At 39.3% G+C, this 72,089-nt stretch overlaps 1 protein-coding gene and 1 non-coding gene across 4 annotated transcripts; one reads left to right on the forward strand and one right to left on the reverse strand.

The window, feature by feature from the left end:
• The first annotated feature begins 4,048 nt into the window (after positions 1-4,048).
• LOC122030685 lies at positions 4,049-4,155 on the forward strand. Its single transcript, XR_006125546.1, has one exon. It is a non-coding gene; the product is annotated as a small nucleolar RNA R71 (small nucleolar RNA).
• Positions 4,156-7,728: 3,573 nt separating this feature from the next.
• LOC122028760 lies at positions 7,729-51,702 on the reverse strand. Of its 3 annotated transcripts, XM_042587633.1 has the most exons (7): positions 51,456-51,702; positions 51,141-51,371; positions 50,808-50,916; positions 48,054-48,099; positions 38,731-38,816; positions 8,907-8,965; positions 7,729-8,300 (listed from the first exon to the last, which is right to left on the reverse strand). In XM_042587633.1, exons 1-7 carry the CDS (start codon positions 51,506-51,508, stop codon positions 8,198-8,200), a joined length of 687 nt encoding a protein of 228 aa, XP_042443567.1. In that variant the 5' UTR covers positions 51,509-51,702; the 3' UTR covers positions 7,729-8,197. The 3 variants fall into 3 exon arrangements, with proteins under 3 accessions (XP_042443567.1, XP_042443569.1, XP_042443568.1); XM_042587635.1 differs by lacking the exon at positions 38,731-38,816 and having other exon boundaries at positions 51,456-51,699; XM_042587634.1 differs by lacking the exons at positions 38,731-38,816; positions 48,054-48,099 and having other exon boundaries at positions 51,456-51,701.
• Between the last annotated feature and the right edge of the window lie 20,387 nt (positions 51,703-72,089).

Here is a 72,089-nt window from a genome sequence, read left to right on the forward strand (position 1 = left end):
TTTACTTTATGCAAGTGTTCTGTTGAAAGTTCGAGAAGGGTCTTTTCAGTTTATTTTTTTCAGGCTATTCAACCCCCCTTCTAGCCGGCCCAACGGTCCTACAAGTGGTATCAGAGCTGAGACGCTTCAGGAGGACTAACCACCGAACGAAGCAACGAGATGGCCGGATCTAACATCCACCCACCAAAATTCGAGGGGGACTTTGCAAGCTGGAAGAAGCACATGGAGGTATTTTTCGGCACCGATTTTAATTTATTACTAATAATGGAACTCGGTTTTGAAGCTCCTGAGGGCAAAGCGAAAAATCAATGGACAAAGAAAGAGCAGGCCGAGTACGTGGCAAACAAGAAAGCATAATTCCATTTGCTAACCGTACTTCCGCCACAAGAAGTCAACCGTGTCGGCACCTACAACTCGGCAAAGGAGCTTTGGGAGAAGTTCCTTGAATTACACGAAGGAACATCCGAAGCCAAGCTTGCGAGACGGGACTTACTTCGCAACCAGCTCACCAACCTCCGTCTTGAAGAAAGTGAAACAATTGCACATCTACACTCAAGGATACAGGAGCTCATCATCGGACTTTCGAATCTCGGAGAAGAGGTAAGTAACCGAGATTCGCTCAGGTACGCTTTAAATTCCTTCCCTAGAAATTCAAAATGGGCATCACTAGTAGATGCTTTTTACATTTCGAAGGACTTAGAAAAAATTTCATTAGAAGAATTTTTTTCAACATTTGAAGTGCATGAGTCAAGATGTGCAGGAATGAGGGAGCCAAAGAACAACGTCGCCCTCAAAGCTTCGAGAGACGAACCTGAATCGGAATCTTCTCTCGACGACGAAGAAATGGTAATGATGGTAAGACGATTTAAGAAGTTATACAATTCTAGAAAAACTAACCATCCACAGGGTAGAAAGAAAAGAACGATCCGCTGCTACCATTGCGACGAAGAAGGGCATGTCAAGGACAACTGCCCCAAGCTGAAGAACAAAGACAAGGAAAAGGGTAAGAAGCCTATCCAAAAACGAAAGGCCCTGAAGGCGACGTGGGACGATACCTCGTCCGAATCGGAAGTCGAAGCATTCTCCAGACTCGCACTGATGGCGAGTCATCAAGACGACGACTGCGATTCAAGCTCTTCCGAAATGAGCATCGAGAGCATCGATGAAGGGGGAGACACGTCGGAAGAAAGCAGCAGCTCAGGGGGAGAAACAGACAACGAGATCGACAAGGTAAGTCAGGTACGATCTCTTCCTCCCGATAAAATGTTTAAGTTCGTTAAACTTTTAACAAAAGATTGCTACAAATTAGAAAGTGAAAATAAAAATTTAAAAGTAATTCTAGCTAAGTCTTGTCCCTTAGAAGAATTAGATAAATTAAAAATAGCAAATGAAAAATTGAAACTTGAAAATGATGATTTGAAAATTCAAGTAGATAACTTGAAAAACTATGCATGTTCATCTAAAACCAATTTTAGAAGATTTAATAATTTAAATTGGTACTTTAAATATCACCCCGGACAAATTAGGAACATTTCAAGAAAATATGTCCCTAAAAGCTTTTTAATTAATCCAGTAGGGTGGAACCTATATTGGGTTCCTAAAACATGCCTAAACTAAATTGTAAAATTAGCGCTTTAAGTGAGAAAATTAAACAAAGAATTTCCTTATGAGGCTTTGTCAAGGAAGTGGTTGTTGCTCCAATAACCAAGAAGGTCTAGTGCCTCGCTACGACCTGGAAGCCAAAATATTGAAATAAATGTTTAATTAACTTACTAATAAAGCATTAATACAAGAATTAATTAGTGCTTTAAAAAGGTTATTCAAAACATTTTATTTTAGAAATTTACTTAGAATTTTTTTTCCCCCTAAGTAATTTTTTTTACGCTTAAAAATTCTCAAAAATTTTAGGATTTTTTTTCTTACTTAGAAAAATTCTCAAAAATCATTTCTTCCTAAGTTTAAAAAAAAAAAAATCTTTTTCCTGAAACTAGAAATCTTTTCTAAATTACTTAAAAATTTAGAAATTTTTTGAATTTTTCTAAGTTTTTAAACCCTTAGATTGTTTTTTCTAGGAACCTCACTTTTTTTGTGATCAAAGGGGGAGAAGGGAAAGTATAAGTCTAGGGGGAGGTAGATAGATTTAATTTTTTTTATCTTTTCTATCTTTTTGCACTTAAATTGCAAATTAAGTTAATTTACTTAATTTTATTTTATATCTATTTTAACCCTACCTTAACTTAGGTTGATCACACCAAAAAGGGGGAGATTGTTGGAACCCCAAGGTTGTTTTGGTGTGATCAACAAGTTAAGTTAGGTCCTGTGTGTTTCTAACCTTGTGTCTAAGTGTGCAGGAGCTTAGGAGCACAAGTAGTCGAGCGGAAGACGAAACTAGCGAGAAGGACGGCAGTCCGAGGGACGAGGTGTTGCAGAAGAGTACGAGAAGGAAGCGCGTGGTGGTTCCGAGGGACGAAAGCCGGAGCGGAAGATTGCTCGGGGAGCAAGAGACGCAGCTAGCGAGAAGGTCGACGACCGAGGGACGAAGACTGCGGATGAGTACGCTGGCGGACGAGAAGGAAACACGCGGCAATTCCGAGGGACGAGAAGCTGGAGGGAAGCACGCTCGAGAAGACCGGAAGTTGGGTTCGGGTGAGCCCTTTTCCGGATGGCAGAGATCACCCAAGCAAGCGGATCCGTAGTAGAAGACCCGGACCGAGCTGAACCAAACCGGAGCAGTGGTCCCTGGATGAAAAAGTCAACATTGGTTGACTTTGGGCTCCGGGGCGCCCGGAACAGTCCGAGCCGCCCGGAGTAGCCCAGGGCGCCCGGAACAGTCCGGGGCGCCCGGAGAAGCCCGGGGCGCCCGGAACCCTTCCGGGCGCCCGAACCCAATATTTTGACCAGATCAAGTCAAAACTCGATCTGAACATTGGGGGATAAAATTTATCCCCCCAGGGCGCCCGGAACCCTTCCAGGCGCCCCGACCAAGGCTATAAATATAGCCTTGGTCCAGAAGCTTCATATAAACTCAAAAATTTACATTCCAAACACTTGTGCGCTTCTGTTCTAGTTTAGCTTCTGTCTTTTGTGCTTTCACTACTGTAAGAGGCTTCTCCGCCTGAAGGAGATATTTTAGTGCACGTTCATTCTTTGGATTAACAACCTCCTTGGTTGTAACCAAGTCAAGTTGTGAGCCTCTTCTTTCTGCTTTTTATTTACTGCTAATTTACTTTATGCAAGTGTTCTGTTGAAAGTTCGAGAAGGGTCTTTTCTGTTTATTTTTTTCAGGCTATTCAACCCCCCTTTTAGCCGGTCCAACAGTCCTACACCTCCATACTAGCTTCGATTGGTTCCAATTCTCTACCCATTGAGAGACACAACCGTGCCATAGGGCATGGCGATGTCAAGTCTTCTTCACAGCATGGGAGGCATGACCGTGTCGATCCACACGGTCGTGCCCCTTTTGGGCTCTGGATGACACACGACTCCAAATGTAGGGGCACGGCCATGCCACGGGGCATGACCATATCTTGGCTTTTGACTCTAGGGAGGCACAATCGTGCCAAGAGGCATGGCCAACCTCTTCTTTGAGTAGTTCTGAGGTATGTTTTTATCTTTATTTATTCTCCAAATCGCAACATATCAATCAAAAAATGACAAAAGAGCAGATCTCTGATAAAGAGAAAAATAATACTAAAATAATGATAAAATAAGGTGTAACAACATAGAATGTAATCAAGAAATATAAGTATATGTGCATTAAAATAAGGATAAATGTGTATACAAACTACGCACATCACACGGCCTGCCCAAGCTAATTTTCGAATGAGGCTTCATTGTGCATTCTTTATCCATGTTTGCTCCATATCGCATCTGATTAATGAAAATAAGGCAAAAGAAAATCTCAAACAAAAGAAGTAATCATACCGATAAAATGATAAAATGGAGTGTGATAACATAAATTATAATCAAGAAATGTAAGTGAATGTGCATCAATCAATGTCTAAAAGCATATATAATCTACACACATCACATTGTAAGCCATTTCTCCAACCCATGATGAGGGCATTGCTCAATAAACTTTTAAATCTCTCCTATGCTGCGAATAATTATTCTTCCTCTATTTGAGTAAAGTTCATGATTTGGTTTCTCATGAATGTTATCCTACTAGGCGGGAAAAAGTAATTCAGAAAGCATTGCTCCAATTGTTCCCAACTCATTATGCTTTGTGGATGAAGGGAACTCAACTAAGTCTTTGCTCTACCCTTGAGGCTAAATGAAAATGGTAGCAATTAAATAGCATTTTTTGGGATTCCTTCACACTTTACCGTACTACAATATTCTTGAAATATCTTAAAGTGTAAGTATGGATTTTTAGAATTTTCTCTTCCAAATTTGTGAGCTTGAATCATGGAAATCAGTGTTGGGTTAAGTTGAAAGTTGACAGTATCAATCTGTGGTCTTACAATGGGATCCAATCATCTTGCAAATATTAGTGTGTAAAATTCTCTCAAAGGCCTATCTGTTATGTTAGTGCTCAAAGAAAAAATAAAAGTGCAGAATTAAAAATAAGAAAGAGAATACAAAGATAAGAAAAAGAAATTGCAAGATATAAACAAAATAAGATAATGCAAAAATTTAAAAAGAAAAAGAAAATTATCTAGAGTAATTCATACTAATCAACTAATATTAATTAGAAACAATCCCCAACAACGATGCTAAAAACTTGTTATGCAATCTGTAAGTGTACGAAATTATTGTCAAGTAATAAAAATATTGATCCACGGGGATCATTGATTAAGCACTAGTGACTTTGCAAAGCAAGTTATCTAGACTATTGAAGGTTGGTTGAACACTTGTGAGCAAGAGATTGAGAGAGAGAGAGGGTTGAGAGAGCAAGTGAGCAAGAGAGAAGAAGGAATTGGATTTGGAGGAGAATCTAAGATTTTGGATTCACTATGATGCTAGTTAATGTCTTTAGGAATTATTTATCTCCTGAACTCCTTACCTACACTCTTGTAGGAATTCTAACTAGAGTCCAGCACAACTTCGCGAAGGTCGTGCTAGAGAGTTTACACTAAGTTTCAACGTTATTAAGTAAATAAGTAACTCTAGAAAAGGGATACCATAAGCCCCCCCCCCCCCCCCCCCAGTCATACAATCGCTAGTTATCTCATTAACGTTAGATTAATGTTATTAAATAAAGAAATAACCTAGAAAGTCTAGTTAAAATATTACAAGACCCTCCGATCATACAATCTCTAGATTATACAAGTTAGTTCCTAACATTAAGTTGGGGAAATTCATCCAACTCTAATTAACTTTCCTTGTAGAGAATTAACCTTCATTTTAAGGAGATACTATAGAAAGTCCGATTAAAGAGATACCTTCTATCACAAAGGTCCCCAATCATTCAATCCAGAGTACCTCCTCTACACGGTGACCGATCCTCTACATCTAAATGTATTGACCTCACACATATTTCGTCAAAGATATACAAGACACAACACAATAGAACAAGTCATAAACATATCATTGAACAAAGAAATGAACAATTACATAGTTCATATATCAACATCACATTATATTTACTTTTTGCATCCTATATTACGAGAATCTACTCCATAGAGAAGGAATAACAATCCAAAGACAGAAATAATAACATTCTTACAACCTAAATGCAAGAAATGAGGAGAAGGAATGCTTAGCAATGAGTCGTCGATGTCTTCAGAATGTTTCCTTACTTCGGAGGTGGACGGATCATCGACGGCTCTTTGATGGAAGCTCTAGGATTTTCCCTAAAGGGGAAAACTCTTTCCCAAGGAAAGGGACAAAGCCCCAAATCTAAGATAGGTCAAAAGGGAAGAAAAATCCCCTTTTACAACCAGAGGGCACGATCCCTTCACTTTCTCCGTCACACAGACGTGCCTCAAGGCATGATCATGGCGTGTGTTCTATGGCCTAGGGAAGGCATGGTCGTGCCTCAGGGCACACCTGCCCATGAATTTTGCTAGGAAAAGGGGGCACGACTATGCCTCTCGGCACAACTGGGTCGTTTCTTGCTCTGAGTTGAAGAGACTCAGTCGTGCCTCTGGGCACGACACGGCCATGTGTTCTACTTGGAGACCTAGCATGGTCGTGCCGCTCGGCACGGTCGTGCCTCTCAGCACGGTTGGGCCATCTGTAGCACCGAGGAGTGAGGCATAGCTAGCCCGTGTGGACTTCTGAGGGTGTGCTCTAGGGTCGTGTCTCCAAGAGACACGGTCGTGTTAGTTGGTACACTTGGCACAATCCTATGTTGTTGTTTTTTCTCCTCCAAAGTCACTCCAACGCGTGTTCTTCATCCATTTTCGCTTCAAATTGTGTCCTATTAATAAAAATATGCAAAGAATAGATCTTTGAATAAAACAAGTATAAATTGTTATAATAATAAAATAGAGTACAATAAATATAAAATAAGGTACAATAAACATAGATTATACTTATAAAATATAAATAGATGTGTGTTAAACAATACCTAAAAATAGATATAACCTAGCACATCACATACATATATCATACTAGTTATATATTTTAATTAATTTATATGTATATATATAATTTTATTATTCAACAAATTATATCATTTAACAAATTATGATCATACAATATGTTAATTATATGTTAAATTGGATAAAAAAATAAAACCAATGACTTAGAAAGTGAAATGAGATTAACAAATTTAATGAATTAAAAATGGTGAAACCCCACATTAAAAAATTTAAAGCAAATAGTTAAAAATTTTACTTCAGGTGGAATAGTTTAATATTAAAAATTTTAAAATAAATGAATTGATTTATATTGAATCAAAACATTAGTATTATTAAAATATTATAAATATGATTAAATGATAAATCTCATTAAAAAAATCTAAACAAATTTTTAAAAGGTAAGATTTTTTTTTAAAAAAACGGTGAACAACTTTTAATCACCTGTTTAAAAAAAAATAAGTACAATTAGCCTCCGATCAAAGGTTGAACATGGTCTATGATTTAAATATTTAATCAATATATTAAGTGATTATAGATGAGGTTAAACAAGCAAAAGTCCTAATAATGAAATTAGACATGAGAAGGGGTTGTACAAGTGAAAATCCTAATGATGAAGCTAGACAATATGTGAAGTCCTCGTGATGTTTGAGCTATGCTGGCGTCCATCTTTCTTACAATCTTTCTTACATTTGCAGAGGCTTCACAAGTTTCACACAATTTGGGTCTCATTTCACTACTATTTAAGAATCTTAGAGGAATATTTCTCCAAATATTCTATATTTCAAATATCCCCTCAGAGAGAAGATAAGGATAAAAAGCTACGACAGGCGACTAGTCTTTTAGATTTTTTTTTTTTTTTGTTTTTTTTTAATTCAATGAAAAATATATAAATATTTGAGATATTTTTTATGTTAATTTTTTATATTTTTTTATGAGATATTTGATGATCAAATTTAAAATATTTAAAAGTGAGATCATAAATATTTGATTGATAAAATGTTTAATTATAAAATTTAAGAAGTGAGATATTTAAATGATGACCTTATCTTATTGTGATTAAGATGATAGCACAGACCTACCTGGACTGACTCCTTTGCCCAGGAAGGTGCTTGCATTATGATGGGCGAATGTCAGATATGTTTCCTTTGGGTCTTTGTAACCATTGTTTATGTAACCTGCCTTGGCTACTTAGAATAAAGAGTGGCACTTGCCAACCCAAAATCATTTTTTCTAAAAACAAAAAATCATATACACTTTCTTATTTTGCAGCGGGAAGTGGAACTGAGGACAATTTTTCCCCCTCAGCACTTGCGAAATGTCACCCTTGCGTTTTTCAACTACAAACATTCGCCAGGTTTGAGAATAACAAATGCTTACCATCGCCGTCGTACTAAAATCACCTGATAGATGAAGTCAAAAAAAAAAAGTCTCTACAAGGGTGCTCAATAATGACAGATTATTATAATAGGGTAGAAATCATTTCCCAATAGATGCATACCCTGGGAAAAACTTCTCACAACCTCTAATCATTTGACGATCCACTATAAACTACCCCCGTAATTTATCTCCTGTGAGGATTTTTACTACAAAAGTAATATATATATATATATATATATATATATATATATATATATATATATATATATATATATAACATACAATCCAAGCTTTTATAGTTGACTGTTCATTTGTTGTTCAACCCAAGCACAATAGTCGCTGTGTAACTTCTCAGCAAGCAGAGGAACAAGCCTGTCGAGAAGACCTTGCATAACCCTGTCAATAGAAGGGAAAAATTAATAATTTCCATGCTTCCCACATGTTAATTGAAACATATGGAACAGAGTTCCGATAAGAAATCTTCAGTGACTGCATTTTCTGCAAGAAGTTGTGCACATAAGACAAGCTACAAAAACATCCTACGATTTTCCAGAGAAACACAGTTATTTCGGAAAACTGTTTGATCAAGTAATATTCGTCAACCAAAATCTTGTTTTATACACATTAAGGGAAGAGTGATAACCTCAGTGCCAAATTTGGATTCATACTGTTTCCTGAATATTTTTACCAGCATTGTGGACAAGGTTAGTTGAGTAAAGGGTAGAAGTGATGCATAGCCTCATGCAATGGAATTATATCTAAAGAAAATTTTTGCACACTCCATTTGCTACCAGTGTCAAACTTGGATCTCCAACAAAAGTGCAAGAATAAAGCTTCTCAGATAGAACAAAAAAAAAATTGTTCTGCCTTCATCTTTAACTGAACCTTGCATGAGCAGACCTTAAAAAATATAATTTAAATGATTGATACCAACTTTAACATAGATTTCTCAAGCATTTGAGATGTTTACAACTGCAGAACATATTAATGAAAAGGACTTACAAATTTCCAGGTTTTTCCACAGCTGACAAGGGAAGTAAGCTGAATGGTTTTGTATAAACCTGCAATGTAGATGTATCCATAAACATGTAGGCACTCTGTGGTTAATGAAAATCAAGAAAGCGTCAATGGAAAATATAAGCATGAGAAAAGATGAGACTTGATAAAGATCTTGTAGGGGTAGCAGCAAAAATCTCAATAACATTGTCCTTGAATCCACTTATAACATGCAAAGGATGTGAGAATGCATGCATTATGTTTAAGTAGCAATAGAATAGTGTTAGTAACCCAACTGTAAATTTATAAATATGCATGTAAATGTAAGATGCCAATAAGATAATATAAAGAGACATCTCAGGTGAGACAACCTTAATAATTGTGTCCCCAACTAAACACTAAATCAATGCAAAATCGCTGTTCCTAGTTCTCCGTCTGAGTGATGCAAAATTTCTATTTGGCAACACAATTTCCAACTCTCCAACTATTCTTGTTCCAGCAATTCTTCTTCCTGAGGATTTCTGCCTGTGCATGTTTCTGCCTCCATTTCTGCTTTGTATTTCCTCAATTCACTTTTCTACCTCACCAGGAAACAACCAATTCCAGTGACCTTTCTACACCACTGGATTTAACCATGGGTTCCTCATCTTTTAACTGAACATTTCTACACCATTAAGTTTTGTGCATTTCCACATGTTCATAATTTCTACTTTTCCAATGAGAGCTGCATCTGCACTTCTGAGTTCTTCAATCTACAATGCATTTTGAATGAAACTGGCCTGCCCTTCTTTGTAATGTTTTTTTTTGGTTCTTTACTGATGTTTTTTTTTAATCTTTCCAAAATTTTGCCCCTTTCTAATTTGTTGCATAACTGTGTTGATCTTGAGTACGTCATACCTTAATCTGCCAGTTTTGCCACGTCTCTCAAGTTCAATGGTTAGCAAGTATTGTAATAGCATCCCTAAATTTTATTCCATGCAATGGAATCAATGGCAAAAGAATATATTTCACCACAGAATATAAATTTTGTGGGAGAATCATACCTCTTAGGCTGCCACAGATAGCTTTAACAGATAGATTGTTACTTTACATGGGTATATTCCACTCAACTTTCAGATCGAGGTTGTTCTTATTGCATGCTACCTTATAAATATGACATCCGCTATTTTTCATAATCAAATCTCCCTTACTGTTTCTTTTTCTTGTGATGTAATATGATATCTTCCGGCGCATATGTTTAGTTGCCCACTCTTATCTTCAAATAGGGAACTATTCATCAAAAGTATTTTCTATAGTTACTCGTGCATATAGAAGTATAATGTTTGAGCCTACTCCTTTCTTTTACACCTTACCATCTCCATTCAAGTCCATGTTGTGGAGGTACTTTCCATTCCTATAATTTTTGGTCCACCATCTCCGTTAAAAGATACTAGCATTAGACAATCATAGACTCATTATGGGCCATCATATGTTAATTTTCCAATATGCCATAATATTCAAACTCTTTTGCTTTGCCAACATCTGCCTTTTTGGAACCTCTAAATTAGACTTCATTATTCTCTAAAAAGATATTCATATACACTATCATACACACTTTCTTGCAAATTATTTTATATTTCCTCATCACTTGATTAATCTTTGTTTTTTTCTCTTTTTGTATTTTTGAATACACATTCTGTTGGTACAATATTACCCCAAGTGTTCAAGTCCAATTAGGTTGTTTTGATGTTGTTTGCAAAGGGTTTAAGTTCGTTTTATTTTGTTACTTGGGTATGTTTGTCAAACAAAAGCACGATGGACAATTCAAAGTGCAAGTGGTGATTCAACTCAATAAGTGTTGAGGTTGGAGAGGTCTAAGTAGATCAAAGTTGATTACTTGGTATATGGAAAAGTCTAAGAGTCTTCGTAGATGAAGTTTAAGTGTTGGTAGATGGGGAAAAAAAACCTCCTTGGCATATAGAGAAAGATCAACAAGTACACAAGTCCAAGGTGTAAACTTGACTAAAGAATAAGTGTTCTAGATCATAATTGATTAATGAGCTCGATCTCAAGTTAAGTCAAGATCACTGAGAAAATTTAGTTGACTAGTCTACTGAAGCTTTGTTTCAATTGACTCAATAGTCAATTATAGACATTCTACTTGTGAACAAAAGCATTCTGTTTTGGCTTGAGTCATCTAGACAACCGCGACTGCTAGAAAACTCTATTTGAATTGAATCGACTTAAGAAATATTCATTAGAGGTAAGGTTCACAGCAACAACCATTTGAGTCGATTAGAAGAGGTTGGAGTCTACTAAATGTCATTTATTGGTGAATAAGGTTGCAAACTTATCTCATTGAGTCAACTAATAGGATTAGAGTTGACTAATAAAAATTGAGTTGATTGGACCAGGTTGGACTTGACCAAAAATGTTATCCAGTAGAAAATAAGGTTACGAACTTATAGTTATCAACTGACGAAGATTTGATCAATCGGACAAGTGTAAATTTGACTTTAGGAGGCCATGTATTAGGACTAGGGGTGCAAACGGTGCTAAAAAGCTTATTAGCATTAGCATTGCTTTTATTTTCATTTACATTTCCACTACATATTGAGCTCTAACTAATTGCTAGCACGTTGTGAGACTTATATTTTATACAATAATATTTGAATTGATTTAAATGTCAAGTTTTGGTTATTCACTCGCTTCCAGCCACGTATGCTATACATTCCATTGCTAGATCTCTTTTATATATATATATATATATATATATATATTAATCCAGATATCCAACTCTTCGAACTGATTAAGAGGTGAGCGACTCGGCCCAGTTTCCCATCGATCACTTTGGTAAATCGAGATGTGCTCACGGAGACCTATCCAAGCGTGTTCTTAGAGTTGTCAGCGCACTGGAGAAAAATTCCTACAATGCATCACAGCTAGGATTCGACCCTTAGATGTCTGGTTAACCGTTTGAAGAGCCTAACAGCTGCACCATTACCCTAGGGCAACTTTTTATTGTATCAAGGCGCCGGATCCAAGATCAAGACAACCCTACACAACATTGGGGCGGAAGAGAGCAAAGCAGCCCTATATAACATTGGAGATGATAAGGCGTCGGGTCCGGATGGATATGGAGTGAAGTTCTTTACCTCAGCATGAGATATAGTTGGTCCGGATTTATCACAGCAGTACAAGAGTTCTTTCAAGGTGCGAAGTTGCTAAAACAATGGAACCACTCATTGATCTCTTTGATACCAAAGACGGATCATACTCCAGGAGTTTCGGATTATCGACCCATCTCTTGTTGTAATGTCTTCTACAAGATAATTGTCAAGGTGTTGAGTGGCCGATTAGCTATGGTATTGGAATATTTATTGGATCCAGCACAAGCAACTTTCATGAAAGGACGGTCTATAGGTGACAACATCAACTTAACCCAAGAGCTACTATGGAAGTATACACGTAAAAGAATCTCACCAAGGTGCATGATTAAAGTAGACATGAAGAAAACATTTGATACGGTGGATTGAGATTTCCTCGTGGCGGCCCTTGTTGATTTTGGTTTTCCCCAACAATATTGTGGTTCAGCATGGTTTCTTATTCTATCTCCCTAAACGATGGCCTTCATGGATTCTTTAGTGGAAAGTGCGGCCTAAGGCAAGGTGACCCCTTATCACCCTTGCTTTTGGTATCTTGTATTCCTTTAGATTGGGAGAAGTTACCAATTGTCAACTATGGTCCTCATTGCTATTACAAGGAAGATAAATGCTTGGCCGAAGCACACCTTATCGTATGCGAGACGATTGGAGTTGGTAAAAACGATCCTTCAGGAATGGAATGTTATTGGCTTTCTATGCTCCCTATTCTCGATGATATCATTGAGAAGATCAAAGCTATATGTTGGATGTTTGTTTGGTCTTCCAAGCAACCACCGATATCGTGGGCCACCATTTGTCTTTCTAAACATGATGGAGGGTATGGCCTTTGGGATCTTCATACATGGAATGATGCTCTACTAAACAAAACACTATGGGAGATTCAATCCAAAACTAACTCGTTATGAGTGCAAGAGTGCTGATTTTTGACATTGGGAAGTCAAGGCTTCGGATTAAGAGGCTTGTGGACATTCAAAACAAGATCCAAAGGGCTACAAGCGGAAATGGTGCGACGAATATGATGATGATTGAGTGGTTCGCGGCGGAGAAGAAGGGGATTGCAAATGCCTAGCAGTTCTTCAAACCAAGAGGCTCAATGGTGGCTTGGGCACCAGTGGTTTGAAGGCCAGAGATTATGCCAAAGCATTGTTTCATTGTATGGCTACTTGCACATGGGAAACTACGAATAACAAATAGAATGCCATATGAATCGACCAAGGCTTGTGTACTTTGTCGGCATTATGATGAGTCAAACCGTCACTTGTTCTTTGAGTGCCCCATCACTTGTGCTTTATGGAACAAGATGAAACGATGGATAGCGACCAGTTATGAAGTCCGTTCGGTAGAGGAGCTATTTCAGATCCTTGGATAACACTACAAAGGTGCCAATCGCAAAATGAATGTCCGATATCTTGGTGTTTCAAGTATGATCTATGTCTTGTGGAAAGTCCGCAATAGATGTCGCTATGGGAATGGCTCTGGATGTTATACATGTCTATTGCTTTGTGGACCTGCGTTGATAGTGAATAGTTGCAGATGACTTGTGTCCATGTGTGTGTTTATGTTTTTGTTTATGAGCTGTTAGAGGAGTTTATATCATATGTCGGGATAGTTAACTCCTTTTTAATGATTGTCTCGTGTAGTGTTGTTGATTGAGGTCGTAACTTCTTGAAGTATTTTTTATACATTTACCTAATTCCATTGAAAGTATGTTTTGTTGTGATAGATGAGATGATAACTTTACATTCTAATGATCTTTGGAAGCCATAAAGGAGGCACTTTTGTGATGATTATTGAATACCTCCTCATATTCTTTTAATTGTATGGATTATGATTGATTTAAATTAGCTTAATTATAGAGATTACGATAGATTGTAATTAATGATTGATAGACATATTATGATTATATCCTCTTTCCCTCCTTATGTATATGCATACCTACTTGTAAACATATTAGGTTATTGAAAAAAATAATCTCTTTCTCTTTTACATGGTATTCGAGCAAGTTCTCCTTCTCTGACCTTTTTTTTTATTGTCATTATTATTGTTGTGCCTCCTACTACTGATGTCCCTTGCAGTCAATGTTGGTGTCGATGTCCTTTGCTGTCGATTTTAGCACCGACATCCCTTGCTGCCGATTTCGGTGTCGACATCATGTGCTATCGATTTCAGTACCAACGTCCCTTGCTGTCGATTTCGATGCCGATGTACTTTGCTAATGATTTCGACGCCGACGTCCCTTGCTGTCACCTTCTACTACTATTAGATCAACCAGTGTTGTCCTATCTTCTACTACTGAGGTTCCACCTCTGATTTCCTTATATAATGAAGTCTTCATATTCTAAACCCAATTTGACTACCATTATTAAATTGAATAGGAACAACTATCTCTTGTGGTCATATTCGTTTAAATTATTCCCGGGATGTCACAAGAAGGAGCATATTTTGTCCTGTCTTCCTGACAGTAAAGATCCAAAATATTCAGATTGAGTTTTAGACGATTGTTCTGTTATGGCTTGGCTTCTCAATAACATAGAGAAGTTCGTGAGTACTAATATTATGTTTGTGGAAACTGTCAAGGAGATGTGGGATGCCTTACGGGGGTATGCCTTACGGGGGTATGTATTCGAATGACAAGAACGTTTCTCGGATTTTCAAATTATATGAAAAACTCTTCTCTCTTCCTTCGCCAGGATGGTCAATCTGTTAATAACAATTTTACAACTCATAAGGAGGTTGCCGATGAAATTCTGCTATACTATCTGCTCTCTTCTGATGCTCAGACTCGCAAGAAGTGGGAGGAATTCTTGGTTACGAAGTTCCTATCCGGTTTGGATTCCACTCTACGACTAGTTTGGGATAATATGTTGGCAAGTGATAACATTTCCATGTTATTGAATGCTCTATCTCGGGTAAGGTTGTCAAAATCGAGAGTTTAAGTAAAATCGTTAAAGCAGTCATAAAATTGAATCATAAAATCATAAGATTTTACATCATACTTTAAATCAGTTTTAAAAGAAAATATTTCAATCCAAATTATAACATAAATCTACATATAGAACATTTTAATTCATATAATCATAAACTATTCAGTTTTAAACTTTCAAACAACTAAATACTTGCCATGAAAACACAACATAAATATAAATTCAAATCTAAAGCTTAAGTCCAAAGATAAATAAAACACAAGATAACAAGTTAATATAAATCATTTATAGACAAGTGCAAATCTAAAATCGCCCCAAAACGACATCATTTTATCTAAAATGGCCCCGTTTTATTAACGACACAAAATCAATAAAATCATCCCAAAAATCGTGTTTTTACGTGTTTAAATGTGATTTTATGATTTTGATCCGATTTTACTTTAACACACGATTTTGTCACAATTTCACTCAATTTTGATAGGTAAACTCGTGATTTTGTACGAGTTTACGAGTCCAAACACGAGTTTGATAACATCGATCTCGGGTTCTTCGTGTGACCATGAGCCGTCCTGACACTAGTTTTTCTTCATCTTTCGACACTTCGGTTATGGCTGCTCGTGATTGTGGATTCTTTCAAGTCATAATAGTATTCATGATCATGGTCGTTGTCGTGGAACTAATACCACCAGGAGTAACCGTTCGTGTGTTCACTATAGCCGTTCCAACCACGCCTCCAAGAAGTGTTGGGGGAAGTTTGGTAAACATGACTCGACTAATAATGCATCTACCAAACTATCGACTTCATCACCTTACACTGGCAATCATGAAGATACAGTCTCTGTTTCTCATACTTATTATGAGAAATTGCTTCGCTCTTCTACTAGCAATCCCTCTGCCATTGCTACCTCATCCTCTCCAAGTGAATTTGCTATGTCTTGTGATAAGTCTTGGATGATGGATTATGGTGTATCTGCTCATATTACCGGTAATAAGTCTGTTTTTTCTTCTTCATTTGTTTCCTCATCTTTATCGCTTGTTCGTATAGCCAATGGTACCTATTCTCCGATTATTGGAAGTGGTGTTATCAAACCCGCGATTAATATCACTCTTGAAAATATTCTCTTTGCACCTTAATTTCTTGTTAGTTTACTATCCATAAGCCAGCTAACAAAAGCTCACAACTTCTTCTGTATCTTTTTATCCATCCGATTGTATTTTTCAGGATCTACACATAAAGAGGATGATTGGTGGAGGATATGAGATTGATGGCCTATACTATTTGGATTCGGTTACACATGCATGTTCTCAGGCACTCTCAACAACTGTGACTTCTTATCAATGGCATTATCGTTTAGGTCACTCATCTTCTGCTCTCAAAAGTTTGGTTCCCGTTCCTTTTACTAATTTCCAGTGCGAGTCCTATGAGTTCGGCAAACACCATCATACTTTTTTCCATCTAGAGTTGATAAACATAGTTCTTTTACATTTGAACTTGTTCATTGTGATGTTTGGGGACCTAGTAGAATTGACTCAAGAGGAGATTTTCAGTATTTTATAATTTTTATTGATGATTATTCTCATATGACTTGGTTATATTTATTCAAAAATAGGAGTGAGGTTCCTAAGGTGTTAACATCATTTTATAATGAAATAAAAACTCAATATTCTGCTGCCTTACGCATTCTTCGCACCGATAATGCACTTAAGTTCAATCAGAAGACAATGTCTACATTCTGTTATTCTCATGGCATAATTCATTAAACCTCCTGTTCACACTTCCCAACAAAATGGAGTTGTTGAATGCAAACGTCATATTTAAGACATAGCTCGTACTCTTCTTTGTCACATGCATGTTCCTCAATTTTTATAGAGTGATGTTATTCTCACAACTTGCTTTCTCATAAATAAGATATTGTTTACTATGTTACATAGGGATATCCCCTTCTATTGTCTTCATCCTAACAAATCTCTTTTCTTTGTGCTTCCTCGTGTATTTGGTTATGTTTGTTTTGTTCATAATTTTACTCCTGGCTGGGATAAATTGTCTCCTCACTCTATTGAATGCATCCTACTTGGATATTCTCGCACTCAAAAAGGATATCAGTCTTGACCCACTCACAAAATGCTATTACACCTGTGCTAATGTTACATTTTTTTAGTCTCAACCATACTTTTTCCCCGTGTAGCTCAGTTACTTGATACATTAGCATCTCCTCCATTACCTATCCCACCATCCATGCCCCCCACTACAAATGTAACATTAGACTCAAAAACCATTGAAGGTGTACACAAGGCGTGCTCAGCCATAACCAGATTCATGTCCTTCGCCTCCTCTTCTTGCAGCTCCTGATGCTCCTAGCCCCTCTGATATTGATCTGTCTATTGCTCTTCGTAAAGGTAGTCGATCTTGCACTACTCATCCTTTGTATAATCATATCTCATTTGATTATCTTGGTTGCGTTCCGCACTTTTGTTGTTTCTCTATCATCTACAGAAGTTTCAACTTTCTACTCTAAGGGTTATCAACACTCAGCTTGGCGAACAACAATGGATGAGGAAATGTCTGCCCTTATCTCTGGTGATACTTGGAAACCGATGGTTACACCACCCCCTGTTGATATTGTTGTCTGTCGTGGGGTATTTACTTTGAAATTTAGAGCTGACGGTACTATTGATGGACACAAAGCTCGTATGGTGGTTAAAGGATTTACAGAGACTTATGGTATTGATTACTTTGAAACGTTCTCTCCTACTGCCTCAATTCTATTAGAGTTCTATTCTCTTTGGTTGTCAATCAATCTTGGCTAATGTATCAGCTAAATGTGAAAAATATTTTTCTTTAAACAATTTGCACGAGACTATGTTTATAGAGCAACCTCTAGGGTATTTTGCTAAGGGGGAGAATGTCACTATGGTTTGCAGATTTAAAAAGGTCATTTATGGTCTTAAACAAAGCCCTAGAGCCTGATTTAATAAATTCAGTAATATAATCAATATTGGCTACAAGAGTAGATCGGTATGCTACGAGAAATCCTAAGCTGACATAGAGCATAATGGATGAATTATAATTCATCATCACATATTAGGAGAGTGGTCATTTAGAGGTTGTGGGATCTTGTGACAGGGTTTCCTTAAGAAGCCATCCCTAATTTCGACCGTTCTGAAAGGAGATAATTTAAGTTGGTATGTCGATATAGTTCCAAAAGTTTACATTAGATACAAGGGTTAGTCTATCTACAAGAATCGCTATTGAAGATAGAAAACCAAACATAAATTAAGTGTTTACAATCATTTGGGTGAAATCGAAGTCCTAGAATCACTTCCCCCTTTACTCACTTTCCTAACTCAGCTCTTTTCTCTGCCTCTCTCTCTCAATTCTCTCATGTTTAGCTTTCCCACTCTCTCTCTCTCAATTCTCTCAAGCCCCCTTGCGAACACAACCAACCATGATTCTTTAGATAACCTATTTCGTTATTCTGACTAGTACTTAATTCACAGTACTTGTAAGATCGATATCTTTTTATTACTTGACGACATTTCCATGCATTTGCAAATCTATCCCATTAAGTTTTTGACGTCGTTGTCGGATACTGTAATTGATATTAGTTGGATAGCAATGTGATTAATCTAGATTTCTTTTTCTTCTTCTCTTTTTCAGCATTTTCTTTTCTTATTCTGATAAGCAAAATGGATGGTCAAAATCAATGGTTCATTCAATCTGATGTTGTGAATTTTTTTCCTTATTGTTGTGAGATCTGTGGTGTAACATGGCTTATGACTGATAATTGTCCACTACTAATTTACCCTACATATAGAGTAAGTGGAGAAAAATATGATCTCTCCGACTATAATGATTGGTAGCAACAACAACTATATTATGAGATGTGTGAAACAACAAGACATATAACCAATAATTATAGTAGGTTTCCCAACTTATAAATCAAGTGTGAAAATTTTATTGCAACTCAAAACAATGCGAATGAAGTTATGAAGAAAACACTTGAAGAAATAGATTTAGTTGTGTCTACTCATGCTATTGTTACTCATGTTGTTAATGCTAATCTTGGTATAGTTTATCCTACTTATGATAATATTATGGATGGAAATGTAGGGACTTGTGTTGTAGAAACAATACCCCAAGAATCACTTTCTTTAGTCACACAACCACTTGACACTATGGATGTTGCAGGAACTAAACTTGTTGATAATAAAAGTGTAAGGACTTATGCAATGGAAATAGAGCTCCAAGAATCATTTCCTTTAGTGGAACCACCACTTGAGATAGAGCCCATCTTAACCATACATGAAACTATATTCGCTGATTTACTCACTTTGATGATTGATGTAGGTAAAATTTCATTGGATATATCTAAAGCTACAAATCAATATTTTCTTGAGCATGTTTGTGGTAGGACATATTTTCCATAGCAACCACATGATGATTTCATAGAAACCATTTGAAGATGAGCATATTTAAGGATGGCTTGAGACCTGGAGCAAGCAAGTACTTGCTCCTCCACAAGCACGGTTTAAGACAGATGTAAGGCCAAGAACCCTTTGCAAGAGGGTTCTAAAATATCTGACTCCTTCGCAAAAGAGGTTTAAAAGCTATCCCGTTGATAAACTTAATAAGGGGTCGAGCTTATGAAATAAGCACTTCTTGAGAGGTAATTCAAGTTTCTTATTTTCGTTTATATTTTTCTCTTGTTTCGTAGTTTTAACCTTTTGTTTTGCTTAATTTCGGAGCAAGGAGCATGATTTCGGAGAGCGGCTCTTGTTATTCTCATTGATAAGACATAAAAAGGAGCAAAAAGGGAGTTCGAGGACAAATTCTAAAGCCACGGGCGCCCGTGCAAGCCTCCACGGGTTGTGCCCAATTTCCAAAGCTCACCACGAGCACCCGTGTCAGGCAAGGGTCGTGACAGCTGGCACAGGTGCTCGTGGCGGAGTCCAACAAGAGTCATAGCGCCCAACTCGAGCGACAGTGCCAGCACAGGTGCTTGTGGCGGAGTCCAACAAGAGCCACAACGCCCGACACGAGCAATAGTGCCAGCCGACATGGGTCGTGCCAGGCACCTGAAAAAAAAAATGATGAAAATAGAGCTTTCGTGGTAAATTTCGCCGAGAGCAAGCACTAGCCATGCCTCCCTTGATCTCCCTTCTTTCCCTTTTCATAACCTTAACCCTACTTGGTTTTTCTTGTCTAATTTTCTGTTGACCTCCGCAAGTGTACGGATATGTCGCAAGTAATAATAAATCCACAGGGACTGGAATAAGCACTAAAGATGTCTCAAAGCGAGTAAGCTAAACAACCAATCAATTGAAACAACAATCCACAAGATATTCAAACATTCAATCAAGCATGGTAACTAAACCCTAATCACAACAATCCACACAAGAAAGAATAGATACAAACAGGGCAAAATCATAGAAATAGAAATGTTGGCAAATCCACAAGAGTTTACATCAAATCTCCATTACAAATGCTCCCTCCATCCTAGAACAAGAGATCTAATCCATGGAACAAGGAAAGAATGCAAAAGAAGAAGAAAAGACAAACATCTTGATCCCAAATCCACAAAAGATAGGGAAGAAAAGCTTATCTACGATGAAAACCGTCTTCGGATCCAATCCTCGCTCCCCGGAGTCGAAACGTTGAAGATCCGCCCTTAGAATCGCCGGAATCCCTCCAAGAAGGTGGAGGAACGCCCAAATCTTCAATTCCCCCCAAAAGGGAGAAGATCCTCCTTCAAATCTTGAAGAAACATTTATATAGAGGTGGGGTTCGGGCGCCACATGGCCCCGAGGCACGACCGTGTGAGGTTCACATGGCCAGAGCCATTTCCTTCTCTGCCAACCTTACACGGCCGTGTGTGGTACACGGCCGTGGCTTGCTTCTGCCAATACTCCCCTTGCACGGTTGTATAGATCTACACGGCCTGCACTGGCTCCGCCTCTGGAAACCTGGCACTATCGTGTGGTGTACACGGCCTGGCTGCTGTTGGCTTCAAATCTTAGCACGGCCGTGTGATGCTCACATGGCTATGGCCACTTCCTCCTCTGCTGCAGCCACACGGGTGGTGATCTCCACATTGCCTGGGCAACCCCCCATGGTAGGTCGTGTGACAAGAATGGTTCCTCCTTCCTCCATAGTAAATTTTGGCCTTTAAACACGAAACCTTCACCAATTTCGACTTCTGTGTACAGAAAATGCACAAAAGCAGATCTCCGAACATAAAGAGTAAATATGCTAAAAGGAAAATTGGAAGTACGAAAGTGCATAGATAAAGCATGTGCAAATGTGAATGTGCGCCAAAACATGCTAAACAAGTGTATACAATCTACGCACATCACACCCCCAGACTTAAACCTTTGCTTGTCCTCAAGCAAAAATTCATATGCTTTACAATGCTCTCATATCCCTAATGCATTCTCCTAACTCTATCAAAAGGTTTCATTAGCAAGCATGATCATGAAAACATGTTAAGTTTGGCTCAAGCATAAGTACCTGTGCACAGTGCGAATAAAACAACTCAAAACTCTTCAAGTCGTCATCAAGTTTGAATTCCTAATGTTTCCAGTGATAGACAAGTAACCAGTGATAGGTACTTACTTGCCACACACTTGGTTCATATTTCTCAATCAACCCAAGGTCTCAAAGGCATGCTCAATCTCAAGAGAAGCTAAGCAGTCATTTCCACAGTAACCTAACTCGGTCTCAAAGGGGTGAGTAGTTAGTTTCCACTCACGACAACTGTTTTTTATATCCCTTATTCACTTTTTTTTTCTTTGTTTTTTCACACTTTTTTTTCATAAGTATTTGCATTGTGCAAATCTTATTCACAAATGTACTTTTAGCACAAATGTTGAGATATTTTGATTTTTCCAAATGAGCTTGTATGAGTTGAGCCTCATCCAGTAACCAAAATGAAGTTTGAGAAATCACCATGGAAACCAAGTACTAAACAAATAAGATGAATCATGACTATTTCAACGATATCAACCATTCAAGCATCAAGTATACATGCAGTGAAGATAAGATCTTTAAGGTCAAGCCAAGACTAAAATTCATCTCCATAGATACTTAGCTTATTTCATGCTACCCAAGATAGAGAAAAAAAAGATACATTAAGCATACTACTAGCATCACTTAAAACATCATGAATCTAGATAATGAATGTGCTAACATTTAATTTTGAAGACAAGAAACCATTTAAGTGAAGTTTTGATGTTCTCAAGATGTATGCCACAAGATTTTTCAAAAGATAGTCAAGTGACTATCAAAACAAGCAATCAAGCAAGACAATCGAAATAAAATGCAAAACAAAAACTAAACATGCAGAAAACAAGCAAAAACTAAAAACTAGAATGCAACAAGAAAAATCAGGTTCGACACCCCCCCCCCCCCGACTTAAACTTTTCATCGTCCCAATGAAATCAATATGGTAGAGGAGGTGGAGGACGAGGAAAAGGATGCCTACGACGTGGTTGGCCAATGGGAAAACTAGGGAAACCTGGAGTTTCGCTCAGAATTATATGATACTCAAACAAAGCATCTACTTGCTGGCTAGTGACACTTATGTTTTGCATAAAATCTCTCATTCTAGCTTGATCCGTATCATAATCCTGGACAAATTCAGCCACTTGACCTTGAAAATTCCTCGTGAATCGAAAGTGTTCTTGTACTTTTCTAAACTGATTATCTGATAAAGAGAAACGACCTTCCAACATTCTTCGTTGGGCATCATGCTTCTCATGAAGCGTTTCTAGAGAAGTACGAAAATCAGAAAAGTCAAATCTGGAGGGACCCGTACCATAGGCAAAAGAATGTCTAGCAGGATCCGAGTGTCCGGAAGGCTGCGGATATCCAGATGTCGAGGGCTCAATGTGTGGCTCTGTGTCTCCGGATATGAAGGGGACATTTTCGGGGTCTACATCAGTGATTACCCAATTAGCTGGGTTGCGAACTGAAGTTGGATCAGGACAAGGAAGAGGTAAAGGAAAACCATTCCTCCTAGGAAATGTGAAACCGTTCTCATCCCGAATAATCATTTTCATAGCAAGACATGCATCCATGTCGATCATATCATTGCCATGAATAACTTCCAACCCATCTAAATCAAGTTCCAAGTTAATTACTATTTGAGTAATCAACTCACCAAGAACTATCGATCCCGAAGACGCCCTCGCAGCTCTCACTAAGGATTGTAGAAAATGAAAACCGGAATCAAAATTGACCTTATGCAACATAGCCCATAGAGCATAGAGTTCTACTTTCTTAACGACTCCATCACTTTCCCCTCTACCAAGAATAGTTTTGCTCATGACTCGATGCAAATATCTAAAAACAGGGTTTTGCATGTGAGAAGCCTTAGCTCTAGAGGGCTCATAGGGATGATCTAATCCGGTGATAGAATTCCAAAAATTATTCCAATTAAACCTAGAGTCAAACATCCGAGAGCTACCGAAAGACAATCCAAAACAAGTGTTGAAATCACTAAATGTCCATTGAAATTCTTGATTCATTAATCTAAAGGTTATCTTGCCAACATAATCATCCTCATTGGCAAAATGGACATCTAGTGAACTTAGAAACTCCAAAACAAGGCGAGGATAAGTAAGTAGATGTGTGTACAACATATCACTCCAATCTAGAAACCTAATCATCCAATCTATATCGTCTCTAATTCCGATCATATCTAAAACGGTTGGGTTCATATACCTAGTACACACGATCTTTCTATGGACAAGAATTGCAAATTTAGTTATTTGATCATCATTTCTAAACACAATATTGAATTCGTTGTCATTACCTTCGTTGCATGAGGTCCTCTTTCCTTTGCCTTGCACTAGTTGTTTCCCTTTGTCTTTGGATGGTTCTTTCCCTTTGTCTCCACCACTAGATCCACCACTACCCTTGCGAAGTCTCTTCAATAGGTTGGACATATTGTCAAGCTTGAGTAGGGAAGGGTACTGTTTAGGGTTGAAGAAACTTGATCTTGAAGAAATAGATCTCGAAAAACAAGATCTTAGGTTAAGAAAGTGGAGATCTTAAGTCTAAGAGAAAAGAAGAATCTAGATCTAGATGAAAGTTTGTGGAAAAGAAAGGGTTTTAGGTCTAGATCTGAAAAGGTTTGGAAGAAAGGTTGAAGAAAAGAGAAATTTTGGAGAGAAAAGGGTGTTGAGATGAGGAGGGTGTGTGGGGGAACACGGCCTGAATCTAGCCGTGTATAGGCGACACGGCCTGGTAAGATTTCTCCACACGGGCCGTGTAGATCTACACGGCCCCTGCCTTCTCCTTCTCGGGTTGAGTCACACGGCCGTGCCAATTGGCGCGGCCATATCCTTCTTCCTCTCGGCTATCCTTACACGGCAGTGTCTGGGACACGGCCTCACCAGCTTCCTTCTCTGGAATCAGCACACGGCCGTGTCTGATGACACGATAGTGCATACTTCTGCACTGGTTCCTTCACACGGCCGTGTGTGAGACACGGCCAAGAAGTTCTCCTCCTCTGAATTCTTCACACGGCCGTATCTGGGACACGGCCATGCACTTTTTCTTCTCTGGAGACTCCACACGGCCGTGTCATGTAGACACGGCCCAAGCATCTCCCTTCTCTGCACCATAAGCCTGGTCGTGTACAGCACACAGTCAGGCTCTGTTTTACTCCACTTGATGAAATTTCTCCTTTCTAGCTCTTCCAATACTTCCAGGCCCATGAAGAAGTCATGGCCAGCTCATGGAAGTGAAATTTCAACCTGAAAACAAAGCAAAAACCAAGTAAAAACACTACGAATGAACAATAGAAACATGGAATGAAACTAACTAAAAAGAACCCTTGGGTTGCCTCCCAAGAAGCGCTTGTTTAAGGTCTTTAGCTCGACCAATCTTGATTACTTTTCTCTTTTCTTTGCCCTTGGAGGACAGACATATTTGTCACTTTTGTTGGGAGGTCTCCTCCCAACATCTTCCACCACATTATTCTCTTCGTTTGGTGGTCTCCCATGAGGATGGAAATTCCATTCCTCCAATTTGTAAATGTTTGCCCTGCTGCAAGCATTCAGAAGAGAAGAGACATGGTTAGAGGCTTTAGATAAATCATATTCCAATCGTTCCTTACCAATCACCAAAGAAAGTTCATGATTTTTAACATCTATAATAGCTCCTGCTGTAGCAAGGAATGGTCTTCCCAATATGATAGGGATTTTTGGCTCCTCCTCTATGTCTAACACAACAAAATCGGTGGAAATTATACTCCCACCTACTTCTACCGGCACATCTTCAACGATACCCATAGGGTACCTGCAAGAGTGATCAGCAAGTTGTAGTGTCATGATAGTAAGTTTAAAATTTTTGAGACCTAATTTATTACAAATAGAATAAGGAATGAGGCTAACACTTACCCCCAAATTAAAAAAAGTTTTCTCAATAAATTGAGTTTCTATATTGCAAGGAATATAAAAGCTTTCGGGGTCTTTCAACTTTGGGGAAGTGTTCTTTTCAAAAAGAGCGATGCATTCCTCTGTAAGTGCAATGGTCTCTATATCTCCTTTCCTTCTCTTATTCGACATGATGTCCTTCAGGAATTTGACAAACTTGGGCATTTGAATAATTGCATCTATGAGTGGTACTTCAACGCATATTTCTTTCACCTTCTCTAAGAATTTGCCAAACTCTTCATCCTTCTTTAACATAATAAGTTTTTGAGGAAAAGGGACTGTTATATTTTGATGGTTAAGTGGAAGAGTCTCTTCAACCTTAGTGGTACTCTCCTCATTATCTTGAATCTGATTTGGTGTTGGAGGAGAGAGTTCTTCCTCAGTGTGCATCCCTTTTGGAGCAGTCACTTGGGGATCTCCCAAGGTTCGTCCGCTCCTAAGCTCAATTTTGTTGCAGTGCTCCATGGAATTGACATCAGGCTTGCCAGATAATTGTCCTGGTGCTCTAGAAGATTAGTAAGCTAGTTGGGCAATCTAACTTTCCAAAATCTTTTGATGTCTATCAGAATTATCCATTCTCTAAGTGAGCTTTAAAATGTCTTGTTTCATTTCATTCTGAGTGAACATAATTTCTTCAAACATCTTTTCAATTTTAGACGTAGGAAAGCCTTGAGAAGATTGTTGCTGAAAATTCTACTGCCCGGACTGAAAATTAGGTCTTGCCCCCATAGATGGTCCTTGATCTTGATTATTTCTATAGGAAAAATTATGATGACTTTTCCATCCAGGGTTGTAGGTATTTGAGTATGGGTTGTTCTGCCTTTGATTGAAACTCATGATTGCATCACATTGCTCTAATTGATTGATTTGTGCAGTGATAGCTCATAATGGACATGAGTCATTTGAATGTTCGGAACTTCCACATACTTCACAAGAAGAAACAACGGCATTGACTGTATTTGAAATAGCTCCCATATTCTCAAACCTTTTTGTAAAAACATCCAGTTTTGCAGCCAATAAAGTCACTGCATCAACATCAAATTTTCCTGATGCTTTTGTTGTTGGGTTACAAGAATAGCCACCACTTCTTTCATTAACCCATTGATGGTGGTTTTGTGCTACGCTCTCAATTATCTCCTCGGCTTCATCCAAACTCTTGTTCATAAGTGCTCCTCCAGCAGCTGAATCAAGGGACACTTTTCTATGATAATTAATGTCGTTATAAAATGTATGTAGCACTAACCACCTTTCCAAACCATGGTGTCGGCATTGTCTGAGCATATTATTGTATCTATCTCAAGTTTCAAATAAAGATCCAGAGTCCGCTTGCTTGAAGCTTGCAATAAGATTCCTCATATGAGCTGTTTTACTTGGAGGATAGAATTTGTCAAGGAATTGTTGCTCACATTGCTCCCATGTGGTGATGCTATTTGGAGCCAAAGAGTTTAACCATTGCTTGGCTCTATCTCTCACAGAAAACCCAAATAATAGTAGGTGCACTGCCTCTGAAGGAACACCATTCATTTTCATTGTGTCGCATATTTCGTAGAAGACTTCCAAATGTTGATTTGGGTCTTCATGCGGTCCACCACCAAACTGATTTTGCTGCACCATAGATATAATTGCAGGTTTGATCTCAAAATTGTTTGCTTCAACTGAAGGCCTTGAAATACTAGATCGAAACCCCTTAGCATAAGGTGCTGTATAATCCTTTAGTGGTCTATTCACCATGATAGAATGTTCTTGTTCTTCTTGTTGTCTTTGTAGAATTTTTCTTCTATGAAATGTTCTGTCTATCTCAGGGTCTAGAGGAAGAAGTTCTCCGCAAAGTTAGATCTTCGCATACACAAGAATAAGATAGCAAAATACGTTTACAAAAGAAAAAGAAAAAAAGAAACTAAATCCAAAGAAAACATAGAGAAGTTAGACAAAAATGTTAGAATAAACAGAGATGAAGAATTAGAATCACAACAAAAAGAATTGACAAAAATGTTATGTAAGAAAGGAAAAACTTATGAAAATAGAATTCTAACAATTAGTTATAACTATGCAAATGAAAAGAAATGTAATGTTTAGTCTAACTCAATTGAAAATCCCTAATGTTATAGCGCAGTCCCCGGCAACGACGCCAAAAACTTATTGACCTCCGCAAGTGTACGGATATGTCGCAAGTAATAATAAAAGATATCGAATCCACAGGGACTGAAATAAGCATTAAAGATGTCTCAAAGCGAGTTAGTTAAACAACCAATCAATTGATTTACAAAGTCTAAGTGTAACTATGAAAGGTAAACAAAGAAATAAAAGAATAAAAAACAAGAATAAGGGCAATGATAAATGTATGTTCTAGGAGTTTTGGTTTCTTTGTAATGTTATTCAATGTAATGATCTACCAAATCTCATTTCTCAATTGTCCATCATTTGTAGAAGGTTGTCGGTTCCCTCTTGCAATAGACAACCGGCCTAGGACTGAAATATATCTAAATGCGATCAATTAGAAATGAACCTTATGTTGTCCTTACACGAACTTGCCTGTCACGTGCGTCCCTCGGAAAATCAACATAGAAATCACTATTTCTCAACCTCATTAGATATAAAGATTAATGCATACAATCTATCCTACCCTCTTGGAATACCTAATTTCCCCTTCAAGATTACCCCTCAAACGTCCTTACACGAGCATGTTCCTGTCACGAACGTCCCTCGGAAAATCAAATGAGGAATTACCTCTACAAGATCCACAAGATATTCAAACATTCAATCAAGCATGGTAATTAAGCCCTAATACAACAATCCACACAAGAAAGAATAGATACAAATAGGGCAAAATCATAGAAATAGAAATGTTGGCAAATCCACAAGAGTTTACATCAAATCTCCATTACAAATGCTCCCTCCATTCTAGAACAAGAGATCTAATCCATGTAACAAGGAAAGAATCCAAAAGAAAAAGAAAAGACAAACATCTTGATCCCAAATCCACAAAAGATAGGGAAGAAAAGCTTATCTACGATGAAAACCGTCTTCGGATCCAATCCTCGCTCCCCGGAGTCGAAACGTTGAAGATCCGCCCTTAGAATCGTCGAAATCCCTCCAAGAAGGTGGAGGAACGCCCAAATCTTCAATTCCCCCCAAAAGGGAGAAGATCCTCCTTCAAATCTTAAAGAAACCTTTATATAGAGGTGGGGTTCGGGCGCCACATGGCCCCGAGGCATGGCCGTGTGAGGTTCACACGGCCAGAGCCATTTCCTTCTCTGTCAACCTTACACGGCCGTGTGTGGTACATGGCTATGGCTTGCTTCTGCAAATACTCCCCTTCCACGGCCGTGTAGATCTATACAGCCTGCACTAGCTCCGCCTCTGGAAACCTGGCACGGCCGTGTGGTGTACACGGTCAGGGCCCTCTTGCTCACTAGAAATCCTGCACGCCGTGTGATGTACACGGCCAAGGCCTTCCTGATCTCTGGAAATCTCACATGATCGTGTGGTGTACACGGCCAGGGCTCCATCCGACTTCAAATCTTTACACGGCCGTGTGAGGTTCACACGATTGTGGCAACTTCCATCTCTGTTGCATCCACACGGCCTGGGCAACCCCCCATGGCAGGGTCGTGTGAGGTACAAGAATGGTGCCTTCCTCTTTTACTTCGCTTGCGGATTTGGCCTTTAAACACGAAACCTTCACCAATTTCGACTCTGTGTACAGAAAATGCACAAAAGCATATCTCCGAACAAAAAGAGTAAATATGCTAAAAGGAAAACTGAAAGTATGAAAATATGTAGACAAAGCATGTGAATGTGCGTCAAAACATGCTAAACAAGTGTATACAATCTACGCACATCATTTTCTTTTTATGATTCAAAGTTGAGGAGGAATATGACTATTGGATAGAAAGGTGTCTTTAGCACATGAATGACTCATACAATTGGCACGTATCACTTGGTAAGCTCTAAGTTCCATCCATAATATATTTTATAATTATTGAAGACTATGAAATCGACGAACTCACTGCGCACCTTCAAGACACAGTACCGTAGTGCATATTGTTTGCAGATGATATTATTTTGGTAGATGAGACACGTGAAGGAGTAAATGCTAAGCTAAAATCTTGGAGGGAAACACTAGAAGAGAAAGGTTTTAAGCTTAGTAAATTAAAAACAGAATATATGAAATTTAAGTTTAGCAATATTAGAAGTAATGAAACAATTGTTAAGATAGGAGAGGACGAGTTGCCGGGAACCGAGAGATTTAAATATTTAGGATCATTTTTACAAAATGATGGAGGGATTGAGAGAGACGTCTTACATAGAATACAAGCAGGATGGGTGAAATGGAGGGGAGCGTCGTGTGTTTTATGTGACCGTAAAGTACCTCTTAAACTTAAAGGTAAGTTTTATAAAACCACTGTTAGACTTGCTATGTTATATGGAGCTGAATGTTTGGCTATGACTCGAGCACATGAGCATAAGATGAGAGTTGCAGAGATGAGGATGTTAAGGTGGATGTGTGGACATACGAAGATGGACAAAAAAGGAATGAGAGCATTAGAGAGAAAGTCGGAGTTGCATCTATTGAGGACAAACTTCGAGAGACACGTTTAAGATGGTACGGACCAATAAATGCTCCAGTTAGGCGATGTGAAACTATGATAAACATGCATATCAAACGAGGAAGAGGAACACCAAAAAAGACTTGGTTAGCAACAATAAAACAAGATAAAATTTATTTAAATATAGATGATGATATAATATGAGATAGAGCTCAATGACGTGTAAAAGGATTCATACAACCGACCCCACCTAGTGGAAAAAGGCTTGGTTGTTGTTGTTGTTGAAGACTATGAAAAGTTCAAGTCTGGGGGATGTTTGTTTGTTAGTTTATTTTAGCTAATAATTAGTTGCATTTGTCTTATTTCTTTTTGTATTATTAATGTTTACATGTCATTAATGCAATGTCTTGCTTATTTGTTCCTTGTAACAAGTTACTCTAGATTTTTATATTGTGATAGTATGCTAGTATGCTTAATAATCTATTTTTTTCTATCCGTAGTAGTATGAAGTGAGCAATGTTTTTATTAGAAGAATTTGAGTGTTGACCTAGTGTTAGGATCTTTTCACGCTATGCTTGACTTTGATAGTAATTATTTCTGAAAATAGTTATGATTCATAGAACCGGACTAGTACTCTTGCTTCCTACGTGACCTCTCAACTACATTTTGGTTACTAGATAAACTCGGGTCATGTCACCTCATTTGGAAAAATCAAAATCCGAAAAAAAAAAAAGAGAAAAAAGATTTTGTTCAAGTGTTGCACTTTGCAATCACTTAACGAAAAAAAATAAGTGATAAAAAATAGTTGTTGTGAGTGAGAATTAACAAATTACTCCTTTGAGATCGAATTAGGTTACTGGAGAAGTAACTGTTATGTTTCTCTTAATACTGAGTATTCCTTCGAGACCATGTGTAGACTTTGAGGGGGACAAATCTGTGTGTGGCACATAAGTGTCTATCGTCGGAAGGATTAGGAACATTATTAGATGACGATTTGACTAGAATTACAAGTCGAAATTAAAAAAAGTTGAGTCGCTCATTGTACTGAGCACGGAGAACTTATACTAAGGTTACACTCAAATAATTTTATTATCTTACTCAGTAGTGAAACTATATAATAGGATTAGACTGATTCACTAGAGATTATGATGCATCATTTACCGACATAAATCTAGTTTGCAGGTTTTACTTGAAGACAAGCAAAGGTTCAAGTTTGGGAGTATTTGATGAATGTAGATTATATATATATTAAACATCATTTATGATATATTTTATTGCATTTCATAAGCGTAATTTGCATTCGCACACTCTATTTCTTTGGATTTCATTACTTTTACTCTATTAGTTCAAAAAACTACTCTTTGCCTATTTTCATTAATAGGACGTGGATTTAGAGTCAAAATGGAGCATCGAACGTGGAGTTGGAGCAAGGAGCATGCTATGGGCATGCTCCTACAGCCAAGAGAGACAGAATGGAGAGGAAAAAGACTCAACGCGGGCTAATTATGTCTCATCATCAAGCTTCATTATCGAGCCAAACACACAAAGCGTCCACGAAGAAAAAAAATTCAAAAGACTCTCAAAATAAAGTTTTAATCAAGGAATACGCTCCGACAATGTCCCATAACACGAGTATGTTTATATGGAAGAAATCAAGGGCAAAACAATGATAAAATGACCCAAACAACTTCCACCACAGCCACTTGTGTTGCCGGGCACGGTCGTGTCAAATGTGCCCATTTTTCGGAGCCAAACACGGGTGCCCGTGTTAGCGAACACGGGTCGTGTCAGCCTCCGGCTCAAACCGTAGGTTAAACTTTGAACGGTCATAACTTTCGACTCGATTGGAGCCACAGGTCGTACTACCTATCAAAATGTAGATAATTTCAAGATCTACAGCTTTGATTCAAGGTTCAACCCGAGAAAATAGGGTCTAAGGGCTGAAAAACTAGTTTTAGTAAAGTCATGTATATCTACAGATCTGGATAGTTTGGGGAGGTATAAAAGAGTCAAGCAAACTCTTGCTTGACTCATCTTGGACCAAGAGACTCCGTAACCCTCCTTGGGAGAGGTTTTTTCCCTCTTGGGAAAATCCTAGAGCAAGCATCTTCTTCCATCCTGACAATTCGTCCACCTCCGAATCAAGGAACCATTCTGAAAACACTAACAATCTTCTCGCTAAGCATTGCTTCCTCTATTCTCTATTTTTGATTGTATGAATGCTTCTCTATTTTTCGTTTGTAATTCCCTTGCAATCGAGTAGTTCTCTTGATTCTAGGAATAGGATTAGCCCCTTTAATGTGTAAATGTTATTCTATTTAATCTATTAAGTTTGCATGTTACTTGTTCGATGAAATATGTGTTAGTGGTCCAGATCTACTATGTAAACACAATCTCGATGTCGAGAGGCACGAGATTCGTATCTCACAGGGATTCAGAGATGGACCGAGGGGAGAACCCAATCCTTCAATCCATAAACAACCAAGACACGGAGAGTCGGTTATGAGAGTAGATCGATAAGTTGCGAGGAACCCTAGGCTGACATAGAGCTTAATTGATCAATCTTAATTCATCGTCACATAATAGGAGTGAGTGGTCATTTAGAGGTTGTGGAATCTCGTGATAGGGTCACCTTAGGAAGCAATCCCTAATTTCGACCGTTTCAAAAGTAGGCAATAATTGGAGTTGTTACAACGGTGTAATTCCAAAAGTTTACATTAGATACAAAGGTTAGTCTACCTATACAAATCACCATTGAGTATAGAAAATCAAACATAGATAAGGTATTTACAATCATTTGGGTGAATTTGAAGTCCTATAATCACTTCCCCCTTCACTCACTTTCTTATCTCAGCTCTCTTCTCTACCTCTCCTTCAATTCTCTCGTATTCAGCTCTCCCACTCTCTATCTTAATTCTCTCAAGCTCACTTGCGAACACAACCAACTGTGATTCTCTATATAACCTATTTCACCATTCTGACTAGTACTGGATTCACAGTTCTCGTAGGATCGATATTTTTTTATTGCTTGTCTACATTTCTGTGCAATAGCAGATTTATCCCATCAAGTTTTTGACGTCGTTGCCTCCGACACAAACTGCAGACCAAACTTCAAACGACTATAACTTTTGGCGCGATTTGAGCCACATATCGTACCCCCTATCAAAATGTAGATAATTTTAAGATCTACAATTTTGATTCAAGGTCTAATCCGAGAAAACTGGGTCAAAGGGGCGAGAAACCAATTTTGGTGGAGCCATGTTAATCTATAGATTTGGACAGTATAGGGAGGTATAAAAGGGTCAACCAAACCCTTACTTGACTCATCTTCAACCAAGGGACTCCACCCCCTCCCTCCTTGGGAGAGGGTTTTCCCCACTTGGAAAATCCTAGAACCATCATCCTCATCCATCCACCTCCGGAACAAGGAACTATTTCCAAAGACACCAACAATCTTCTTACTAAGCATTTCTTCCTCTATGTTTTGGATTGTATGAATGTTTCTCTATTGCTCTGTCTCGATCGTTGGCTGCAGGTAGTGTTGACCAAATGACTTCGAATGACTTGGTCAACATAAAAGACAGCTCATCATACCCTCCCCTTCTGGGCATGATGACTTGGTCAACATTCCAACCACATCATCGGCAGTTCCGTCTTCTCAACTTTCAAACGGGATCAAATTTGGCATCGTCTGTGGGAACTTCGCCTGATCTGGAACGTGAAGATGGATGACATCAAAAAACTCTATCATCATCATAATCCTTGTGGGTTTCGACGAACATATTATATTCTCCTCACTCCACAGGTATTCGGGAGTAAAGGAACCAAGTCAGATCCGCAGCTGGACGACATGTTAGTTTTTCTATTATTATATTTTTTCCCCGACTCCACTAGTATTCGGGAGTTGAGGGACTGAGGCGGATCCTCAACCGATTGGCACGGCTCCTAGATCAGGTATGCTACGGGCTCTGCTCCTTTTTTACGATCACAGAATCTGCTACAACTCCTTGATAAGAGAGTAAGATCATAATTCCTTGATCAAAAACTAGGGCCCTAGATCCTTGATCAGACATTAGGGACATAGCTCCCCGATTAGACACTAGGGGCACAGCTCCCCGATCAGATACTAGGGACACATCTCCCCGATCAAAGACTCACGATACAGCTTCTCGGTCAAGATCCAGGGGCCTCGCTCTTTGATTACAAGCTAGGGGTCTTACTCTCCGATCAAGGACTAAGGGCTCAACTTCCCGATCTGGTGTGCTACAGGCTCTGCACCCTCCAATCATGGGGCTCTGCATCCTCTTACTGCTACAGGCTCTGCACCCTCCACCTATGGGGATCTGCATCCTTTTACTACTATAGGCTCTGCACCCTTCATCATAGAACTCTACACCCTATTACTACCATATGCTTTGCACCATCCACCTATGAGGATTTGCATCCTCTTACATTTACAGGCTCTGCACCCTCTACCCACGGCGCTCTGCTTCCTCCTATTGCTACGGGCTCTGCTCCCTCATATTTCTATGGGCTTCACTTCCTTTGATGGTCAGGGCTCATATTATTCTCTCCTTAACTCCGCGGATATTTAGGAGTCAAGGGATCGACATTATTTCTCTCCCCGATTTCACGGGCATTTGGGAGTCGAGGGATCAAGTCAGATCTTCAGCCGGTCGACACCACTTCACGATCATGTATGATAAAGGCTCTACTCCCTCATATTACTAAGGGCTTCGCTTTTATGAATTTCTGAGCTTAACCTCCCCCGTTCGGAGTCGAGCTATCACCATTAGTCTCGAACCAGAGTATCCCACGGGCTCCGAGTCCACTCAGTCTACGGGCTTTGCACTCGCCCGTGTGATTCACGATCTCCTCTACCGCTCGACATCGCTCGATCGCCCACTCGGCATTCGCCCGATCGTCCACTAGGCGTTAGCCCGTTCGCTCGGTTGGCGTTCTCTCGATTGCCTGATCGGCATTTTTCGATCACCCGATCAAGGTTTACTGTCGCTCGATCGACATTTTTTTGATCACGCGCTCGGAACCCCTCGCTCGCCGACTCTCCACTCGCTTGGTGTTCTCCCGAGTGCTCGGTCAGCATTTCTTCGATCTCCCGCTCGACACTATTCGGTCTTTCGCTTTATTCCGTTTATACGCACGCTCGGCATTCTTCCGTTCGCTAGGCATCCGTTGGGTACCATTCGGCCGTTCGATCAAATTCTCTCGGTCGGCTTTCTAGACTCTCGCCCAAGAGCGAGTTAGAAGCGAACAGGGCTCTCGTGGCTAACGACCTCTCAGTCGGGCATAACGACAAGTCGGTCGGGTTCTCTCCTTGATGAGGTGCTGGTCTTACTTGCTGCTCTATTCGACACTCGTCGCCTGGTCGACATTCATCGCTCACGCCTCATTCGCCACACTGCCCGGCACTCATCGTTCGCGTCTTACTCACCGCTCTGCCCAGCACTCACCGCTCGCGCCTCACTCATCGTTCTACCCCGCATTCACTTCTTGGTTGACACCCATTTTGCTTCTTGCCTAGCATTCGCATAATAGTCTGATCGCTTTGCTCAATATCGCCCCACCGCCTGCTTGATATTGCTCGGTCCACCCGCTCAACATTCTCCTATTACTCGGTCGGCATTTTTCGATCGCCTGGTTGGATTTTACGATCAGTCGGTCGACATTTTTCGATCGCCCAGTTGCAGTTTACTGTCGCTTAGTCGACATTTTCTCGGTCGCGCGCTCGACACCACTCGCCCATCGTCTTTCCACTCGCTCGGCATTCTCCCGAGTATTCGGTCGGCATTTCTTCGATCTCTCGCTCGACACTACTCGGTCTTTTGTTTTGTTCCATTTATACGCACGCTCGGCACTACTTGATCTTTCGCTTTGTTCCGTTTGTACGCACGCTCGGTATTCAACCGATCGCTTGCTCGGCATACGCTCAACACCATTTCTCATCGCTCACTCGGTATTACTTCAGTCACTTGCTCAGCATCGCCATAGCAACTCATTCAACGTTATACGATAAGCCCAGTGATCGGACTCTGCATTCAGGAGAGATTTTGTTTTTCGTTTGGCTGAGTCTAATCAGTCAGACTTGCGCCTCCTTCAACTAGATTTAAAGGGGAGGCTTGTGATATGAATATATCTTGGGACCCCAGTGGAATTAGGAATAGAGGGGGAGGGTATTTTGGTCAAATCACTGTATAGGACTTGAAGAAAAGGAGATGCACTGTTCACAAGGGGTTTTTTTTCTTCGGGGGTCCTTCCGCCGCCATGAGGGTGGAAGGTGGGTGGCCGCCTATTCCGCCTCCGGCGTCATTCCCTGCGATCGCCGCCCCTCACAGTGGTCGGCTTCTCCTACCTTCTCCAGGCCAACACACACCTCTGCCGCCTCCCATCTCATCGCCTCCTCCTCAGCCAAGGAGGATGTCGCTCCCTCTCCACACACCGCAGCCTTGTTTGCCGACAATCGCCAAGAACCGCAGCCATGCCCGCCAATGCCTCTTTCGACTCCTCACGCCACCGCTATTGCACGAACCCATGCGAGGATACCGCCACATGCTCTCTCGCTCTCTCTCTCTCCCGTAACTCGACTGCAGCTAGTGGGTGCTCGTCGTTTCCCTCATTGCTTGTTGGACACTTCACCATCGCCTCCCCGCACGCGTGCAGCCACTTCCACTACCAGACAGACCTTCGGACGTCGACGCCGCCTCCCCCTCTCTATGAGCCGGCAGCACACACTCCGCCTCTCTCTCTATCTCTGAGTTCACCGGCACTCTAACAACCGCCCTTCAGCAGGTGCCACCGGCTACTCTCGACCCATTCTAGCACCGCAGGGATCACTGTCGCACTCCGCAGTCGTCGTCATCGCGCTATAGCCGGCTGTTATCTTCGCGCCATAGCAGGTCGCCGCATTGCCGTCTCAACCAGACACTGCATGAGTTTCTCTGTTCGTCGCTGGTACGACCGACCACACTAGCGCAAGATCAGCCTCGAGCCGTAACCATCCCCCATTGTCGTAGACGACCTCCAATTCATGTTGTCATACACTTCTGATGCCAATCCGGTATCTGATCCACATTGACGTACGTTTTCGACACTGATCTGGCCTTCGAGCCACTGTTATGTTCCGGCCATCGAGCCGCTATTTCGTTCTTTCCATGTCATTGTGTTTCAGTCTGCGTGTCGATGTCATATCCTAGCCTGTGTACCGACGTTATATCTCGACCTACGTGCTTTTGTCATATCCCGGTGTGCGTGTCGCTATTAGGTCCTTGCCTACATGTCGCCTTCTAGGTCCAAGTCACATTCAACTCCGTGTATCCAACTCCTCATCCAGCTCGCATTCAGCTACTCTTCCGAGTTGCGACAACTCGATCAGCGCCACAACCAGCTTACTGATCCACCAGAGGGCGCCCCCTGGGCTAGGGTACGTTCTCCATTCTTATTCTATACGCATTTCCTTATTCTACTATTGGTTCTGTTCTTTATATATTCGTTAGATCTGCCTCGAGCATCGGAGTACCCAGATCGGAACAATCCGGTCGCTGGCTGCGGATAGCATTGACCAGAGGACTTCAAACGACTTGGCCAACATAGAAGACACCTCATCATACCCTCCCCCTCCAAGGCATGACGACTTGGTCAACATTCCAGCCATATCACCGGTAGTTCCGTCTTCTCAACTTTCAGACAGGATCAGTCACATAATGGGAGTGGTCATTTAGGGGTTGTGGGATCTCGTGATAGGGTCTCTATAGGAAGCAATTCCTAATTTTGACCATTCTGAAAGTAGGAGATAATTGAAGTTAATATGCCGGTGTAGTTTCAAATGATTACATCGGATACAAAGGTTAGTCTACCTTCACGAATCAACATTGAGGATAGGAAACCAAATATAGATTAGGTGTTTACAATCATTTAGATAAAACCAAAGTCTTAGAATCACTTCCCCTTCCCTCACTTTTCTAACTCAGCTCTCTTCTCTATCTCTCCCTCAATTCTCTCGTGCTCAGCTCTCCCACTCTCTCACTCCCTCTCTCTCTCAATTCTCTCAAGCTCCCTTGCGAACACAACCACCTGTGATTATCTAGATAACCTATTTTATCATTCTGACTAGTACTTGATTCATAGTCCTCGTGAGATCGATATCTTTTTATTAGTTGACGATATTTCCATGCACTTACTGATTTATTCTATTGTCGGGGATAATTATTCGTAATGTGGCATAATGGTAGAATTTGAGTTTTTATTTAACAAATTATTCGTAATGTGATTAAGTGAATATAGTTGTGGATATTAAAACATTTCTTGTGATTTATATTATGGTTGTATAGCAACTTCCCACTTAACAAGTACCCAATAGACCATCAAACCCTAATCATGAGGAGCCATGGCCTACAAACGAGTATGGGGACAAACTTGGGGTGTGACATACACATTGATTTGTAGCCTTAGTTGGCGACAATATAGCAGTGAGAAAACAAAATTTATGTTAACATCAATTTATGGGGAAAAAAAGGTTGTAACTTGACTAGATATATTAATTATAATTATAATTTTTATCTTTTCCCATTTATTCTTTCCTTGGCATGATGTCACATAAGCAATATCACTGGATAGCTCGCTCAAGTGAGAATGAAACATAGCAGATCCTACAAGGTGCATATAACACAAGTAGATGTGATATTTGCTGGGTGTATGCAGCAAAAGGTGGTGCAGATGGATAGCAAACTTAAACATTAGAATGGATAGTTTTTCTTACGTCAAGTGCAATTCTCAAATTCACATCCACAACCAAGCATGGCTCTGAATTATCAGCCTCCCAAGTTATATGATTTCTCATAAATGCTGCAGGAAAAGAACATATCATAGAAGTATGATAAGATGCCGATGAAACCACATTAATATCAAGTTATGTATAAAAGACCTCTGGTTTCTATATGTATTTCAAAAACATCTCGTATTGTTTTTATGCCTAAACCAGTTCATTTGCGCATTCTGACATTGGACATGTTGGGTTGAGCTTTGGGCCCACACTAGAAGTTAACACCCAAAAAGTTTTATCCTTCAACCTTGTACTTACCTAACTTAATTTTGGCGACCATGACAAATGTTGAGAGCTCAAGAAACCAAGGCAGGGATGACATTTTTAATATCTTTGCCACATTTTATTAAGGATGAGATCAGTAGGAGTAATCTCTGTTGCAGTTCTTCTCTTTGATCTCCCTTTTTTATCACACACCGCCACATGCATTGTTACCCTCTTCCACTATGAGAGACATGAGCAAGCAGTAGTCCAGTCTCCCATTTCACCAGTGAGTCCAATCTCACCTATGCAGCAGTGCTTCTTTCTCTTCCATGCCATCAGTGTGCCCCAAAGTTTTCCTTGCATCCCAGCTGATCAACCGGTTATTGTAGTTCCGTGACCTTATCTCTATGGGTACTGGGTAGCACGTGCTATGCAGAGTTTGGTAGATTGGTTTGAGCAAACGAAGGTGTGGTTAGGGCTTATGACTTCTTTAGGCGTCCCAATCCTAAGAAGCCCTGGGTGGGGACAGTGTGGAATCCCTACATCCAACTTAGCCATGCAGTTATGCTTCGGATGCTAGGTTAGAGGCAACTTCCCACCAAAGGCAGATTGAACTACTTGAGGATTGGTGTTGTGTCTTTTGTAGGCGAGAAATGGAGTCACAAGAGCACTTGTTCTTTGGGTGCCCTCCTATAATGATCTTATGACGGTGGGTCAAAGAGTGACTGCATATAGGGCAGGAAATGTCTACCTATCGGCAGATGCTACGAGTCTTTGAGTGTGTCTTCAGAGGAGGTTGTTTCTAAGGCTAGAGTGAGAAATTTTTAGAAACGTACAGATCCATGTCTATCGGACTTTGGGAGTGTACATAAGACGCTATTTCTGGATATTATACCTTGGTCTTACTTTGATATATATATTTTACTTATAAAAAAAATTGGTCAAAGGACATGTAACCTCCCTTGGGTTAGTGTGGTATGCCCAACAACAAACAATAATTATATCAAGGGGATTGTAGTAGGGCTATGACAAGCTGAGTATATATTGTAAATAAGGATAATTATGTTTTAAAAAAATATGTTTTTAAAGAGTTAACTCAGTGATCATCATTTTACGGAAGTATTTAGAGGTGACAATTGCTTCTGGGATATTAAGAAGTTTTGGTATAGAAGGTGAAATAGTCTAATTAATAATCTAGTCCTTAATATGTAAAGCTTAAGTCTATAAAAGAAAAGTAATTTTTAATGTATTTTCACCTTGAAATAATGAAATTCCTTTTTGTTATTTATTTTTTGTATGAGATAGTTATCCTTTTTTCTTTATCTTTTTTAATCTAGCACTGGGACCCTTCGAGCCGACTAATCCTGGAAATGACCGACCCATGAAATTTCCCAACGATCCAACAAAAAATTCTAGTGGTCATCAAAGTCAATCCAATATCCAAGTTTGTGATTCCACTAGAGGAAAATATCCTGCAATACTCGTAGTTGAAATCGAACCGTGAGTGCTTAGGAGACTCCATGGGCGCCCTACTGCTACACTATAGGTCAGGGCATGAGATAGTTATCCTAGTACTTTAGCTTTGACAATTTAAGATTCAATTTTGGTGTCGCATCAAGTTTCAACATTCATATTCCATCCCCCTAAGTCGTCTTCACCTTATGCATCCATCCATCCACCACCTCTTCCGTGCCACACCACCACTTATCCATCATCAACATCTCACGTCCATCATAATATTCCCAATGGTGACAATTTTGCCACTAGTGCTCTTTGTTCGCCGCAAGTAAAAATCCCCAGCCACAACACCACTAGTCTCATCTACACTATTAACCACTAACAAACCTCCCTTGCATGTGTCTGACCTTGTTGACATACACTCTTGGCGTTGGCTCTATCCAAATAGTTAACATTAGCCCCTCCTTTGTGACTCTAAGTTGATGTCGGCAACCTAATCTTTAAGATGGCACTGCTCTACCATCACTGAATCAGTAAAAGATCTGGACTATGATGAGGAGCAAACTCTCTAAATTTATTCTCCTACTTCTAGTCGTCCTTTAGAGACCCTCTTCAAGGTAGATTGTTTGCTCCATAGTCTTTCTTGCCTCTAACCATTGATAGTTCCAACAATGCCTCTTGGTTGCTTGATCTTATTGTGAAACTACTCGCAAGGCTGCCTAGAGCTTTAAGTGGAGAAGAATCTACATAGGTTACATCAAAAGGTCTTTAACACAATCTAGCTTATCTCCCCTATGGGTATACAATGCTACTAATGCAATTGAAAGGCTATGACAGATAAGTTGATCCTGGCAGGTCGCCGAGAAAGATAACTCAATCCTGGCAATGAAAGATAAGTCAATCTTGGTCGGGCGGTCTGGAGAGATGGCTAGGTCTCGACCGGCCGTCCGATAAAGATGATTCAATCTTAGCTGAAAAGTCAAGAAAAATAAGATGAAAGTAGCGGTTGGGAGAGATAGCTCGATCCCGATTGGACAGTCAGGAGAGATCATAGTTGTGAAAGGCTCGCCCCTAGCTACACCTAAGCACAAGACGCAACCAGGCACGCCTGGGTAGTAATTCAGGCACAATACTTGAAAAAAGCACGCTTAAGCACATGCCTTTTAAAGGCGACAGGCACATGTACAGCATAATTTTTCAACTTATTGAAGTAAATTTCTTTTAAAGGTCAATCCTCACAGCGGTCGCAAAGGCGTCGCGCAAGCCACATGGCCACAATGGCTATAGAGGCGCCGCGTGAGCCCCGTGGCTATTGTGAACATGTCACGAGAGCCTCGTGACTATGATAGAGGCATCACACGAGCCCTATGGCGGACAGTCGTACGAGCCCTGTGGTAAACAGTCGTGCAAGCCCTATGTCCACTACGATGCGTCACGCGAGTCCCGCAATTGTGGGCGGTGATTATCAGGAAGTAAATTAGTAAATTATCTTTTAATTAAATAAAATTCAAGTTAATAATTTCAATCAAGTCCTAACTATAGTATGGATAATTTAAATAAATTTAATTAAACTAATAAAATTATCTATATATATTCCTTTTTTAAAAAAATTATTTTATTTTTTAGTTTTTAGTTTTTATATTTTCTATTTTCATATTTTAAATATTTAGATTAAATGTTTTTAGTTAACATATTTTATATTTATGTGTATAACATATTTATTTGAATTATGCTTATAATGTATTTATTTATTAGTGAATTTTATATTTATATTATTATTTAATATTTTATAAACTAGTGAAATATTTTGACATAAATTCCCTATATACATTTGAATTGTAAAAATTCATACCTAAAGCACCTTACTTAGGTAAGGTGTGTGCCTCACCTTGCGCCTCACACCTTAAATAACTATAGAGAGATGATTCAATCATGGTCAAAAGGTCATGAAAGATAAGTCGATCTCGGTTGAATGGCTGAGAGAGATAACTTGATCCTGGCCAAAAGGCAAGAAAGGATAAGTCGATCCTAACCGGGTGACCGGGAGAAATGGCTCGATCTGGGACGGATGACCGAGAGAGATATTCAATCATGGCCAAAAGGCAGAAAAAATAAGTTAATCTTGGTCGAGTTTGGAGAGATAACTTTATCCTAGCTGAAAGGCCAAGAAGGATAAGTCAATCCCAACCGGGTGAGCGAGAGATGGTTCAATCCAGGCCAGGCAGTTGGAAGAGATGGCTTGATCTTGGCCGAATGACCGGGTGAGCGAGAGATGGTTCAATCCAGGCCAGGCAGTTGGAAGAGATGGCTTGATCTTGGTCGAATGACCAAAAAAGATGATTCAATCCTAGCCAAAAAGTCAAAAAAGATAAGTTGATCTTGGCCAGTCGGCGATAAGAGATAACTCTATCCTAGCTAAAAGGTAAATGGCTTGATCCCGGCCGAACGACCACGATAGATGCTTATATCCGAGCCAAAAGGTCAAAAAGATAAGTTGATCTTGGTCAATCAACTGAGATAGATAACTCTATCCTAGCTAAAAGGATATGAGGAATAAATCAATCACAGTCAGGTGGCTGGGAGAGATAGCTCGATCTGAGCTATACACGGCTAGGAGAGATAATTCAATCTTGGTCGAAAGGCTAGGAAAGATAAGTTGATCGTGACAAGTCAGTCGGGAGAGATGGCTTGATCCCAATTGAAAGATCGGGAGTGATGATTTAATCTTAACTGAAAGACTAGGAAAGATAAGTTTATCCTAGCCGATCGACAAGAGAGATGGCTTCATCCCCGATCGGTCGACCAGGAGAGACAATTCAATCCTGGTCGAAAGGCCATTAATCCTGACCAGATGGGTGAGAAAGATAACTAAATCCTGGCCGAAAGGCCAAGAAGGATAAGGTTATCCTAGATAGTCAAACAAACGATCGGATGGGCAATAAATATAAATTTATTCAGCCGGAGAGATAACTCTATCCTGGTCGAAAGGCCGGGAAGGATAAGTCGATCCCTCGATTGGGTGACCGAGAGAGATGAATCGATCCCGATTCGATGGCCAAGAGATATAGCTCGATCCCAACCCAACAGCCGAGAGAGAGTTCAAAGGCAAGTGTCACCCTCCAGGTTGAGACGTTAACCATGTGTCGCCTGGGTGGTCATGCCATTTATCAGGTGTCACCCTTGGTTCCCTAGGAGGTTACGAGCTACATGTATATGTTAGGACCTGTCGAGGCTTGAAGCCGAAGAGATCCAGCTAGGCTAAGAGTCTTCCACTTGAGGAAGTTCCTTTAGGAGAGCGTCACCGGACGGGCACACGAGGAAGATGTCTATCCCACACGAAAGAGGAGGGAGAGGGGTTAACCTGGTCAGGTGATCCATGGCTATAGCAGCAGCAACTCCCACCGACACACACAAGGTTCCATGTGTCAATCGCCCACCTCCTCTTCTTTCAATGCGCCAGCTTCCTTCCCTTCTTATCTTCTTCTTCCTACCATTTTTCCAGCACCAACAGCCTCTCTTCTTCTTCCTTTTCTGTTTTCCTCTTCTCCATTAAATAGGAGCAGCACCTTGCTTCCTTTTCAGCCAGCCAACAGCAGCAAGATAATTGTTGTCTTCTGCAGCAACCTTTTCCTTCTTTGTTCAGCAATTACACCAACTAATCAGCAAGAACAATAACTCTAACCACCAAACGCAGCTGCCAGAGCGAGCCATCACCAGAGCCTGTCAGAGCTAGCCAAGGCCATCGGCAAAGAGGAGAAAGGTTCTCCTCCCTTCCCTTTTACTGTCTCAATAGCTTTCTTTTTATTTGTATTTTTATTCCTACCAAGCGACCTTCTATTCTTCCAGCAACAAAACTCCAGCTCCTTATCTTTTTCTTCCCTTCACTTGACAGCAGCAACAACTTAGTTGTTGTCCTCTTCCAGCAAAAGTAAGTCCAGCACTTCTTTCTTGTTCTAACCAACAGCAGCAAATATTGTTACTTTGTTTTGTTCTCGTGGCAAGTGTAGCTATTTTTGCCACCTGGTGCCGGAGTGCCAAAGGCAGGAGCCGATGACTCTCCTGTTTGCCAAACCAAGGGGAAACATAGTTTTTCCTTATTTTTGAATCTTCTGATATTCTCATTCAGGAGATTGTCATGCGTACAAGGACCGATTGAGGGTAAGGATTGATTCGATTTTTTGATATTGAAAAATACTTGGTTCAATTGGACTAATTACAATTCGTTGTATGGGTTCGATTGGCTTGAGCATTTCGTTTGTTGTTTTATCAATTGAAGGAATGTTATGAGGTATATATTGACTTTGAGTCTTAGATAATGTTCAAATTTTGTTATTACTCTATTGGGTTTCATTTTGAGTATTTGAAGTATTTTCATAGAATATTTGTAGATACGAATTCTAGTGGAACACAGTGATTTGCTGACACTCAAAACTTTTGTTGTATATAAAAGTGGGTAAATTCGATCCTTTTGACTCATTATACATTTCCTTGTGCATGAATAACCAGATAAATGGATTATATACACTTACATAATTGTTTTCGAAAAAAGGATTCAAATGAGATTTAAAATAGTGAAATGGAATGTTTAAAATAATTAAACCACTGGAGACTAAATAATATGCTATTTCATGGTCACATATGAGTTTTATATTGGGATTAAGATGAGAAAGGTTGTTTTGAAAATAACAATGGATATTCTGAATTATACTTCGGTGGATAGCTGTCTTTAAATTTGTATGAAATAAAAATTCCATACTGATGATACTACATATTGTTGATACTTACACCTTTAGATTGTATACCTTTACTTGCAAACATTACGATGATACCATAATGAATTAACATGATGCATATTAAAAGTTGATTTGGATTGGTCATTCACACTAACCAATAAGATATGAATTTAGAATTTAACAATTGTAATAAATGAAGAAAATGAAATCCTAGAAGTGAAACCTCTGAGGATTATCTTATATCAAATACTAAACTGCCCGCATGTTGTGGTAGTGTGTTCGCCCATGGTCCAAATTAAATGAGCGCCCACATGTTGTGGTAACGTGTTCTCCTCCGATGTGGATTTTACTTGTTAGTTAGCATTATATTGTTGTTTTCCACCGATGCGGGGGCTTTTAGCCCATATGTCGCTATTACACTCTAAGGACACTAGCTCTAGTGATTCACTTCTTAGATGATTTATAGATTTACAACATTGATATTCATGTTGATACTCACATAATTGTAATATTTATCTATGTTGAGATTATACCTTTAATAACTTGTATACATTAAATAATAAGAATTGAGAATTTATCTTGATGATAATTTGAAATTCTAAATTCCAATATAAAAATGTTAGATGATCATAAATATACATTTATGTTTAAATTGAGAACTTAAAGAAGAACTTAAAGTTGTAATAAGGCATTGTGCTTCCTTGACGTCTTAAATAAGATTAAATTCATGTTCATCTATTTTAATTATCCACTTAGCAATTTGTGTTTACTGTCGGCTTCCCTTCACCTCCAATTTTGTAGGCACAAGCACATTTTCGATATCATAGCTGGTTTCAACTTATACATAGAGTTGCTAAGAGATCTCGATTTGTGGATTCCTTGTTTGGTTTGATTTTTACATTTTGTTTCATCTATTGTTTTATCTGTATAGTTTTTCATTGTATAGAAAGAAAATGATATATATAAATAAATTAATTTGATAAATTCTTATGTTATCTTGATTATATGGTTCCTAGGTATACTTTCATTGAGTGGGGTACCTCCCAGTGAGCAGGAATTACACCCCTGGGTGTGACATATGGTTTAGGAGAAGATTGACATACTGTGTAAGAAATAAATCTTTATGTAGGTCAAAGCATAGGAGATTTCTCTTTTCTAGTATGACTAGGATTATGATAGATAATTTCACATTGATTTTAAGGAACTATCCTGAGTTCAAAGAGTAATAGGAAACTGAACTATCTTATATTTATAAGAGTTGCCACCTCATTTATACTCAATTTTTCTCTAGAGATCTTGTCATCATCATAATGAAACAAGCGCTAACAATTCAACAATTCTCTCTAAGAAAAGATTTGTTTTAGGATTAAAGTTATGTTCAAATTATGAAGCGCACTAATGCAAATTGTCTACAAATAGACAATTCAATCCATTGGAACTATGTTCTTTTGTGAGGCAATTTAATATCCTATAAAGCATTAGGTAAATTGTTCTAACCAAATCAAGTGCAAACATAAAGTATAGGGTCATATCCCTAGTAATATATGAGCTCATCTAGGCTATATAGTTGATGACCGCGTTGAAGTATGCTCCCACAGCTAAAAAAGTTTTTCCTGTGGCAATTAAGTTATCATGTAAATAGCCTCCAATCCAATATCAAGAGATGAATCAATGTCACTTAATTAGAAAAAGTATAATCCAATTAAATTGTACCTTATTTGTTAGTATATGCTAGTCAAATCCTTAATAGGGCATAAAATTGAGTATATATGTACCAAACTGAATTTGCACAATACATTTATTATAAACCTAAGGACCTAAATATATATGCCATTAATTTTAGAGACCTACTTGTAATTTTTTATTGATTAATAGTATACATAGTTATAGGGAACTATTCGACTGATTTTTCATAATAGAGGTATTAGATTAGTAGTTCTTAAGCTAGTGGATTTAATTCCGTATTACTCTGGGTTTTATGAGGTCATGCATACCACATGTAATGGTCCTCTCATTGTTATGAAGCAACAAATATTTTACTTTCCCTAAATTTCAGAATAGATGTGTCACTAAGTATGTAAATCCTAATATTCGAACACCTTCAACATCCAGAAGGAAGATCTTGACTTTATAGGGCTTCATTAATCACATCATTTGCAAGTAAAGATTGCAACCTCAACACCAGAAAACAGTTTAAGAGGTCTCCTCTGAAGAACATATTATCGATACCTTCATCTAACCTCTTAGTGGGAGACTCATTTTTGATATTTCAGCAACAAAATTAAGCATGAGAGAGATTATGCAGTTTGTGCATATTTGATATCTATGTTCTATTTTTAGGAGCTAGAACAGATATCATTGATTTATAATGTTGGGGCTTATCTAGTGTATCTCCAAAAAATTAGTTTTCTTTTCTCCTCTCAACTCTAACATATTCATGTTGTAACATTCTGTTGGGAATTTGAAATTTATATGTTGTTGTTCATATTCATGTTGTCACTTGTCAGCAAGATGTTGTTCAGCAAGTTGAGCATGCATTGCATCTAGGAGTAAGCTCCAAAGTATATCTAAATGGAACATGAAATTTCATCTAGCAATTTTTTTTTGAAAAATAACATCATGCATTCGATGCTAAAAGGTAGAGTCAATAATTTGGGTTGACCATGTGAATCTTACCTTGTCACACCATATTACTAATAATTAGCCATGAAAACTAAATGATCGAGGTAGTAGGATTTACATAGAGAAATAAATACTAAAATTTTAGCAAGTAATGATTAATATTAACCGACGCAATAGTTCAGGAGAAAGAAGTACATCTCTAGTTTATGGGACTTTATGAAGAAGTAACAAATAATAGTGTACCTGAGAATAGTTGGTTTTGTTTTTCTATTGCGTTTGAACCCTCAAACTGAGAAACGAAAATGGCCAAATGAAAGGATAGCTTAAACAAACACATAAAGAAAAAAGAACAAAGGCATTTTCTGCAATCCAATTATTGCAAAAGATGTTCACAAATGACTCAAATCTCATAAAGAAAATTATTTGGAACCAAAATATTTTATGCTCCTAGAGCTGAGATGTAACAAAAAATGATCCACCCTTCTTTTACCTCTTATCCATTGTAAAGGCTATATCCAATCACCTAGTCATAGTCTTATCAAACCATCACAATCATTTTAAAGTGATAGAAGTTAAGTTAATTTCCATGTAAATTATAGATTACAAATACAACTAGATCATAAACTTCCATGTAGAATGTGCAAGTTGAACAAAGTCTTTTAAGTAAACCTTTGCTTTTTCTTGAAATTGTTTCACCCATATTTTATAGAATACAATGGTTGAAATGAAGGAGAGTGTCAAGTATTCTTTGTGATCGTAAAATACCTCTAAAACTTAAAAGGAAGTTTTACAAAACAACGGTCAGACCTGCTATGTTATATAGAGCCAGATGTTGGACTATAACTCGAGCACATGAGCAGAAGATAAGAGTTGTAGAGATAAGAATGTTAAGGTAGATATGGGAACATACGAAGATGAACATGATAAGAAATGAGAAGTAAGAAAGTCAAGGTTACACCCATTAATGGAAAGGAGACACATTTAAGATGGTACTTAGTTGACCAATAAATGCTCTAGTTAGGTGATGTGAAACAAATATACAAATCAAACGAGGAAGAGAATTAGAAAAAAAAAAATTGGTTAGTAACAATAAGACAGGATAAAATTTATTTAATATAGATGATATAGTAGAGGATAGAGTCCAATGGCGTAGAAGAATCCATATAGTCAATTTCACCTAGTGGAATAAGGCTTAGTTGTTATTGTTGTTTCGTCCATGTTTTAAAATATAGATCCGCTACATTAACGGTCCCCTAGTACCGGCCTCACAAATATGGAGGGAGGTACATGCACAAATAGTGGTTTAAGTAGGATAGTGGAACTCTAGGATGTACATAACCTTATTAATTAGTAGAAACATAAGATAAATTATATAATAATGTTAGTTGTGAGAAATATAATCTATCTTAAAATAGTACATGCTAGTCATTTGTCAAATCAATACACTTTATAAGGCAAAGCTGAACAAGGTGCTATATAATGCTTCCAAGTCTAATGTGCATATTAACAATGAATATTTTGTTGAAGCCAAAGTACTATATGCTCAAAGTCACACATGAGCAATTGCAGTGATACTTGGTGTTTGGAGATGAAGAGGGTATTTTTCTCCCAAACGACCAGCTATTTTGGGATGGAAGAGTTCCACCCAACTACAATATGATCTCAAACCTTTGTGTCTTTGTGATGATGGGTATGAAGGAACATGTTGAAGTTAAGATACTACATATTCAATCTCCCATGCACAAGTGAACAGATCATAGTGTCAATATATCAAAAGGATACAGTCTCCCGAGGGATTATATTGGAAAACCCAAAGGCCCTCAACAATATTTTAGTCCCATATCATGAGTTTTACAAGTCTTTACTTCACTTAAGCACTCAACTTTCTTTGAGCTCTTGGAGCTTTAAAGGCATGTGACTCGAGGACTGTTCATTGGTTTTGAATTAAACACACTTGCATGAACACATGTTGTTCCTAGTTAGCCACCTAGAATGACTTCAGTTTGGGCACACGGGTGCAATGCTGGTATGATTGACAGTTTAATTTATTTTTTTACTTTTATACAAGTTTATCTTTTGAAAGGACACAGCTATTCAGTCGTTGTGGATTTGAAGTGTCAGCCTCTATAAAAGAAAACGAAATGTCACTCATTCTCAACATAAAAAGAAAATTGTAGATTTTTCAGTTCTAAATGTCCTCTCAACAAAGAAAAGTTGTTCTCCTTCCTTTCTTCCATCTTTCTTTTCTCATTTTTCTTATGTTCTTTGATGTTTTATTGCTTCGAAAACAAATGGTCTATAGCGAGTCTTCTTAGCATTGTCATGCATTGATTGTAACCTTGGAGCACTAGAGACTCAAAGTCACTCACATGAGTGTCAAAACTTTGCCTTAGGACAATGAGCTCATCATGTCTCTGGTTTCATTTTATTATCTTCTCCTTCATCATTAGTTTGCATGAATATCATGAGTAGAATTTGTATCAAATATCTACTAGAATTGATATTTAGTTCTAGTACATCAGCCATTTTAGGATAAAATGGAATCTTCCCCGATTCATAGATGGAATATTGAGACAAAAACAGGAATGTAAATAAACCGAATGCTTTTGTGCAAATTTATTAACTGACCAAGAACAAATGAATCAGTAAATTTTTTTTTAATAGGTCCTTACACATCTAAGACGTATTGAAGGATTTATTGACCATTCTACAAATGACAAAATTCATTCATTGAATAAAAATTATAACTTAACTACCAATAATTACTTAGTCTGATGATGAAATCAATTAGATCTAGGGGACTTCTGCACAAAGGTTACAAGTTTGAACTCATATGTAATGAAATTGTTGGGAGGGATTAACATTATCCCTCCCACCCCAAACAAGGAATAGTCTCATATCATATCCAATGTGGTGTGAGGACATTTCAGGGTCAAAATTAAAAAATTATAGCTCAGCTATCTAATTATCTCTATGTTTAATGCTTTAAGCACTTACCCTGCAAGACAACATTTCAACTGTGCAATCTTTATCAGTTGGAGTCACCTGAAGGTCTATTACAGGGGAAACTTCAAACTTCAAAAACTGAATTTTGTACAAAGTGCACCTGCGTATAGCATCATCTAGTTAAAGAACAATTGACAGAAAAAGAAGTGAAAAAAAAACAGAGCAAGAACTATGCGCGTCAGTTTCTAGAAGTGAACTCAATATTGAAACAGACGATAAACAAGAAATTATACAGCTAGGGTGCCTGTTATGGTTTGATTCTGGACGAATTCTTATAGTTCCTATTCAATAAAACTAGGATTCCTGGAAAGATCAAGACACCACCTAAATGTATTGGCGTCCAATAGCTCAAATCTTTGCAAAGCTCTGGTGTTGAGGAGGGCCTCCATGCCGGTTGGATGTCTGAAAAAATCACTGATGGGGAAGGCCCTGCCATTTCCATCACAGTAGTTCGGAATAAAGACTCGTTCTTGGCGCCTGGCAGAAAGGTTAGCTTTATTGCGGCCGGATCCGGGGTCGCCGACCGTGGCCGAAGCTTTTGCTTCAAGTCTCCTCCTGTAAAGCATAAAGCATGCACTTCAACTGTCCATTCGTTGTTCTGTAACACCATTAAGCATTCGGAAGAGGTAGGGATAGAACCTGGGGTTGAATGGGGGAAGGAGGGAAGGAAGAGGAAGAGTGTGGATAACCATTCTGCATTGGTGCTGAAGATGAAACTGCGAGTTCCCTTGTTAGACAACGACAGCGCAGAGGAGGAGAGGTGAAACGAGGGCTTCCCACTTCTTGCTTTCGCAGCGCCAAATGGATTGGGATTGGGAAGGCGAGGTGATCGCGATTCGCAAGACGTAGAGATTAAAGATGTGGAATTGAGGACTTCGACGTGTCACGATGTACAAAATTAGAACGGTGTGGAAAAACGAGGACAATAATAAATATAGTGAGGAATGGATTTAGGGTTATTCACCAAACAATGGTGAATATGTATTTTCCATAGTCATGTATTTAGTTTTTAAAATGTCCAAATAATATAATTTCTCTTGTTTATCTAATAAAAATCACATTCAATCTTTCTCCTCTTTTTCTTTGATTTTAGAAATCAGCACAATTATATTATTAATTTTCAAAATTCAATAACACAGTTTAATTTTCTATATTAAAATCAGCAATATAGTGATGTTAAATTTGAAAATCAATACCATTATATTATTAAATTTTATAAATCAACAATACTACATGATTGATTTTCTGTATTGTTGTGTGTTGTTAATTTTTGAAATTTAATAACATATAATTAATTTTCTATGTTATTGTATGGTGCTGATTTTTAAAAATCAACAACACAAAAAATCAGCAACATAGTAACACAGAAAATCAATCATGTGTTATTAATTTTTAAAAATTAATAACAATATTTTTTACTGTGTTATTGATTTCCATTCAGTGTTATTGATTTTCAAAAATCAACAACATTATAAAGTATAAACTCTAAATTACTTTTTATAGTATTATTGATTTTCAAAAATAAAGAACACAGTCAAAATTGATTCAAATTTTTTCAAATAAATAATAAAAAGGACTGAGAGAGGTTCAAGATTTTTTCGAACAGTAAAAGGAAGAGAGAGATTCTTAATTTTTTTTGGATGAATTTTTGTATTGCATACATGTATATAAAAGAGAAAAAAAAAGAGAAAAGATGAGAGAGATTGTATGTGATCCGGTAATAAGAACGGGGGATTTTCATCGACGGAGGGTCAGCGACACGTGGAGGCCAAAGGCCAAGGGATTCAACCAGGAAACCCACCGACCGGACGAAACAGGCCGATCGACCGGTCACTGCAGGCCAACTAGTCGAGAATCCCCCAAACCGAATGGAAGACAACCCGACTAGGGGTCGGGTTTCCGATGCTCGAGGTAAAAAGGCTTCAAGGGTCGAGCGGGTTGTCTGTTCGGCCGGTGCACAAGGCAACATAGGCAGGAGCAGTCTCATCCGAGCATATGACCGATGCAGAAGTGATATGTCTGCCGAGCGGCCGAGCTGCTCGGCCCTGGAACAGACAGAGAGCGCAAGAGGACAAAGGAGACAGTGGATAATATCATCCTCGAGACACCTGCCGTCGACAAGCAGCAGAGTTGGCAGCCGAGCCATATACAGAATCATACGGTGGAAGCTTCCACCGTCACATCCGGGATATGCTCGGACGATTGCAGAATTGCGCCAGGGGTACTTTTCTGACACAGGCTCGTTAAGGTATGTTTGGGGAAGCGTGCATGCATCGGGAAGCGTGCCCACGTTCCCTCGGGGTCCTATATAAAGACCCCCAGACGTCGACGAAGGTATGCACACATCTCTACTGTAGCCTCATTATGCTGCCTCTCTCGTTGCCTGACTTGAGCGTCGGAGGGCCGTCGTCGGAAAACCCCTCTCGGCTCGGCTTCTTTGCAGGTTCATCGGAGAGCTACACCACCAGTCGGAGACAGCGGAGTGTGCCACGTCCCCAGCGTCCGTCGACTCAGCGCTCGGACAGGATCAGCGTGTAATCAAAGGAAGAGTGTGATTGGAGAAAACGCATATTCACCTACGTTGTTTGATAAATCACTCATGGATTTAAATTCTAAGGCATCTATTTTCAATCAATCAGGTGAACTGAATTGTAAAAAAAATAATAATAAATATATCAATTTTTTTATGTATGGGAAGTATATTTGATTTCTCAAAGTATCATCGAAAGTTATCACCCAAAATAAGCCTCCCATATCTAAAACTTTGATTCTTTGCTCTTTTTCTTGTTTAAGTCATAATCACACAAAAAAATCCTCTCCTTCTCTACAACGTGGGGGATTTATATAACCTTCATGTGTGTGGCTAATGAGCATGAGTCATATGTCTTCTTTGCAACTAAATACATTTTTTAATCTCTATCAATCTATTTTTCACTTGAGTTGTTTAAAGATATCACATTTTTGGCCAAAAGAGTTTAATAGCTCAAAGGTCTTGGATTCGTGTCGAATTAGAACTTCAATCTTTTTGTGGTTTCTTCAATTTGTTTATAAATATGTACTAATGTAAAATCATCATGGAAGTTATTGATCACCCTACTTGCACCACTAACATTTTGTCAGTGCAAGTAGACCTCTCAGTGATTGGAATTGATTATAGGTTTTGGTATTTAAGTAGAAAGTTTAAATTAGGTTTCTTATGTATTTGATATGTGTATTAAAGTCATCTAAGACTTAGTGGATATACACATGGAAATGACTTAGAGTGACCAAGGACGATGAGGATTCTATGGCTCAAGGTTCGAAATAGATCAAAGAAGGAAGTTTGTGACATTCAGGGAACCACAGGACGAGGAGTTTCATGAACTTAGCCAATCAGATCGAGGTGGCGAATACTTTAGCCAAGAGTTTCATGACCATCTCATTGAGTGAAGGATTGTATCTCAACTACTCCACCTGGAACACAATAGTGGAATGATATATTAGAAAGGAGGAATCGTACTTTATTAGATATGGTACGATCAATGATGAGTTAAACATATCTTCCTACTTTCTTCTAGGGATATACTCTAGAGACAGTCACTTTCACACTTAACCGCGTTCCATCTAAGGCTGTCATAAAGACGTCATATACAATATGGACTGGGAAGAGTTCCAAGATGTCTTTCATGAAGATTTGAGGTTGTGAGACTTACGTTCGACGACAAGTCTCAAATAAACTAGACCTAAATCAGGCAAGTACTATTTTATAGGATATCCCAAAAAAATAAAGGGATATTACTTTTATAATCTCACACAAGGTAAAATGTTTGTTGCTAGAAATTGTGTCTTTCTAGAAAGGTAGTTTATTTTTAGAAAAACTAGTGGAAGTAAAGTCAATCTTGAAGAAATTCAAGATACACAAACTAGCATAGAAGCCTTGATGGAAATTGAATAAGTACCACAAGATATTATGGATCATGATTTTGTTATACTACAAGAAGTTATGGAGTAACAACCTATTCAAGTAGCACAATCTCTATGTAGATCTGATAGAACTCGTTGTCAATTTAAGAGATATTCTTGTTGGTTGCTACTGGGAATATCGTATTGGTTCCCCTATACAAAAATTTTGTACAAGTTCTGAACCATTCCTAACAACCTATTGTGTTCTTTAGAAATTAAATTTGGAATCACAAACTAAACCTAACATTATTAATTCCAAATTCAACTTATCTGTTCCTAGTGGTTTGGACTTGGATCGCAAACGATACTTAACATTATTGATCTAAATCCACCCATATTACAAATTCAATTAAATATTAATTTCAGAGATTGGCTTCCAGGTTAAATATGGCGAGACACTAGGCCTTCTTGGGTATGGGAGCATTCACCACTTCTTAGACAAAGCCTTTCAACGAAATTTAATATTTAATTTCCTTATAGTAACCCTAAGTTTAACCAAAAAGAATAATCGAATCACAAATTCGAAAAACAAAAGAAACACAAAATCCAAAACATAAATTCAATAACCTAGATTTATTAGTCTCTTGTGTTTGGTATTTCAAGATCTAAATAAAAGGATGAACTAGTTATGATGCAAAAACTAATAACTAGTTATACCTTTTATAGCTTATAGACCTCACGATCTTCTGTCGTATTCCTCTTCTTATCTCGGACGTCATGTGGGTGACGATCTACCGAGATGATAATCCACCAAAGCTTCCTTCTTCTCCAAGCAAGTTTCGGCCACCACAAGAACTCCAAGAGAATATGAGGTTCAGCCACCACCACCAAGCTCCAAGGGATGCTAGAAACTGTTAATACAGTCTGACCTGGCTGTTGTTTTGATGTTGACACTGATTTAAGTTTGTATCAGATATTAATTAAACTCAGATTGATTAATGATCAAGGTTGATCATGTGGAGAGGAAAAGTCCAAGTACGGATACTTGGCACGCGAAGTCGGAGAGGGCTCGGTAGCTCGTTCTCCGGACTAGGTCAGAGAGGGCTCGGTAGCTCGTTCTCTGGACCGGACGAAGTCGGAGAGGGCTCGGCAGCTCATTCTCCAGACTAGGTCAGAGAGGGCTCGGTAGCTCGTTTTCTGGACCGGACGAAGTCGGAGAGGGCTCGGCAGCTCGTTCTCCAGACTAGGTCAGAGAGGGCTCGGTAGCTCATTCTCTGACCCGGACGTGAAAGTCGGAGAGGGCTCGGTAGCTCATTCTCCGGATTAGGTCAGAGAGGGCTCGGTAGCTCGTTCTCTGGACCAGGAAGACGTTAGGGTTTAGGACTGGGAAGCTCTAAAACCAACAGAGGCATTGGATCGGTCTGTTAACCGATCCAATGATACTTCGGCCATCTGGATCGGTCTGTCGACCGATCCAGTGATACCTTAGTTATCTGATCGGTCTCGTGACCGATCAGTAACCACACAATAGCTCTCTGTGGGTTATCTGATCGGTCTGGTGACCGATCAGTAAAAAGCGAGACAACAAGGGATCAATAGGGGGATCGGTCTGTGGACCGATCCACCTATAGGCTGATCGGTCCACAGACCGATCAGCATCACTCCAGACCAATCAGGATGTGTCCTGATCGGTCCAGAGAGTTATGTATCGGTCTGTTGACCGATCCACAATGATGTCGTTTGTCTTCTGCTGTTTCTCTGCGATTTCTGATTCATCTGATCTAACCATCTGCTGTAAGCTTTTTTTGAGTTACAGATTGCAGGTGTCGTGCCAATGCTTAAATTCAAATTAAGCTCCATCAGAAGAATAAGACCAAGTGCTCTTTCTGCTGTGTTTCGCTGTAAATGGTGCAATTGGAGTGTCAACGTTCACTGGCTGCGATCAGTTGGCAACAGCTTGACTCTTGCTTATTGGTTCGAGCTCAGAGACACCAGTGAAGACCATAGATGGTATTGGTGTGAGTTCAGAGAACCAGATGAGGAGGAAGAGTGATTGGCGACGCCTGAGTTGGTCGAAGTGATTCGATACAGGTGACAGTGATTCGGCTCTGGCTGAAGACAGTAAGAAAGCAGAGGAATAAGAGAAGGAAGAAGAGAGGTTTGTGCAAGCAATTTTCAAACACTCTCTGTCGATCAAGCAAGAGGGCTGTGTTTTTGAGCTCTTGGCTGAGGAACTTCTTTTGTCTTTGCGCTTTACTTTCATCGTGGCTGTAAGTTTATTGTTCATTCCTTTTAGCCACTAAACTCTGTAAGTCTTGTGCTTCATTTCAAATCTTTTCTGAGACTTTGTGGAGAGGTTACTCCACCGAGAAGGAGAAATACTTAGCCGGAATCTGTCCGGGGTGTGATCTACCGAAAGATCAAGGGATCGTCCACCTTATGGACACGCCGAGGAGTAGGGGCAAGTTATCCCCGAACCTCGTACATCCTTGTTGTGTTAGTGGTGGGTTGTTTCTTTTCCTTGCATCAATTTTCCTTTTGTTTATTTCCGCTGTGCTAACAAACTTTTGTGAGGAGATTAATTGAGTTTTTAGAGGAGGTTATTCACTCCCCCCCTCTTGTTAGCTAGAGCCCTAGAGCCAATCATTTGATAATTGTATATTGGACTTATTGTATCATATTCTATATATAAATAAAGACATTTGGATTTTGGTTATTATACTTACTTGTATTGGTGCCAAATAAACTAAGTATAATAATGTCCCTGAGTAGACGGTTATCACCTATATCAATCGGTTAGTTGAACCGATAGTGAGATGATATAGGGAACACTACTCTTAATCATTCCTAGTCGAGTATTAACATTCAGGGACAATGTTAATGCAATAAGACTAGCATGTAGGTCAACTCGATGACTTGATCTCATAAGTCATGGATATAGAGATATCAAGTTGACACATGGGTATACATTAGAGAATGTATACTGAATGACCCGCCATGAGAAAGTATCATGGATCGTTATATGAGTGTCATATACTTTCTCATGTGGCTATTAGTATGACTACTAGTCCTTAGACATGAAGTCACCATAGATCCCTACATAAGGAGTTATGTACTTTGGTTTCGTCAAACGTCACCCGTAACTGGGTGGACTATAAAGGCGATTACTGGGTATATAACAAATTATGCAGAGGGATGTGAGTGATGTAGATGGGATCTATCCCTCCTATATGACGGGAGAGACATCAGTATTCTTGATAGAGTGAGACCACGAAGTGCATGGCCATGCCCAAATGAGTCAATATAGGATATTGAGCTCATTTGATTTAGTGAGTCTACTTGGAGTTCAAGATTTAGATTGGTCAGAGGATGACATAGTCTATGCCTCACATTGATCAATCTAGATGTCTAGGATAGAAGGACACTTGTCATATATTGTGAGGAGTCACAATTAGTAGTCACAAGGTGATGTTGGATCTCGACATTCTTGTAACTTGGGTAGTAATGATCTGTTGCTAGATACCGCTCATTACTTATGCTCCTAAATGGGTTTAGGGCATTGCCAACGTTATAAGAACTTATAGGGTCACACACTTAGGACAATTAGATAGAGATTAGGTTCATATGATGAACAAAGAGGATTAGATTCATTTGATGAATCAAATTGGATTAAGAGTAATCCTAATTGGGCTAACTTGAGTTCGACTCAAGTTGATTCATGTGTTCAATGAGTCTAATTTAGATTTTGACTCATTGAATCAATTTAATTAAATGAATTAGATTCATTATATTAAGTTGGCTTGAATCAAATGGTTGGATTCGATCAACCATGGAAGAGATTTGGTCAAGTTTGACTTGACTAGAGAGGAAGATTAAAAGTCAAGTTTGACTTGACTTTATGCCACCTCATTGGTGAGTTGGCAATGATATGGACCAATGATGTTACTCCACATCATCATAGGTGCCACCTCATGGAAGTTACAAAGCCATTTTCTTTAATAGCTTCACATTAATTGCACTTAATGCAATTTTGGGAGTTACACAATGGAGAGTGGCCGACCACTTTTGTTTGAATGAGAATTCAATTTTTCATTCAAGTGTGCATTTTCTTCCTTCTTCCTCTTGGAGCTCTCTTCCTCTCCCTCTCCTCCTCAACTTGGCTGAACCACACATAGGTGCTAGCATACCTCTTTGTGTGTTTTTCTCCACCTACGAGTCCGTGTGGATACTTCTAGAGGAGTATCTATCTTGATACTCTTGAGATCCGGCACCGTTTGGACGAGCGGGAACGCGAAGGGCTTCGCTTCAAAGGTATAACTTGTTTCATGTAGATCTAGGAGTAGATCTAAGTAGGAACTCGTACTCGTATTTTTGTTTTGAAATTTTTCTTCGCACGAGATCCGTTGGCTAGGGTGGTTCGGGGTTTCCGTGACGCGAAAAAGCGGTTTTCGCGGCCCGAAAAATCCAACACCTCTCTAGTCATCCGAAGGTCCTAACAAGTGGTATCAGAGCAAGGCGCTCTTCATTCGGATTAACACCCTAAAGAGCAAGAAGATGGCTATGAAGGAAGGTTTTAGCACCAATCGTCCACCCTACTTCGACGGAGCGGACTTCCAATATTGGAAGAGCCGTATGGAGTATTATCTCAAGACCGACATCTCCATGTGGTTCTCGGTCAAGGAAGGGTTCACACCTCCGAATGACGAAGAAGGTAAGGAACTAGAGTCGTCAAGGTGGTCCGCCGAGCAAACTCGCAAAGGACAAGCCGATGCCAAGGCGGTGGTCACTCTACAATGTGGGATAGCCAAAGATCAACTTGTCAAGGTAGGTCCATTTGTGAGTGCAAAAGATTTGTGGAACAAGCTCATCGAGCTCCAAGAAGGAACCCGAGACTCTCGGATCGCCAAGAGAGACTTGTTCCTAAACCAACTACAAAATCTCACCATGAAGGAGAATGAAACGGTAAGTGAACTACACGGGAGGTTCAAAGAGATCATCAATGGTCTTCATTCCGTAGATGAACGCGTAGAGAATCGCGATCTTGTAAGGTACGCTCTCAAAGCCTTTCCGAGAAATGCCTTGTGGTCATCTATGGTAGATGCCTACAAGGTCTCCAAGGACCTTTCAATTGTTAAATTAGATGAATTCTTTTGTGAAATGGAACTTCATGAACTTGCTAACAAGGGTCAAAAAGAGAAAGGTATTGCCTTAGTTGCAGGAGAAAAGAGCAAGGATGGAAGAAGGAAGAAAGAAAAGAAGAAGGAGAAAGAGATTCCTACATCTTCATCCTCCTCCGAGTCCGATGATGAAGGTGGATCATCATCAAGTGAGATGGTCAACTTCGTAAGGAGAATCATGAGAAGGAGCCGGAGATACAAAGGGAAAGGTAAGTCTATTGATCAAAATATTGATAAGACTAATGTTACGTGTTATGAGTGTAACAAGAAAGGACACTATCGGAGCGAGTGTCCAAAACTCAAGAAGAAGGAGGAAAGGGCCAAGAAGAAGAAAGCTCTCAAAGCTACTTGGGATGAATCCTCCTCAAGCTCATCGGAGGAAGAGAAGAAGGAGAAAAGCACTCGTCAATTAGCGCTCATGGCAAGGGAGGAATCGGATTCCGGAAGTGATACATCAGCCGCGGCTTCATCATCTTCGGATGATGAAGAGGTAACTTCTCCTCACTTAGAAAAATGCTATAAAACTATTGCACATTTATCTACTTTGCTTAAGAAATCAAAAATGAAATCAAATCATTAAAAGCTGAAGTAGAACACTTGAAGACTCTTAGGGAAGATGAGGTTGATGACATACATCAAGAACTTCTTGAGGATGAAAACAAAGCCTTAAAGAGTGAAGTTGAGAAACTCAAGAAAATGCTTGAGAAATTCTCAACTAGCTCTAAGACCTTAGATATGATTCTAAATGCCCAAAGGGTGGTCTACAACAAGGATGGGTTAGGATATCAACCTAAGGAGTCTAGTTTCATTTCCCTAGTGTCTAGAACCCAATTTCATAGATCACATGCTTCTAGGGTTCATTAGACTAGGAAGGGTGTGACCAAGGCATGGGTTCCTAGGTCTTTCATTGTAGATGCATTAGGTCCCAAGATTTGGGTACCTAAAACATCTATCTTTCGTGTCTTGTAGGCATTTGTCAAGGGGGAGCATCTATCAACTTGGTTTGTTGATAGTGGATGCTCTAAGCACATGACCGGGGACAAGTCACTCTTTACTACCCTTCAAAACAAAAATAGAGGTAATGTGTCCTTTGGTAATAATGGTAGCTTTAAGGTTATAGGAGTTGGAGATATTCATATATCCGAATGTCTCCAAATCAAAAATGTCCTTCTAGTCAAGGGGATGACCTTTAATCTCCAAAGTGTCAGCCAATTGTGTGATACGGGTTACACAATTGAGTTTCATTCAAGTCAATGTCTGGTCAAATACATTGACACACTTGACACGGTACTAGTAGACACAAGGGTAGATAACATTTATCAAGTATTTTTTAAAAGTGCTACTAATGCCTCTGCTAAGTGTTTCATGTCAAAAGAAGAAGAATCATGGCTGTGGCATAGGAGGTTGGCCCATGTGAACATGAAGAATATTCGAAAGCTAGCCAATAAAGGATTAGTGCGAGGCCTACCAAGCATCAAGTACCAAAAGACAAAATTATGTGGTGCATGTCAAAAGGGTAAGCAAACAAAAGCGTCTCATAAAGGTAAAAGCGCTGTAAGTACCTCTACTGCTTTAGATTTATTGCATATGGACTTATTTAATTGTAGTAATGTCATTTCATTGAATGGAAGTAGATATTGCTTAGTGATCATTGATGACTTTACTAGATATACATGGACTTTCTTTTTGAAAAATAAGGATCAAACCATAGATATTTTTGTTTCCTTTTGTAGAAGAACTGAAAATGAAAAATCAACAACAATTAAAACAATTAGAAATGATCATGGTGGAGAATTTCAAAATCATATATTTTTAGAATTTTGTCAAGAAAAAGGATATAGGCATGAGTTCTCTACTCCAAGGACCCCACAGCAAAATGGGGTTGTGGAGAGAAAGAATCGAGTCTTGCAAGAAGCTGCACGAAGCATGCTCAATGAGTACTCACTACCGAGTTACTTATGGGCTGAAGCTGTAAATACAGCTTGCTATGTGCAAAACCGAGTCTTGATACATAGGTTTTTAGGAAAGACCCCCCATGAACTTTGGTTTGGAAAACCCCCTACAATTAAACATCTTAGGGTGTTTGGTTGTAAGGTGTTCATCTTGAACACCAAGGATCATCTTGGGAAGTTCACGGCTAAGGCTGACGAAGGGATACTAGTCGGGTACTCTCTCATCAGCAAAGCCTATCGAGTCTACAACAATAGGACTAAATTGATTGAAGAGTCCTCGGATGTAGCATTTGAAGAAATTCCTAAATCAAATGATCAATCAAGGGATGTAGGAGAAATTCAATTTGAACTTAGAAATCTAAGTTAAATGATCAAAACATAGAAAGAGTCGAAATTGACTCCGATGATGATGAGCAACGGCAAGAGAGGGCTCAGTCTGATCCTTTGCCTGATACTGAGCCCTTGCCTGTGTCTAGTGAGACCACTCATGAGGCACCGCCAACACCAAGGCAATCTAGGATAGCCTCTAGTCATCCCCAAGACCAGATTATGGGAGACATTCAACAAGGGGTTAGGACTAGATCATTCTTTAGAAATGAGTCTAATGAGGTCGCCTTGATCTCAGAAATCGAACCAAAATTAGTTGATGAGGCATTGCACGATCCTGATTGGATCATAGCTATGCAAGATGAGTTAGGTCAATTTGAAAGGAGCCAAGTGTGGGACTTAGTTCCTAGACCTAAGAAGACCACCATTATTGGAACCAAATGGGTCTTCAAAAATAAGTTAAACCAAAATGGAGAAGTCGTAAGAAACAAGGTAAGACTTGTAGCCAAGGGCTATAGTCAAGTCGAAGGCCTCGATTATGATGAGACTTATGCTCCTGTAGCCCGATTAGAGTCCATTCGTTTGATGCTAGCTTTTGCTGCACATAGAGGCTTCAAGCTCTATCAAATGGACGTTAAATCGACCTTCTTAAATGGTTTCATTAAAGAAGAGGTCTATGTTGAACAACCACCGGGGTTTGTGAATACCGAAGCTCCAAACCACATGTACAAGCTCAAGAAAGCTCTTTATGGGCTTAAACAAGCACCTCGAGCATGGTACGAAAGGTTGTCAACTTACTTACTAGAAAAGAGTTTTGTAAGAGGTCAAATAGATCCAACACTATTTCTGCGTAGAGATGGTGAAAACATATTTGTAGCCCAGGTGTATGTCGATGACATAATTTGTGGCTCAAATAACAAGGGATATTTGAATGAATTTATCACTCACATGGAAAGTGAGTTTGAGATGAGTCTGGTGGGAGAATTGACATTCTTCCTTGGACTTGAAATCAAACAAACTCGAGATGACATCTATGTCCATCAGACGAAATACACTCAAGAGATGTTCAAGAAATTCAAAATGAGTGACTCTAAGGAAGTATCCACTCCAATGGCGACGAACACTCGCCTTGACAATGATGAGAATGGAAAACCAGTTGATCTAACGCAATATAGAAGCATGATCGGCAGTTTTCTATATCTCACAGCTAGTCGACAGGACATACTTTTTGCTGTGGGCATGTGCGCTAGATATCAAGTGTGTGCCAAGGAATCTCATTTAATTGCAGTTAAGAGAATTCTGAGATACCTTAAGGGCACAATTAGAGTAGGTCTCTGGTACCCTCGTCTGAGTCTTTTGATTTGATAGGTTATACCGACTCCAATTATGCTGGGTGCAAATTGGATCGGAAAAGCACTAGTGGGGGTTGCCAATTTTTACGTTCATCATTGGTTAGTTGGTCAAGTCGGAAGCAACATTGCGTTGCTCTCTCCACAACCGAGGCTGAGTACATTGCCATGGGAGAGAGTGTATCACAATTGTTGTGGATGATCCACACCCTAGAAGATTATGGGCTTTCGTATAAGGGAGTGCAAGTGCTGTGTGACAACATCAGCACAATAAACCTAACGAAAAATCCAGTCCATCATTCAAGGACCAAACACATTGAAGTGCGTCATCACTTCATTAGAGATCACGTAGCTAGGGGAGACATTGTGCTCACATATGTTGAGTCAAAATCAAACCTAGCTGATATTTTTACCAAACCTCTTCCGGAAAATGAATTTAGTCATTTAAGGAGAGAATTGGGAATGTGTTCGGCTCAATAGGCCATTAGGACTTCATCATGATCGATAAGGACATTAAAACGACAAGAGAAATTGGGAAATTAACTTGGGCAACTTGGGGACATCTCACACAAACTATAAGGTTTAACAAATTATTTTTGTTTGCTAGAAATGGGGTGAGATGCTAGGATCAGCCGAATTATTCAAAATGTATCATGCATCCCTTGAATAATTAGGTTGAAGAGACATAAATTGAGTATGGGGAAGACCATTACATAATTCATGTGTATTTGGTTCCTAGATCTTACTCATATATTCCAACCAAGGAAACTTGGTTGGACCTTTACCTAGAATTTATCTAATCTTGGTTAATGTGTTGATTGATATCTTTGATCGATACCTTTCATGTTTTTGATTGAAACTAGGACAAGTCCTTGAAATAATGATAGCAATTTGGTTATATTTTGACAAACTTGAAACTGAACATAACAAGGTCGAAAATTTCAGTTTTCAAGCCTTGAGTTGTCTGTTTTTCTAATTGTCTGAAACTTTCGGGCTATAAACAATTTCAGACCATAATCTTTAGGAAATAGTTATGCTTGTAGATTCTTCAGGTTCTAGGTACTGAATTTGGAAGTTTTACTGGAGAAACTTCTACGAATTATCGAACACCTCTACGAATTTCAGTTACTGAAATTACTGGAGAAACTTCAGTATCAGACATTGATCGGTCTACAACCCGATCAGGAGAAGGTGGATCGGTCTGTCGACCCATCCAAAAATCTCTCCAGACCCTCTGCTTGTAATCTGATCGGTCCAGGGACCGATCAGGTTTGTTTTATACGCCAGAAAGCCTACTGATCGGTCTACAGACCGATCAGGAGTTCCCTGATAGGTCCGGGGACCGATCAGGTCAGTCTGGTGGCTACTGATCATTTTCTGATCGGTCTATAGACCGATCAGGAGGTTCCCTGATCGGTCCAGAGACCGATCAGGAGGTTCCCTGATCGGACTGGTGACCGATCAGGAAGTTCCTGATATCTCCTGATCGGACAACCGTTCGATCATTTCAACACCTGGACACACATCTCTCTTAAATCTTCCCGATCCTTTCTCTTCTCCTTTCACGCTGAAGCCCTAGCCGACACTTTCCTACACCTCAACTCTTCTCTTCTCTTTGCACGCCGAAGCCCTAGCCAAAGCCCTAGCCAAAGCCCTAGCCAAAAGATACTTCAATGGCACCAAGGTAACTCCATACTTCCCTAGAACTACTCACCTTGGCATTTCAGTTTCATTTCTCACCATATCTGTGCATTTTGTTTTGGCTTTCGGTCGTTGGTGGCTCCGGTGCTCACTTATTTGCCCCATTATATCACATTGTTAAACCTTAGGAAGAAACAAGTGGGTGAAGGAACCTCTAAGTCACCTGAGAAATCTAAGACTAAGGCTCCCTCCCGACCTCAACCATCTGTCTCCGGGAGATTCCCAAACCACCATTTTGAACAAGCCTTTAAACAAAGAACCTTTAAATTGCTCCCTTGTAGGTCTGTGGATCGAAAATTCATGGACGAATTTTGTCCATCTGTGTCAGAAATCATTGCCTATTACAAACTCGATTCACTTGTCTATTTAGAACGAGATATCAATTATGACTTAGTATCTGAGTTTTATAACAACCTTCATCAAACTAATGATGTAAGTTATAAAACAAAAGTTGCTAAGCAGACTCTTGATTTCAGTTTCTCGGCTTTCTTTGATTATCTAGATTGCCGGAGGTGTTCAGGAAATGTCTTTTCTATATATCATGATCTACCAGACCCCTTACCTTCTCCCTTTGATGTCTCATCTGACTCCATTTATGAGTATTTCTTCGGACATCCTAGACCAGGTGGCCTAGATGAATTAGATGTTGATTTTCCTACTTTTGCAGCCTTGAGATTATCTGCCCCAGATTACATTCTTTTTAAGATTGTCACAAACTGTCTTTTGCCAATAACATCTAAACCCTTGTCTGAGATCCGACCATATCATTGCCTGATGCTTTATGGATTGCGTCGGCGTCTCGACTTTGACATCATGTCTAACATCTATTCTTCGATCATCTCCTATAGTGAGCCAAACAGCTTCACTGTTTATATGCCTTATGGGCATATAATTACAGATTGGCTCGAGACCCTTCAGATTGATATCTCCAAGGGTAGAATAGTCAAGATGGTCAGGCAGGACTGCAGACTTGGGAAATGGGCATTTTCTAAGTCTGGCATCATAGGACAGAATGGGGAGGTTCGGTGGAAGGATGGGAGAGCACTAGGTGAGTTACCACGGGCACCTCCACGACAGGTTGCGGCTGTTCCTGTTGCTGCTCCTGCTGCTGCTGCTGCTGACGATGGAGAGGCAGATCCTGATCTGCGCTGGCAGATCGCCGAGCTGGAGAGCCGCATTGATCAGCACGATGAGCTGCTGGTTGCTGAGCTCCACGGGCTGCGTGTTCGGATTGACCAGCGCTACGATGATCTACGCAGTCAGCAGTTGGCGACACATCAGGCGATTATGGGATGGATGGCTAGATACCCACCTCCGCAGTATTTCCCGGGCTATCCATCCTCGAGCAGCGGCATGCCACCTCAGGGACCCACTCCTCCAGCTGATGATGCTGATGCTCCTCATGATGAGGAGGTTGATTGATACACATTGTTCTATGCTGTCATTTTGATTACTTATGTTTTGGATGTTGTTTGTTGGATACTTATGTCTGACCTGGATATTTGCTAATTTCATATATTTATGCTGCTCATTTTCTTGTTTTTCTTTACGTTTCACTTCCTATTGGCTATTAATATGCTGTTCATATGTCATGTCTTGTATGTCTCTTATTTCTTTATCACTGTCTTATAAACACTTAGAGGGCAATCTAGGTGGATTAAGAAAAAGACAGTATGGGTTAAGGGGGAGTCCTTTAACGTTTTCTTACCTAATTCGCACCTTTTCGGTGTTTGACAAAGGGGGAGAAGATAACTAAGTTTAGAGATAAATGAAAGTTTGGCTTTAGGGGGAGGATCTTGATTCCCCTAAAATTAGGGAAATATGAACATTTCTGATCTAAACTTAAATCGTGTTGTCAAACAACAAAAAGGGGGAGATTGTTAATACAGTCTGACCTAACTGTTGTTTTGATGTTGACACTGATTTAAGTTTATATCAGATATTAATTAAACTCAGATTGATTAATGATCAAGGTTGATCATGTGGAGAGGAAAAGTCCAAGTACGGATACTTGGCACACGAAGTCGGAGAGGGCTCGGCGCCTTCTGACTAAGTCGAGAGGGGCTCATAGCTCGTTCTCGACCGGACGGTTGGAGAGGGCCGCACTCTCTCCGAGACTAGATTAGAGAGGGCTTGGTAGCTCGTTCTCGAGGCGTGGAAGTCGGAGAGGGCTCGGTAGCTTGTTCTCCGACTAGGTTAGAGAGGCCTGTAGCTCGCTCGACCAGAAGACGCGTTAGGTTTAGGGCCGAAGCTCTAAAACCAACAGAGGCATTGGATCGATCACTGGATCGATCGGCCAACCGGATCGGTCAGTCGATCGATCCAATGATAGTTATCTGATCGGTCTCGTGACCGATCAAGAACCACCAGTAGCTCTTCAGGGTTATCGATCGGCCCGGTGACCGATCCGCAAGAAGCAGACAACGGGATCAATAGGGGATCGGCGTGGGTCGATCCATTTATAGGCTCTGATCGGTCCACGCATCAGCATCACTCCAGACCGATCAGGATGTGTCTTGATCGGTCCAGAGAGTTATGGATCGGTTTGTTGACCGATCCACAATGATGTCGTTTGTCTTCTGCTGTTTCTCTGCGATTTCTGATTCATCTGATCTAACCATCTGCTGTAAGCTTTTTTTGAGTTATAGATTGCAGGTGTCGTGCCAATGCTTAAATTCAAATTAAGCTCCATCAGAAGAATAAGACCAAGTGCTCTTTCTGCTATGTTTCGCTGCAAATGGTGCAATTGGAGCGTCAACGTTCACTAGCTGCGATCAGTTGGCAACAGCTTGACTTTTGCTTATTGGTTCGAGCTCAGAGACACCAGTGAAGACCATGGATGGTATTGGTGTGAGTTCAGAGAACCAGATGAGGAGGAAGAGTGATTGGCGACGCCTGAGTTAGTCGCAGTGATTCGATACAGGTGACAGTGATTCGGCTCTGGCTGAAGACAGTAAGAAAGCAGAGGAATACGAAGAAGGAAGAAGCAAGGTTTGTGCAAGCAATTTTCAAAAACTCTCTGTCGATCAAGCAAGAAGGCTGTGTTTTTGAGCTCTTGGGCGAGGAACTTCTTCTGTCTTTACGCTTTGCTTTCATCGTGGCTGTAAGTTTATTGTTCATTCCTTTTAGCCACTAAACTCTGTAAGTCTTGTGCTTCATTTCAAATCTTTTCTGAGACTTTGTGGAGAGGTTACTCCACCGAGAAGGAGAAATACTTAGCGGGAATCTGTCCAGGGTGTGATCTACCGAAAGATCAAGGGATCGTCCACCTTACGGACACGCCGAGGAGTAGGGGCAAGTTATCCCCGAACCTCGTACATCCTTGTTGTGTTAGTGGTGGGTTGTTTCTTTTCCTTGCATCAGTTTTCCTTTTGTTTATTTCCGCTGTGCTAACAAACTTTTGTGAGGAGATTAATTGAATTTTTAGAGGAGGCTATTCACTCCCCCCCCCCCTCTCTAGCCATCCGAAGGTCCTAACAGAAACAAAACCTCCTATCTCTCCTTCTTCCTCTAACAAAATCCGACCACCAACCAAAACCCTTGAGATGAAGATGCCGTCGGCCAAGGAAGAAGAATAGGAGATGGAGAGGAAGAGAGGGGCCGACCACCAACCAAGGAAGAGAGGAACCAAAGAAGATATCTTGTTATCAGGTGAGGCACCTCTACCCTCTCTTTTATATTCTTTAGTCTTGGCAAATAAGGAAAGTTTTATTAAAACTTCCTTATTCTCTTTGCCAATGAAAGGAAAGTTTAATAAAATTTTCCTTTCAAACTATATATGGCCAGCCACCTTAATCCCTCCAAGTAAGGAAAGTTTTAAACACAAAATTAAAACTTCCTAACTTGTTTTCGGAAATTTTTAAAATAAAAAATTTTCTTTTAAAAATTCTCTTCATGGTTGGTCATAAAAGGAAACTTTTATAAATTAAGATCTCTCTATTAAAACATGTGGATGATTTATAAAAAGGAAAGTTTTCTCTAAAATTAAAATCTTCCTTTCAATCTACAAATAAGGAAAGATATCAAATCTTTTCCCTTAATCTTTTGTAGAAACTATAAAAGGAAAATTTTAATTTTAAAACTCTCTTTTAAATCATGAGGATGGTTACAAAAAAGGAAAGTTTTATCAAAAATTAAAATCTTCCTTTTAACTACAAATAAGGAAAGATATCAAACCTTTTTTTTAATCTTTTGTAGAAAACTATAAAAGGGAAAATTTAAATTTTAAGCTCTCTTTTAAAACCATGGCTTCCACATAAGAAAGATTTTAAAAAATAAAAACCTTTTAATTTATTGTGGTCGACCACACTAAGCTCGAGTTCAAGCTAGGGCCGACCACCTCTCACCTTGGTTTAGCCGACCCTAGCTTAGGCTCCAAGATAGACTTGGATGACCAACTTTATAAATAAGAGGCTACGACAGGGACCGGGAGGAAGAATTGGTTTTGGTCTCCCAATGAACTTGAGCTTCCCGTGTTCACCCTGAACACACAACTCGAGTTCATCAATAATAACTCATACACTAAAGAGTTATTATTGAACTACCGCACCAATCCCATATCACTATATGGGCTCCTTCTTATCATGAGTATGTTAATCTCCCTGTATTTAAGATATAGAATGCCTACTAATTAATGAGTTACTGACAACTCACTTAATTAATATCTAGCTCCAAGAGTAGTACCACTCAACTTCATTGTCATGTCGGACTAAGTCCACCTGCAGGGTTTACATGACAATCCTTATGAGCTCCTCTTGGGGGCATTATCAACCTAGATTACTAGGACACAGTTTCCTTCTATAATAAAAAATACACACTATAAATAATATCATTTTCCAACTTATCGGGCCTATTGATTTATCAAACTAAATCGCACCCTTTAATAAATTAAAGAAATAAATATTAAGTATATGTGTTTGTTATTATATTAGGATTAAGAGCACATACTTCCATAATAACAGAGGTCTTGTTTTTTTATTCAGTCAGTATAAAAAGAACTTACCTTAAATGATCCTACTCAATACACTCAGAGTATACTAGTGTAATTTTTTTAGTTAAGATAAACTAATATCAAATTACACTACGACTATTCCAATGGGTTGTTCCTTTCCATCTTAGTCGTGAGCTACTGTTTATAATTTATAAGGAATTGATAACATGATCTTTTGTGTGTGACACCACATACCATGTTATCTACAATATAAATTAGTTGAACAACTACACTTAGCATATAAATGTAGACATTTGACCAATGTGATTCTTTATTTATAAAATAAATATTTATACAAAAGCTAGGCTTTTAGTATATACTTTAACAATCTCCCACTTATACTAAAAGACTATGTTGTCATAAATACTATCATACATCTGATTCCCATTCCTTCATCATGTCCATCAAAAGCTCTTGCCTTAAGGTCCTTAGAGAAAGGATCTTTCGGTTATCATCTGATGCAATCTAGGCGACAACAACTTCTCCTCGTTATACGATGTCTCGTATTGGGTGGTACTTGCGTTCTATGTGTTTACTTGCTTAATGGGCTCGTGGTTCCTTCGAGTTTGCTACTGCACCATTTATTATTACAATACATTGTAATAATTTTGGGCAAACCAGGAATCACATCTAAGTCCATCATGAAGTTTCTGAGCCATACAGATTTTATGACTTCCTCATAGGCTGCCACATACTTAGCTTCTATGGTAGAGTCCGAAAAAGCATCTCTACTTAACACTCCTTCATTGTTATGGGTCTACCTCCTAAAGTAAACGCAAACCCCGAGGTTGGCTTACTATTTGTCCATATCTGATTGGAAGTCAGAATCTGTGTAACCCACAGGGAGCAAATCATCTGCTTGGTAAACCAGCATATAATCTCTAGTCCTTCTCAGATACTTCAATATATGCTTTACAGCAGTCCAATGTCCTTGTCCAGGGTTACTTTGATATATGCTAACCATGCCTACGGTAAAACAGATATCCAGTCTCGTGCATAGCATACATTAGGCTTCCTATAGCTGAAGCATAAGGAACTACCTTCATTTCTTCTATCTCTTTTGATGTTTTCGGAGACATCTCTTTAGATAAATATACTCCATGCCCAAAAGGTATAAAAACCTTTCATGGAGTCTTGCATGCTAAAACGAGCTAGGATAGTATCGATATATGAAGCTCGGGATAAGCACAACATTCTTTTCTTGTGATCCCTTATTACTTTGATCCCGAGAATATGTGTGCATTCACCCAAGTCCTTCATATCGAATTGTTTGGACAATCATACCCTTACTTTCGACAATACTTTGATATTGTTTCCAACTATCAAAAATATCATCTACGTATAGTATAAGAAATACCACCACGTTTCCATCACACTTCTTGTATACACAAACTCATCCGGACACTGAATAAATCCATAGGTCTGAATTACTTTATTAAACCGGATGTTCCAAGACCTTGAAGCTTTGTTTTAGTCCATAAAATAGACCGATTGAGCTTACATACAAGATGCTCTTTGCCCTTTGCAATGAACCCCTCTAGTCGCTTCATATGGATACTTTCTTCAAGACTTCCATTAAGGAAAGTTGTCTTGGCATCCTCTTGCCAAATCTCATAATCCATATGAGCAGCAATATATAAAAGAATCCGGATAGACTTAAGCATGACTATTGGTGAAAAGGTTTCCTTTTTCAACAAGCCTTGCTTTGAAAGTTTCCACCTTCCCGTCTGTCCCTCTTTTTCTATTATAGGCCTATTTACACTTAATGACTTTTACACCATTTGGTGGTTCTACAAGCTCCCAGACTTCATTAGAATATATAGATTCTACTTCTGTATTCATTGCTCTTTGCCAAGATGCTACATCTTTATCTTGGAGTGCTTTATCATATATCC

Source organism: Zingiber officinale, chromosome 10B (genome assembly GCF_018446385.1).
Source record: "Zingiber officinale cultivar Zhangliang chromosome 10B, Zo_v1.1, whole genome shotgun sequence".
Classification (NCBI taxonomy): Eukaryota; Viridiplantae; Streptophyta; class Magnoliopsida; order Zingiberales; family Zingiberaceae; genus Zingiber; species Zingiber officinale.

Bases quoted from the DNA above. Each gene is read 5' to 3' on its own strand.
- LOC122028760 (XM_042587633.1), bottom strand. From the start codon at position 51,508: ATGGTTATCCACACTCTTCCTCTTCCTTCCCTCCTTCCCCCATTCAAC. The intron at 51,372-51,455 runs GTTCTATCCCTA...TATGCTTTACAG, and splicing joins CTTCCCCCATTCAACCCCAG to GAGGAGACTTGAAGCAAAAG. The intron at 48,100-50,807 runs GTAAGTGCTTAA...TTCGTTTCTCAG, and splicing joins TTGAAATGTTGTCTTGCAGG to TTTGAGGGTTCAAACGCAAT.